Raw genomic sequence first — 72,089 nt, 5'->3', positions numbered from 1 at the left:
ATTTAACAATGGGATTATTTGCAAGGGGCCAGGAAGACTTAAGAGGTCTCAGAGGGATGGTAGCATATGTAAGGGACTAGCAACAGGACTAAGCAGTTATACTTAGACCAGAACTGTGTCCTAAGTGTATGAGATGATATGCAAATACTATGTCATTTTATATGTAAGAGACCTAAGCATCTAGAGATTTTGATACCTTGCTAGTATAGTCCGATGTGGAAGAGAAGAGTGTTTTAGTGGTTTGGGAAGATGGTACAGAAGCAAAACAGCAAATGCTGTTGTAGATTGGTTCTTTAGGTGTAAAATGGGTTTTCATATCCCACACAGCCTTGTGAGGGGGAAGTAAATCTGAACTAACATTGTAGCCAATGGCAATAGCAATGGCAGTTTGGTAACCCACAAACTTTTTTCTTCCCTGCAGTTCTTTACACAGAATTCTTGAGGTCTAAGCAACTTTACTGCTGAAAGTGATCCAGGGATTCCTTGGTTAGTTCTCCTAGGAAGCATGTCTACTACATACTTGCTGCCAAAGTTGAATCAAGCCAAATCAAGCTGCCGCGTTCCTTTACTGAAATGCAAAATCTTCAAATTTTTGTGAGCTTCACAACAGCTCTCTTTTCCCTTAAACAGAAGTAGTGAAGAATGTAGAAGTAAAAGTGGAATTCGAAATTCAGCCCTGTCTGATTAGTTGAATTAAAAAAAAAAAAAACATTTTGTTTTTCTGTGGCTAGATTTTCTCATCTTCCTTTCCTAAAAAAAAAAAAAAAAGATTCATTTTATTTGTTTGAAGGGCAAAGTTAGAGAGAGGGAGTGAGCACACATACTAGAGTGGTCTTCCATCTGCTGGTTCACTCCCCAAATGACTGCAATGACTAGAGCTGGGCCAGAGAGAAGCCACAGGTTTATATCTTTATTAGGGTCCCCATGTGGGTGCCGAGTCACCAAAACTATCCTGTGCTGTCTTCACAGGTGAATTATCAAGGAGCCAGATTGGAAGTGGAGTAGCAGGAACCAGAACCAGCGCCAGGTGGGTTACTGGCAGTGCAGGTGATGGCTCAATTCATCACAATGTTGCCGTCTTCTCATCCTTTTAAAAAATGTTTATTTTATCTGAAAGGCAGGTCTATTGGTTGTGTGTGTGTGTGAGAGAGAGAGAAAGATAGAGAGAGAGAGCAGATTGACAGAGAAAATCTTTCATTTGTTTACATCTCAAATGCTTGTAACAGTGTGGCGTTAGCCAGGCTAAGGCCAGGAGCCAGGAACTCCATCTAGATCTCCTTCATGAGTAACCAAGTTGTTGGTCTATCATCTGCTCCCTCAAAGGATATGCTAACAGGAAGATGGACCCGGAATAGAGTAACTGGAGTTTGAACCAGCATTCCAGTAAGGGATACTCCCATCCAAAGCTGTGACAACTTGCTGTTTCACAAATCCCATCCCTCATCTTTATATCTGGATGGCTTAGAATGTATAATGCCATATAGATCATTGTGGGTACATACTGTGATGTATTGTGAGACTAATGGCAAGAAAAAAACTCCAGGCATGTTCAATTCACATTTGTTTGTTTGGATCGGTTGTTGATTCAATCTGTGGTTACAGAACTGATAGAAATGATACTGCCCTGTTTCTATAATACTCAAGTAGTTTTCCTGTAACCCAGAATTGTTCCTTACTCTCTGATATATTCATTTTAATGTTTTTAAAAACTATTTCTTTGAAAGACATCATAAGAAATAGAGAGAGAGAAAAAAAATTTCCTTCTGTTGGTTTATTCCCCCAAATGGCTCCAACAGTTGGTTGCTGATGCAGGCCAAAGTCGGGAACCAGTTATTCCATGTAAATCTTCCATGTGGGTGGGCAGGCAGTCAACTACTTGTACTATCATTCACTGCTTCCATTGTGCATTAGCAAGGATCTGGATGCCAAGTATAACTAGAATTTGGACCAGTACTCCGATATTAAATGTGGGCATGTCTAGCATGTCTCAATCCAGTGAGCTGTAGCTCTAGTGCGCGCGCACACACACACACACACACACACATTTTAATTTAAAGAGATTATTTTGTAGCTTCTCTTACCTTCCCTTAATCATCAATTTATTATTTTAGAAAAATTTAAATAATTTAAATATTTATTTCCTTTTAACTGGAAGGCAGATTTACAGAAAAAGAAGACAGAGAAAAAGATCAATTTTACATCAGTTGTCCCCGCTGCTACCCCCGCCAATTGACCATAACAGCTGAGGCTAAGCTGATTTAAAGTTAAAAGCCAGGAGCTTCTTCTGGGTCTCCCACACAGGTGCAGGGAGCCAAGGACCTGAACTACTCTTCACTGCTTTCCCAGGCAGGGAAACTGGATGGAATGTGGAGCAGCCAAAACACAAACCAGTACTGTATGGCTCGCTGATGCCACAGGTAGAGGCTTAGTATGTCTCTGTGTCATCTGCAAACAAAGAAATTTTAAATATTTATTTATTTTTATTGAAAAGGCAGATTTAGAGAGAGAAGGAAAGACAAAGATCTTCTGTCGCTGGTTCACTCCTCAAGTGGCTGCTGGTGGCTGGGGCTTAGCTGATCCAAAGCCATGACCCAGAAGCTTCTTCCAGGTCTCCCACATGGGTGCAGGGTCCCAAGGCTTTGGCCCATTCTCTACTGTTTTCCCAGGCCAAAATCAGGGAGCTGGATGGGAAGTGAAGCAGCTGGGGCATGAACTGGTGCCCAATATGGCATCCCAACCCTTGCAAGGCGAAGATTTAGCCACTAGGCCACAGTGTTGGGCCCAAAGAAAATTTTAAAATGTAGCAACATTTAAATGGTAGATGCTATTTAAAATGGCAGGATGAACTTCATTTTTAAAAAGATTGTTAGTTTACTTCAGAGTCATAATTATAGAAAGGGAGAGGAAGAGGGAGGGAGAGGAAGATCTATCCATTGGTTTGCTCCCCAAATGGCCAGAACTGGAAGCTCAAAGAGATGAATATACTGAATATTGCCCTACCAACTGATGTTTATCACTAAGGAGAAGGTAGCTCTGACATAAGTCCCAGGAAGTTTGTGCCTCATATCACAAATGCTCTCTGCTAATACTTTAGCGCCACGCTCAGAACACAAGGTGTTGGCTGAGGGTGTGAGTCAGTTATTTCACAAGGAAAGAAATAGCTAATTGGATCCTAACTTATCATCTCTAAACGGGGTCTTTACCCTAGCATTTTAACCTTGCCAGAGAAGTTAAAAAGCTACACAGAGCAGATATTGCCAAAGACAGTTTGATGGCCATCCGATGTAAATGACCTCTTTACTAATATAGATCCTTTCATTCCCCAGGCGCCATTCAAGTATGGGAAGTATCCTACATCTTTTAATGTTTTAAGGAAATATCTGATATGAGGGGAGAATCTGACACTGGAAAATAGTAATTACTTTTATCAATGTCTTCAATCAAAAACTAGTAACTCAGCTAGATTCACTTACTTTTAAAAATAGCCCTTCAATAAGGAGACACTTAAAAAACTGTCATTTGTAGAGTGTCAGCTCTGTAAAGGATGTGGTACTCTAAGCTGCTCACTTTTCCTTAATGCTCTAATAGTAACATGTTCATGTTTTACTAATGAGGAAACTAAGGGTTACAGCAATAGTTAATTTATCTAAATTACTCAGCTGGTGTTGGCTCTGTGAGCCATGTGCTTTTGACTTCACTCACCTTGTTCTTGTCATTGTGCTTTTCTGAAAACACATTCAGTTATCTCATGAAGTCTTTTTTCTAGGTTATTTCCCATTTTAGCACTAAGTGTGTTTAGAGTTTTGCTTCCCAGGTCCTATTGTCTTGAATAGGTACCTATCTTCAGCCAGAGTCAACCGTAGCCATGTCAAGATTGTACATTAGGAAACTTGTGCTACTCAGGAAATCTACAAAAAGCAATCTGGAAATCCAGGTTTCTAATTCTTGGTGAATGACACTTATTAAGCTGCTGCTGGGTTCAAGTAATATCAAGAACAAACTCTGGGAAAGAGGCACAAATTAAATATGTATTCATAAGGGTGTTCACCATAATGTTTGCAATGGCAAAAGTTGAAAACAAGTATTCAACGATGAGTTTAAACTGTGGGGCATTCTTACGGAAAGGAATGTTACATCTTCACAGCATATAAATAAAAGGAACATTTTGAAGTCAACATTATGCTGGTGTTATGACATAGTTGATAAAGCCATGTCCTGGATGCTCCACTTTCAAACAGCTCCCTGTTAATGTGCCTGGTAAAGCAACCGAAGATGGCCCAGTGACTGAGTTGAAGCTTTTGAATTCTAGCTTTAGTTTGATATGACTCTGATCATTGTGGCCATTTGGGAAGTGAAGCAGTGGCTGAAAAATCTCTCTATCTGTCTGTCTGTCTTTGTGTGTGTAGGAGACTCTGCCTTTCAAATAAATAAATAAAACATTTAAAAATCAATAAATATAACTCATATTAACAGAATGAAGGAAGTATTCATATTTTATGTCACTAGATGCAGAAAAATGTTTGATAAAATTCCAATGCCCATTTAACATGAAAATAAATTAGGAGGAAAAGAAAAAATATTATAATAATCTGGTTCTTAATAACCTATAGGAAGTTAAGCACAGAAATGTTGAAATATCCTCCCATACACATCATAATTATTTAAGAATAAGACAAGGATGCCCAATATCAATTCTTTCATTTATCATCATTGAGGTCTTTGGCAGTGTAACAAGGCATTGGAAAATGGAATAAGGAGTGGAAAGGAGTAAATAAAAATGTTATTATACACAGAGGAAGATTACATATGTAGAAAATCCCAAAACAATCTGTAAGTAGGCCACTGAAACTAATAAAGTGAATTGTTAAGGCTACTGAATGCAAGCTCATATATACAGTTTTGTATATATATCAGAAACAAACAATCATAGAAAAGAAACATCTTAAAGATAAAATTTGTAACACCACAAAAATATCAGTTACCTTGAAAAAATAAAATAACATGTAATAGATCAATACACATAGATAATTAGAACAGTGGAGAGGAAAAATGAGTTTAGAAACAGACATATCTATATATCTATATCTATACCTATATCTGTATCTTTATCCTGGATTTGTAACACAAAAGGCACTGCAGTCAAGTAAGGAACATGACTGTCTTATCATGGTGTGGATTTCTAGTTTATTTGGTTATAAATAGAGAAAAAGGAAGTCTTACATCTATGTTACACCACGTATGAATAAGTTATAGATAGGCTGCAACTCTTACTGTAAAAACAAACCAACAAACTTATAGAAAAAAAAGAACATATTGTTGATTTCAAGCAAATATTGTTTTTAAAGATTTATTTATTTATTTACTTATTTATTTATTTGAAAGGCAGTATTATAGAAAGAAATTTTCCATCAACAGGTTTACTCCACAAATAGCCACAATGACCAGAGCTGGGAAAGGCTGAAACCAGAAGCCTGGAGCTCCATCTGAATTTCCCACCTGAGTATCAGGGAGCCAAGCACTCAAGCCATCTTTTGCTGCCTTCCAAGGTACAGTAGTACAGAGCTGGATCTGAAGAAAAGCAGTTGGGACTTGAACCAGCATTCATGCATGATGTAGGCATTGCAGGCAGAGGTTTAACTTGCTGTGCCATAGTACATAGAGCAAGGATTTCTTCAACAGGTTTCTTAAAAGCACTACTAATAACAGGATAATGCTACAAATTGGTGCTCATAACTTTAAAGCATCATGAAAAGAGTTAAAAAGCAATCTGTATGGTGGTAGATGTTTGTAAAATTATAACCAACAGATAGGTATACCCAGAATATCAAAAGATTCATTAAAAATTAAGAGATACACAATCCTATAGACAAATGGGTCAAGGACTTCATCAGATAGTTTCACAAGATGTAATACCCAAATAGCTAATGAGCATATGAAACATTTTTCAGCATCAGGGAATTCCAATTAAAAGCACATTGAGATGTAGACACACATCCATCTAAATGGGTAAAAATTTAAAAGACAGATAGCAACAGGTGTTGCTGAGAATGTAAAACAACTGGGATTTCCATGAACTTCTGGTGGGAGTTTACGTTTATATAGATACAATGAAAAACTGTTTGACATTCTATGCTAAACCCAACACTGCCTGTGATGACAGCAATTACTCTCAATTATACACAAAAGAAATAGGACCATAAATGCTTGGTATGTACAAGAATGCTCTTAATAGTCCTATTCATAATTGCCGAGAACTGGAAACAACCCAAATGCCTGTCAAGTATAGAATGAATAAATAGCTTGTTGTATAGTCACACAATGGACTTCTATGCAACCACTTCTTTGAACTTTGTAAGTATAATGAGACATGAAGTTAGGTAGACATAAAAACAAGTGCATGCACTAATTCTGTTTATATGAGTTGAGAAACAAAATTGACAATGAAAGAAGTCAGGTTCCTATTCTACTTTGGAGGTAGGCACTCATTTGTGTCATGCCCACAGCACTAGGGAGCCTGTGATATTTTATTTTGTGCCTTGGGTATTGAAAACATAGGTCATGTTCACTATGTGAAATTTCATCAGGCTGTGTACTTACAGTCTCTGTGTTTCTCTGTAAATAGGTCGAATTCTAGAAAACATTTTAAAAGATAAGGAATGCATTTGCTAAAAGAATATATCAAGTGATTCTTTTGATTTAAAATATGCATCTCCAAAGAAAAAAGCCTTAAGCTATTCATGTACAAAAAGGTTACATTCTGCTGACTAGAATCATTGATGATTTTGATTTGCTTCTTGGTGCTTTTTCTTCTTGAGACTGTAAGAATGTTGAAACAGGTGAACATCATTAAAAGGTTATTACAAACTTTGAGTATAACATAAAATCATGTTGGCAATATAAACAAAGCCAGAGAAATGCCTTAGGTTCTCTTTGATTTTTTTTTTATTTTAACTAAGTTTTAGGAGATTTGGATCGCTTTCATTGCAATTGTATTGACCAATAGGATACTCTGGATTCATGTCTGTACAGGAACCTATTGCTAAGGATTCAGTATGGGTCTCCTCTCTTGAAACGTGTCTCTTTCTTGAAGTACTTGGTTGAGTTAGCATTGACACTGCAGGTTGAAAGTTACATAGGGGGGCCTCAGACAGGGACGGAACATTTTCACAGTTTTTTCATGGTCTTCAAAGGATCTTACACTTGTGTTTTACAAAGCAGAAGGAAAAGGGAGTGGTTGAATACCTCAGGAGGCATTTGTAAAATTTTAGACTGCTAAATCTCCAGATACCTTGAAGCTGTTTTGTTTTTTAAATATATCTCCCCTTCTGATGGAAAACTTCCCACTCTGTAGTTAGACTTTACAGATTAAATTTGTGGACTTCAATGTTCTGAATTTAACTGGTGGATTTTTCTCAGTGATCCAGAAAACTTAACATTTTGGCATCATAATTGCATGTTTGCTTGCAAACCAGTTCAATAACACACGAACCAAACAGGTCTAACATGATTTTGCTGGACCAAAGCCAACCAACCTCTGCTTCACTGTGTTACTTATGAACTTTTGAATAATCCTTGTAGTGGTTCCAGAGTGGCTGGCGCCTTGTAGTTCCGGGTGCATGGGTGCAGATAAAGTACAGTTTTTTGGGGCAGCTTCAGTGAATTCCACCCTTGCCCAAACCTATTCTCTTATAACTATGCATAGATAAAGAAATTTGGGAAATAATTTCTGCAGCCCAAGTATCTTAAATTCCATATAGGCAAGAAATTTATTAACAAGACTGTTCTGGAAAGTTACTGATTCTGTGGGTTAGCTGATAATTTTTTAACAACACTTTTCTTTTTGTGTGTGTTTACCAAATCAAAACCTCAAGGTTAAAAAAAATAAACAAACAGAAAACCAGCCAAGCAATTTTCCAAGGGTTTTCTTTTCTTTTCTTTTCTTTTTCTTTCTTTCTTCTTCTTCTTTTTTTTTTTTACATAAAGAAAGGTATTATTTGGGGTGCATTTATGAGAGAGAGATATGGGGTCAGGAAAGGCACTTTACTTCCAGTATTGACTCTCACAGCAATCAGTAACAAATACTTTGCTATTGTTCCTATTTTACAGATGAGGAAACTGACATAGAGTATTTAAACAATTGTGCAAAGTTATTATCAAGTGTTAGAGCTGGGAGTCACATGAGGAAGTATTGCAGAGACTAACTGTTGACCATCCCAATATGCAAGGACTTTAGAAAGATTATGAGAGGGGCTGGTGTTGTGTGGCAGCCTAAGCCATGGTCTGGAATGTCTGCATTCCATATTGAAGCACTTAGTGAGGGCTTGCATCTCTGTATCCAATCCAGATCCCTACTAATGAAACTGGAAAGGCAGTAGAAGGTAGTTCAAATCCTTGAACCCCTTTACCCACATGAGAAGCACAGATGGAGTTCCTGGTTCCTTTGCTGCTACATGGGAGTTAGTCAGCAAATGGATGTTCCATCTTTGCCACTCTGACCTTCAAATAGCCAAGTAAATATTTTAAAATGCACGAGAAACATATATTGTAAATAAACAACACATAAATTTCAAAAATTTTGCAACAAAACACATTTTACTCTTCCATGAAATTTTCTTGCAGATTTACTTATTTGAAAGACAGAGTTAAAGAGGAGAGATACACACACAGAGAAAAAGAGGGTGAGAAAAAGAGACAGAGGTTTTTCATCTTCTGGTCTGCTCCCAAAATGGCTGCAATGGCTTTGAACTGGGCCAGTCCTAAGCCATGAACCAGAAGCTTCTTCTGGGTCTCGCATGTGAGTTCAGGGGCCCTAGCACTCGGCCCATCCTCTGATGCTTTCCAGGAAGCATTAGCAGGGAGCTGGAGCTGAAATTAAACAGCAGGAACTCAAATGGGTGCCCATATGGGATCCCAGCACATGCAACAAGAGGACTTATAGGCTACCATGCCTAGTGGCTAAAGTCCAAGCCTACTCTTAAAATGATAATTTCTTTTTCTATAGCCATTTGTCTTTTCTTTACTCCAAGTCTCAAGCTTTGGGTGGAAATCAGAAGCAGTATCTCACTACAAAAGGTTTGGAAATCATTCCTTTTAGTATTTATTCTCAGTGAGGGGTAATTTTATTCATCATCCTTTATTCCCAGGTACAATTCGCCAATTTTTAGAGACATCTTTGCTAGACATCACGACTTGGTCTAAGATTACTACACCAGAGGTCAGGGATGCTGCTGAACATCGTACAATGTATGGCAATCCCCTGCCAAGAATGATTGCCAGGGGCTGAGTGTAGGAGGAAATCGAGAGATGATAGTCAGATGATATAAACTTTTAGTTCTAAGACACAGAAGTTCCAAGTGTATAATGTACAACATGATGTCTATAGTTAATAATGTATACTAAAAAAATGATTAAGAATAGATGTTATGCGTTCTCACCAAAAAAAGTTAACTATATATTTTAGTTCATTGTGGGTTATTATAACAGAACATGCTAAACTTGGCAATTGAAAATGAATAGAAATTTACTGACTCATGGTTCTGGTGACTGAGAAGCCTGACATCAAAGGGTTGACATCTGGTGATGGCAATCTTGGTGCATCATAATGTGATGGAAGGAATCACACTGGCAAGGGTGGGGGGATGGGACCAGAGTCATTATTTTATCAGGGTCTCATTTCCACAAGAATGAAGATAATGCATTCATGAGGGCAAAGCCCTTATGATGTATCATCTCTTAAAGTTCCCCCTGCCCCACCCCCGTCTTTCTGCATTGTTGAGTCCCCTGACTCAACAACTTAACTTTTCAGCATACAACTTTGGGGGACACATTAAAATCATAGCATTCCACCTCTAGCCCTTAAAGTTAGTTATTCTCACATGCAAAATATATTAATTACATTTAATTGGCCCTCAAAGTCTTAACTTTTTCCAACGTGAACTCAAAAGTCCAAAGTGCAGAATCTGAAAGTCCAGAACCTAACATGACTCAGATGTGAGATTCAAGGCAAGATTCATTCTGAAGTAAATCCTCCATCAACTCTAAGCTTGTGAGATGAGAAATAAATTGCATGCTTCCAAATTACAGCAGTGGGTCAGATAGGATTGACATTTCCATTCCAAAGCAAAAGGAAAGAAGAAAGGATAGGACCCAAGTGAATCTAAAACCCCAACACTAAACCTTCAGGTTCCAGAATAATCTTTCCATGTGGTACCTGCTGGACACACTGGGGTGGGAATTGGACCCCCAAAGGCTCAGGAATCTCCACTCCTCTGGCTTTAGTGCAATCCTTCCATGAGGTGATTCTCATGGCTTGGGGCCTTGTTCCTGCAACTATCCCAGGTTAGAGTTGTACACTGATAGCTCAACCGTTCTGAATTCTCAGGGTTGGTGCCACTTTCTTAGCTGAGTTAAATATATCTCTAGTGGGGGCTGTCTTTGGCAGCTCAGCCCCCATGGCAGTTTTCTTCCCAAGCCCAGTGTTCTTGGAAATCTGAGTGGAAGATGCCATGTTGGCATTGCTCTTCCATTCTGCACACCTACATGATTAGCAATGACATACATGGACACCACCAAAATTCATTGTTTGTTTCCTTGGAAGCTGACTAGAATACTGTACAGGAATGCTAGGAATAGAGACCTGTTGGCAGCACTGGGCAGTGAAGGCTGACTTGTTTTTGGTGCCTCTCTGGAAATCTTGTTCTTAAAGTCTTACCTTGACTCACACGTCTCTGAAACACCTTTGGGTTCATGTTCTGATGCTCTTGAAGATATCAACTGGCTCTCTCTGTGCTAACCTGTTTATCAAAGTGCCGCTCAGCTGCAGTCTAGCACACATTTTTGTGGTTTGCATAACCGGGTTATGAATTTTCCCACTCTGCTTCACTTTGAATTGTAAGTTTCACCTTTCAATCCTATTTCCACTATGGCATGTTAAAATGTTAAAAGTCGCCATACAATGCTTTAAGTATTTTGCTTAGAAATTTATTTCACCAGATATTCTTTTTTTAAAGTGGTTTATTTTTATTGGAAAGACAGGTCAGATTTATAAAGATAAGGTAAGACAGAAAGATCTTTTATCCAGTGGGTCATTCCCCAAATCACTGCAATGGCCAGAGCTGAGCTGATCTGAAGCCAGAAGGCAAGAACCAGGAATTTTTTTTCCCTAGGTTTTCCATGTAGGTGGAGAGTCCCAAGGTTTTGGGCCGTCCTCCACTGCTTTCCCAAACTACAAGCAGGGAGCTGCATGGGAAGTGGAGTAGCTGGGACATGACTGGTGCTTGCAAGGTGAGGATTTAGCCACTGAGCCATCACACCAGGCCCTTCACAAGATATCCTAATTTGGTACTCTTACCTTCAGCCTTGCATAAAGCCCTAACATGAATACAATTTAGCCAAGCTCTGTGTGTGTGTGTGTGTGTGTGTGTGTATGTTTTGTCAACTTATAATAAAGATAACTTTTGCAATAGTTAACAATAAACTATTTCTCATTTTCACCTGACACTATCAGAATGGCTTTCTAATATCCATATTTCTTTTTTTATTATTATTTTTAATTTACAAGGCAAAGTTACAGAGAGAGAGAAGGAAAGAGAGAACAGTCTTTTATGTGCTTGTTCACTCCACAAATGGCCTCAATAGCCAGAGCTGGGCCTGTCCAAAGCCAGGAGCTAAGAACTTCTTCCCCTAAGGCCATTAGCAGGAAGCCAGAATGGAAATAGAGCAGCCAGGACTTGAACCGGTACCCTATGGGATGCAAGTACTATAGATAGAATGTTAACCTTCTACACCACAGCACTGATTGCTACTGTCCATAGTTCTTTCTTTCTTTTAAAATGTATTTTTTTTATTTGAAAGCCAGATTTACAGAGAGAAGGAAAGACAGAGAGAAAGATACTCCCTCCACTGGTTTACTCCCTAAGTGACTGCAATGGCCATAGCTGAGCCAGTTCGAAGCCATGAGCCAGGAACTTCTTTCGTCTCTCACACAAGTCTCCCAAGACCTTGAGACAGCCTCTACTGCTTTCACTGAACACAAGCAGGGAACTGGAACTGGAAGTGGAGCAGCCAGGATATGAATTGGTACCCATATGGGATCCTGGAGCATACAAGGCAAGGACTTTAGTCTCTAGGCTACCACACTAAGCCCTGGACTGTCCATATTTCTAATGGAATTCTAATTATGATGAATGACATAAGCTGTAGAAAGTTCAGGATTAAAAGCCAATAGCTTTTAATTCTATTTCCATGTTCTTTGGGAATTACCTGTGTAATATCTATCAAATTATCATGTTGTGCATTTTAAATATACACGCTTTGGTCAATTATACTTCAGTAAAGTTGAAAAATATTTTTGAACTTTTTTGAAATAGAAAAAATCTGGCCCCAGATTCCAATAGTGATAAAGTTGAGAAGCTGACCTGAAGGGATGCTTTTAATTGCGTTACAAGGTTTGTTGTATGAGCTTACCCAAAACAATGAGTTCTGTCACTAGGTGCTATCTTGTAAATTCCAACCATTTTAATGTAGTCAAGATGGCACCTCTGAACAAAAAGAATTTTCTCACAGTTTGTTTCACAAACATTTATAGGATTCTCATGTGAGTGGTTAATAATTTATTCAAAACAAGAAACCATTGAAAACCCCGGTACTCCTTATAAGAGAAGGGAGAGAGATGACTCTGAAAGAAGTTGATTCACATGTAAGATTAACTCTGACCTCATATGTAGTATCTAGTATTGTGACAGACAGATGGTCAAATTCTTCCCTTAGGTATTTTTGTGGAAGTCTTACAACAAGTTCTGTGAGGATAAATGTTTTCTCTCTATATTGTAAAATAAGCAAGTGCACATTTAAAGATAGACCAAAAGAAGCTCTGAAATTGCAACCACTGGTCTAAGCATCCTGCCTTACAATAACAGTTTTAATGTCATATAGTTTGTAGAAGCGTGTTGTTATTATGTGGCTGTATTTAAGACTCAGTAGACTTTGAAATCACTTATTGGCTCTCCTTCAGAATGTTTCTGGGCTATTAATGCCTTATGGCAGATAGTTCTTGGCTGCATATAGAATCAAATGTAGTATGAATTGTTATGGGAGGAATTACAGATTATTGGTCATAAGAAGTGATATTTCTGTTTCAATTTAACCTTTCTGAATTTCATGTGATAAAGTAGAAAGAGCTGTAGATCCAATGCGGTTCTGTCATTGCGTAATCTTTGTAGAATTATGTAACATCTCCAAGCCTCAGGTTCCTTAACAGTAAAAGAGAATAAATGAGAATTTCAACCTAAGAGCCTTGTGAGAATTAAGTAGGATTATACTTGTAAATTGAGAGGCACATGGTCTCTTGCATACATTATCATGCAATAACTGAGAATCATCTCCCATATACCATTCATAGGAATTGACTGAAGTTATAAAATCCCAAATGCAGAACATTAGGGAATCATACTTCACAACCATTTGACAATCTGGCCCTCTAGAATCACAACAGTAGCTTGCAAGATATTCACATTGCATTTACTGTGTAATTTTTATTACATTCTAGTGAGATTTAGGATATAGACCTGTGACTAACAGACATTGGATAACAAAATCACTAATTTGACCTCATGGCCATATAAAAGAGTAATTTTCCATAAAGATCTATGCAAATCTATAGGGAAACTATTTTTAAGATTGATTTCATTTATTTAAAAGTCAGGGTTACAAATTGAGAGAGGGAGAAAAAGAGATCTATCTGTTGGTTCATCCCCAAATAACTAAGGGCCTGCCTGGGCCAGACTGAAGCCAGGAAACAGGGGCTTGTTCCACATCTCCCCCATGGTTGTGCTATCCTCCCATTCTTTCCCAGGAACATTAACAGGGAGCTGGGTCAGAAGTGGAGCAACCAGGACTCAAATCGGTGCCCATATGGGATACCTGTACTGCAGGTAGTGGTTTAACCTACCAACTGCAGTGTCAGCCCACACAAAGAAACTTTCTAATTATGTGTATTAAATGCCTGCAGATAATTAGGTAAGATCTTTGCATACTTGTGACAGGCTCAGGGCTCCAATTCATACTGAAAAAATTAGCCCATGACTGTCACATATCCACCTCTGCCCAGGACCTTTTGATATGCCTTGAACCTTGAAATGATCATTCTTTATCATCTCTAATCACACTTCTGGGAATCCCTATTTAGAAAATAATCCTTAGCAATTGACAGACAAAGCTGTTTGCCCAAACATAATTTGAAACAAAGAGAACTTGGAAAAATGTGAATCACCAAAAAACTTATTTTATGTGTTGGATGCTATGGAACCATTTTAAAAGATATTGACATACAGAGGTCAGCTCAGTGGCATATCAGCTTAGTCTTCTGCCTACAGGGTTAGCATCCCATTGTGGGCAATGGTTTATGTCCTGGCTGCTCTACTTCTGATCAAGCTCTCTGCCTATGGCCTGGGAAAGCAGCTGGGGATGGCTCAAGTCTTTGGGCCCCTGCACCCATGTGGAAGATCTGGAAGAAGGCCCTGGATCCTGACTTTGGATTGGTTCTGATTCAGTTGTTGCAGCCATAAGAAGTGTGGACCAGCAGATGGAAAATCTCTCTCTTCTTCTCTCTCTAAATCTACCTTTCAAATAAAAACTGATAAATCTTTAAGATTTGTCATTGACCGACAAATGTTCAAAATATGACATTAAGTTTGTAGAAAATGGAGAAATGCAGAGTTACAGAAAGGGGTCAGGGATAGAGACATAGGGATCTTGCATTTGCCAATTCACTCTCCGGATGGTCACAATAGTGAGGGTTGAGTCAGTCGTAAGACATGAGCTTGGAACTCCATGCGAGTCTCCTACATGGATGTTAGGTATCCAAACACTTGAGCTGTCTTTTATTGCCTTCCCAGGTACATTTGCAGGGAGCTGGAGGAGACATGGAGCAGCTAGGACTCAAACTGGTGCTCATATGGGATGCTGGTGTCACAGGCAGAGGTTTAGCACCCATAAAGCTTTAAAACAACAACAAAAATCCAGCTCTTTCCCTCACTGGCTGCTTGAGTATTGACTTCCATTATGAATGACACAGTAACTGTCTGGACCGGGAAATTCATGACTAATTGACTACTTCAGAGGAAACAAATGGTCATTGAATTCCTCCACCCTGGGAAGACAACCATGCCCAGGGCAGAAATTAAGGAAAAGCTAGCCAAAATGTACAAGACCACTCTGGACGTCATCTTTGTATTTGGATTCCGAACTTACTTTAGTAATGGTAAGATAACGGGCTTTGGCATGATTTATGATTCCTTGGATTATGCCAAGAAAAATGAACCCAAATACAGACTTACAAGACACAGCCTGCATGAGAAGAAAAAGACCTCAAGAAAACAGCGAAAGAAGTATAAGAACAGGATGAAAAAGGTCTGGAGAACTGCCAAGGCCAATGTTGGTGCTGGCAAAAAGCTGAAGGAGCAAAAATTTTACAGTGACTTTGTCTGTGGATATTTGAGAATTTTTCACAGGAATTAGTAAACTGTTAAAAACTTTAAAAATTCCAAGTATTTGATGTATGTATTGTATGCCCAAGCAATGCTGTATCTAGGTAGAGAGACTAGGGAAGGTTTTTGTTTTTACATTAGGCTTTTATGAAAATTTTCAATAAAATACTGCTTTTTATTATTAATAAGAAAAATAAGCATGGTGTGCTGTATACTTTAGGAAGATGTAAGGGAGGTGGGGCTTATGGTAGCCCCGAGGGGTGGGTCTATTTATCAGTCAGTGTGAGCTGTGTATTGTCAGAGAAAATTCTAGAGCAACAGCCCCTTTCAGGTCCTAATTAATAAGCAAGCTGTGCCTAGCTACTTTAAGTAACAAGCCTATGGACTGAAGCTCTGTATAGTTCAGATCTGGAAATGGCCACACTCTGTAGTAGTTTTATGCTACATCTGACTGGCAGAGTATATGTGAGCAGGGGAGTGAGGGAGATAAAATAAAGGAAGGCTGTTGGCTATAGGACATCAGAAAAGAGCCACCCTCCCCTCTGCTCCCTGGCGATTACCATGGATGATGACACCAGAAAGTTAGCCAGCTATGAAGTAACTGCTTGGTCAATTGCCCTATTTCCTAATACTTCCAATTCCTGAGAATTTGAGAGAAGTACAATTAATGCTCAGAGGTTCAAGATGCCACATCTGTCATTTGTAGTTTTAAGGTTTACAACAACGGTAAGGGCAAGGAACAGAGCAGAGGCTCAGACTGCGTTTCTAGGAGATTCTCAGGTGTAGAGATACAGCTACCTTGCCTATTTCTTCCCTGGGGCATCAGAAAGTGGAGACTAAACTTTTGATTGAAACTTTTCTCTGGCCTTTGACTTTTAGTTTCTGTTTGCAATGGACAGCTGTATTGAGCCAAGAACAGACTGACAAAGGAGGAATGTGGAGGATTATCCCAATATAAGACTTTGAGCTTCTAGGCCATAGTTAGTACAGGTATGTGGTATGTGCCTCCATTGCCATTGTCACTTTGATTTCTCTGTTAACTTTTGTTTTTTGGGTCTGCAAAAAAAAAAAAAATGAAAAATAGCATCATATATAAATAAAAGTATAAAGTGTGTTTTTTCACAATTTATAAAAAGCACACGATGATTACAAATATAACTTGTCACTAACTTCACCTGGAGACAACCCCATTTTATATTTTAGCATAATTCTTTCAAGGCTGTTTACGTTATATTTGTACACATTTCGCTTTTTCCCATGTCATTAAGTATTCTACAAAAGACATTTTCCCAGTTGAAACATATAAAGTTTACTGAAACACTGACAAAATGTTGCTATATACAGTGTCTTACTAGGTTATTTTGCCTTCTAAACACCACTGTAATCAATACCCTTCTTTTTGCATGTTTGTCCAAATTTTTGTTTCCTTAGGATGGATGCTTAAAATGAAAAAACATCAGATTAAAGAGTATGAACATTCTTCAGATTTATGATAACACATTGACAAACTATCCTCTAGAAATTTGCATCAATATACAGTGCTGGAAGCTATGAAAAATAATGTAAACCTCAATTCTCAAACCACAAAAAGTAACACAAATACTATGATAGAACTTGATTCTGTGGATAGTCAAAGAAATAGACATAAGTGCTTCATGTGGCATTTCTCAACTTCATCTCATGTTCTGGGACTCTTGGTTTGCCTTTAGCTACTTTGAGACATAATTATGTATTATATATTATATATTATACTTTATATATATACATGTACTTTATATATTGTACATGTATAATATATAATGTATGTACAATAAGGTTGCACAATGAAAAAATAGATAAAAAGCTTCAATGTAATTTTAAAGGCACTATTATAGTTTGAATGCCCTTCCAAAGCTTGTGCTGAAATTTAATTGCATTGCCACTGTATTGGAAGGCAGGATCCCTAAAGGGTAATCAGGACATGAGGGTTCTGTCCTCTTGATAGACTAATGCCATTATTGAGGGAGTATATTCCTGATGAAAAGCACAAGTTCAGTCTGACTTCCTCTTTCTGCCTTGCCCATGCATACTTACCCTTCCCTTTAATGTAGCTCTGGCTGTTCATGTAGTAATGGGGAAGAGAAGATGCATTAGTAATTTGACAATGAATTGAAGTTTTTAAAATGTGTAGTCTATGTTATTTTTTTTTTAGTACCTGAAAGTGGCCAAAAAAAAAAAAAAAGAAGCTAGGGAATATGCCCAGAGTGTTTTAAAAGTGTCAGAATATAGAGATTTTTATACCTATTGCTGTTAATATCCAGTTTATTTTAAATGGATGTCCTACTATTTGTTTCCTCATTGACACATTCCTTAGAACAGATAGAAGATTTAACATCCTGGATCCATAACTTTCTTTTCATTAAGAAGCTCTATAAAAACAAAGAGTATTTTTCTTAACATTTTAGAAAAAAAAATAGGACTAATATAAAGTGCACCTCCTTCTCTTTCTATACCTCAGTGGAATGAGTAAGCGGGTCCAAGAATTTAACAGAAAGGTATTATATAAGCAGCTGTGTTTGAGTTTTCTATGGATTTTAATTGGTATTTCCCAGTAACTCCTGACCACATAGCTTCCTTCACTTCTAGACACAAAAGGTCTAAATAAGTGAGCCAGGTTGGAACCCACACTGAAGCTTGAGCTGATGTTGTATAATTATAGGACAGTTGCCTCCCACTACTTCTAAGGCTGCAGACAACACTGTCCCAACAACGCAAGGGATACAGGCAGCCTGAAATCCTGACCAGCAGTAACTGATGGCTGTTCTTCACTAACATGAATAACTGCGGAACATTGATTATAGAGCTGGACCCTGCTCTTCATTTCTAAATCCCCATCCTGTGGGTGTTGATGAAAGTCCTTGTACTAGTTTCACACTCTGATTGTAGGCAGGAAAGTTCATGAAACTGATTCAATCAGCTTACATGCAGAAACACCCCCTCTTGTTTTCAGCAGTCTCCTGAAAAGGATCCCTGGGTCAGGACCTGTGAGATATCCGGCAGGTGCTAAGGTGTCCTCTGTTCAGGTTAGTGATGACTAAAAGTTACCCTCTGCATTTTAAGGAAAGAGGGTATGAGTAGAATGAGGAGGGACTTCCAAGAGGTGGGATGGAGGAATGAGAAATAGAAGTAAAGAAGTCGGAGGAATGTGTAGAGGAGTGAAAAAAAGTAACAGGGCTGAAAGTGTCATTATATTCTCGGAATCCTATTTAGGAATTACATGAAATCTCTTCTCTTTATATTAATAGAAAAAGGAGAGAGAGAAACTAATGTGGGAAGGAGAAGTCCCATAGTATGATTAATGATTATTGGGGAAAGCTTCTTAGAGGTTCTGTGGATAAATATAATTTGCATACTAGCCCCTACACTTTCCAGACTTACAACTTTAGCAAGTTTTTTTTTAAATTTTAAATCTCTCTGTGCCTGCTTATTAATCTGTGAAAAAAATGTGAATAATAATATTGTTTGTTACTGGAGTTACGAGGAATGCAAAGAACATACGTGAAGTGCATAGTATATGATAGCTACTGAAAAAGAAGTAGCTGATATTACTGTTGAGGTGTAGTTATTAGAGACAGTCATGTTATCAATGCTGGCGATGGTACTGTTTGTGAAAAAGCACAAACAAAGCAGTTGCCATAACATTCAGCAATAAAAGAGAACAATGACCTATTTAGCCCTCTTGATCACAAAAGAACTTAGTGCACTAGTGTGTGTGGCCAAGGAGGAATCACATTCTATTACTCACATGTTAGACATTCTGCTGAATGTTAGTTTCACATGAAAAGACTTCAGCCAAGAAAGGAAAAAGTAAATGCTCTGCTATACACGATTGATTTTGTTTATAGTTCTTCCTTTTTCCAATACTTTAGAACATGTAGTAATGCTACTTGCTTTTATTAATTGTATAAAATCCTGGAAATAAGCACACAAGAACAGAGATAGTATTAACACAAGTGTGTTTCAACTTTTCAAAAAACTCTAACAAGCAGATTCTGGTTAGGTTCCATAGTGACGTGACTCTTCTGTGCTTGTTTTTATTCAGGAAGCTCCCAAGAAGAAATATTCTGTGGATCACACACAGAGTACATTTTCCCCAGAAGGGTGAGCAAAAGATTAGCTGCTTGGTTCTTTAAAGAGCTTGATGTTTAACAGCAAAGGCATAGAGTTCTGATAAATTTCATTGTAAATGCAAACCAACAGGAAGTGCACCTGACAGAGTGCATTTAAAAGGAGAAATACCGGTGTACCAAGGTTGAAGTCTGAATGTTTCCCTCCCTTAAAGCCTCATTAGAATAGTATCGGGTAACTAGGTCAAGTTAAAATGTGTGTTCATTGTTACTAACAACTGAAAGAGTACCTCTAGTTATAACCTATTTTCAGTCTGATGCAAAGAATGGGAATGGATGTGTTGAAGAAAGACCCTCTTTGCATCCAGAGAGATACAAAGGGGGTTTAAAAATACTCCAAAATTCCACTTTCATGCCTTTACCTAGTTGACTTCATTGTATCTTCACTTCATGGTATACTTGCCTCCATTATACAGATCCTCTAAATAAATACATGTATATACATGTTTACCTATATATCTATTGCCCAGTTGACTTGGGTATATCTTATATTAGAGATTGTGTTTGGTTAGAGATTTTTAGGGGGAAAAGGTATATTTCATGGGACAGGTAGTGAAGCAACTAATCATTCTGCAAACTCCAGACTTTTGTGTTGGTTACATTGTGGAAAACGATGTGTGCCTGTCTTTGCTTCTTAAGTTGTAACAGATTCAGCTAGAAAAGAGGTAAAGCTTTGACCTTTCCTTCAAGGAGCACACACAGCTAGGCCAATTGAATCACACTGATGAACAAGTGAAACACATAAAGATTTATATATTTTTATTTAAAAGCCAAAGTTACAGAGAATAAGAGAGAGATTTTCTATCTACTGGTTCACCCTAAAATAGCTGCCAGCAACTGGAACTGAGTCAATCCAAAGCCAGGAGCCAGGAGCTTCTTCCAGGTTTCCCATGTGAAGGCAGGGTCCTACTGGAGCCGTCTTCTGTCGCTTTCCCAGACTGTAGCAGAGAGCTGGATCAGATGTAATATAGTTAGGATGTGAACTAATGTATATGGGATTCCAGAACCACAGATGGAGGTTTAGCTTACTATGGCTCAGTGCCAACCTCCTGAAACAGAATTCTATCCATATCCAGTGTTCATTGGACATGGGGAGGCTAATAATACCTACTTATCCAATGTTATTGATGTTGATGGCACATCAAGCTCTAAGCATTAGGGATACTGTAGATAAAATATTTTCTAACAGGTCCTCATTTTCTTAAATTGGTTTTGGAGTATAGGTTTTAGAGTAAGATAGTATGCATTCAAGTACCAGACCTGCCACTTAACTAGTTGAGCAACTCAATTTCTCTGAGTTTCTGTTTCTTCATTAGTAAAATGAAGATTAAAATGTTCCTACCTCAAGTGTTCTGTGAGAAAGAAAGTAGGTTATAAGTGTAGATCAGTCATGAAACTTTGGCCCAGTGGCCCAAATACTTGTTAAGATTCCCAAATCCTGCTTCAGAGTATATAGCTTAAGTCCAGGCTCTGTTCTTGATTCCAGCTTCCTGGTAATGTGCATGTTTGGAGGCAGTGGTGATGGTCCCAGTACTTGCGTTCTGGCCATCCATATGGGAGGCCTAAAGGGAGTTCCCAGCTCCCAGCTTTGATTTGACCCAACCTGGGCCATTGTGAACATTTGAGGAGTGAATCAATACATGGAAAGTCTGTCTGCCTGTTTCATGCTCTCTCAACTAAGATAAAATAAAATAAATAAAATTTAAATGTAGATTACTCAATACATTGGCTGACTCTGAATAGTTGTTTCTTCTTTTCTTATCAAATACTCCATTCTTTCCACGCAGACTTTAAATTGTACACTAATTATGTTCCTAAATACTTACAGAAGAGGTTTTGTAGGAAAGTTTGCATCAGGACTATTCAAAATGAACCCTAACTTGAGATAGAGTTTAAATGTTCATCAGAAAAATGGATGTCAGTAGTATAATTTAATATTATGCAGGGTCACATGATTTTATATTGATACATATTATAATACTAGTAAGAATGATAGCAGATGAATTGTAGGCTTCACAGCAATACGACAGAGTCTTCAAACCATAATGTTGAGTCTATGGAAGTCGCACACACAAAAGCATATACCATAACATTTTATTTGTTAACAGATTAAAAAATAAATAGGTAAAGATGATTTTTAGTTTTAAAACCCAAGAGAGTGATTAACCTTGGGGGAGGTAATGAGGTCATCTTCCTTGGATTCTGGCAATGTTTCTTGAAGTTTATACTAGTTACATGGGAATATTAATTTTGTGACCGTTCATTAATTTTGTGAATCACCTGCGTTTTTTGCATAACTTGATATACATGTAGCACTTCACTATGAAGTTTCTACATTAAAAAACTTTCTGTTATGCTATAGTCAATCAGAAAAACCTGAAACATAAGAGGTCCTTGTTGCCTCTTTATAAAGCATATCTGTGAAATAATGCATCTGGAGTTGCTGTTTTCTTTCAAGGCTCTCTGGTATATGTTATCCTTGGCATTCTGTAGGAAAGTTGTGTGTATTCTCCGTGTTAGCTCTTTTCAGTTTTCCACCATGAACCCCAAACACCAGATGCAGGAAGCCACACAGTAGGCTTTGTTCCAGCAGGGAAGAGGACCATGGATACAGGAGTGGAGGGAGAGAGAGGGAGAGAGACGTTTCCTGCCATAGTGGCAGGAGGGAGCTCCAAAGGGAAGGGAGAAGGAGAAAGGAAAAAGAAGGGGAAGGGGCAGCATACATAAGGGAGTTTGCCTTTTTATGACGAGCGGGTGGGTGTCACATGGCCCTGAAGGGTTGGTGGATAGGACTGTCAGGGATGCAGGGGATTGGGAGGTACAGTGGTGGGCGAGCACTAGAGGGAGAATGTGCGAGAGACTGGTGGATGGGGCCATCAGGTATGGCACCATGAGATTATGGTGGATTGGTGGGAAGAGGGTTAGAAGGTTACAGCGAATTAGTGGGCACAGGGTTACAAGATTACAGCAGATTGGTGGACAACCAAATTTGAACGTAAATGGTGTGTGAATCTTAAGGAAGTTGAGACCTTAGGGGAAGCAGATATTTAAAATGGTGTCAAGTCCAAAATGGGGGAATCTAAAGGGCCAATGTTTGCTTTTTGATTCACTCCTCACACTCTGTCTAGTCATTAATTGATGTAGTTGGAGAATCATTATCTCCCGGGGTTGACAACAAGAGTTGGGACAGGCTTCCTTAGACAAGCCTTTATTCAGGGTTACTGTTTTGGTACAGTGGATTAAGCCAACACCTGTGACACTAGCAACCCACATTGAGTGACAGTTGGAGTCCTTGTTGTTTCACTTCTGATCTGACTCCCTGCTTGTATGCCTAGGATAGCAGTGGAAAATGGTCAGGGTGCTTGGACCCCTGCCACCCTGATGTGGGACCTGGATGAAGTTCAGGCTTTGACGTGGCCCAGCCTCAACCATTGTTGCCATATGGGGAATGAACCAACAGAAAGAATATGTGTCTTTGTCTGTCTCTTCCTCCTTTTTTTTTTTTTTGTAACTCTGTCTTACAGATAAATAAATAAAATCTTTTCAGAAATAGGCCTTAAAAATATCTAGAAATAATTTGCTAAGGTTTTGACTATGGGTAATGGAATAGTTAATTTTTGACATTGTCACATTCCATTTCATAATATTTGTTTTTCTTTTATTTGAAAGTCATAAAGGCATACACATAGAGAGATGGGGAGAGAGAGAGAGAGAGAAATACAGAGAGATCTTCACCTTCTAGTTTACTCCCCAAGTTCCCATGTGAATTGACACATCCATGCCTATTCCAATAGGAATGTTAAAAGTTGTACTGCTTATATTTATTTTTATCGTGACTTAATTTGGAAGATTCATTCTGTAAAATTTTCAATGATCAAGTTTAGAAGAGTTCCTCCAGGAGAGGACTAGAAAACTACCTGGTTGCTCAATAAGGCATTGGATTTCATTCGTGTTTTCAAAGACTTTTCCCTGTTATGTAAATTCTTCTTCTACAAATAGCTGTAAGAAAGCTTTGAGTAAGGAGTTCCTTTTATTTGTCACTCCTAAAGGCAGCAGGTCAGAAACTTCTATAGTTAATGATATAATCTCAGAAAGAATGATAAGGAACGTTTGATAAAACTGTTGGATTGTTGTTTAACTTGGTTTTGTGAAGTCAGTCACATTTATGAGCTGATGTTTTAGTTGTTTACTTATTCATGAGCAAGCTATTCAAATGTTGACAGTGCTTTTATAATAAGCTAATTAGATTCACAGAAGTGTTGTATATCCTGAAAGAGGTGGCTCATAGTTAAAAGTCCAGCATTGCACAACTCAGTGCATGGAGGTCTTCAATTATCCTTTTGAGAGGTTTTTGCACAACTAAAGCAGAGCTGGTCATGTATCATTCCTAAGTTGATAATCACATTACTACTGTCTTTCATGGATTAAGCCCTTGTGTGCAAGGCCCATGAATGGCCACACTTTCTCTTGTCAATCTCATTTCCTTTGTTTGTTTGTTTTCAATATTTATTTTATTTTTGTTGGAAAGGCAGATTGATGAAGAGAAAGAGATAGATAAAAAGATCTTCTATCCACTGGTCCACTCCCCAATGGCCACAACAGCTGGAGCTGAGCTGATCCAAAGCTTTTCCAGGTCTCCCACATGGGTGCAGTGACCCAAGGAATTTGGTCATTCCCCACTGCTTTTTCTGGCCATAAACAGGAAGCTGGATGGGAAGTGGAGCAGCTGGGACACAAACAAGTGCCTATATGGGATTCTGGCACTTGAAGGTAGAGGATTAGCCAGTTGAGCCATTGAGCCAGCCCCAAACCTCACTTCTTATTGTTCCAAAAATTAGCAAAGTTGTCTCACGCTTTCCCATCCTGTGCTTATTCATACTGCCTGAAACTGGAATTATGTGTTTCCTTGATTCTTTTGCCTATTCAGCTTCTAGAGCTCGTTCAAGTTGCAGACAAATAAACAATTCATAAATACAATTTGTTCATCATTTATGAAGTCAGACACTGAAGGAAAGAAAATATGTTCCATATGTTCGTGATTTTTGAAGGCGGTTCTAGACTAGCTGTCCTTTCCTTCTTTGGACAATATAAAGTCACGAATAGACTTGAGTCAAATGTTCTGATAAACCTTTGCTGCATGCCTGTTTAACCTCAGGGTTCTGTGCCAGGTGCTCAGAAGATGGGAAAGATTACACAGTCTTGTAATCTTTCTCTCAAAGGACTCACAGTCTAGAGAACTATAAGAAAATAATTTCACACCATGTAAAAATAATATAGGGCAATATAGGGATACAGAGGAGAGCACCCTGTCTGTGGTAACAGAGGAGGGACTGTTGTGGAAATACCTGGAGGAGGTGACTCCCGAGCAGAGTCTTAAAGGATGAGTAGTAGGCAAATAAAGAGGAAGAAGGGAAATTCCAGAATCAGCAATGACCAAGAGACAGAGGTGAGAAACAGGTGAGCAAGAGAGAGGTGAGAAGCAATGTGCGTGTGCGTGTACAGGAAAGGATGCAAAAGCTTAAAAGTTTGCGGTAAAGGCAGAGAGAAGCTTAGCGTAAAAAGATAGGTAGGAGCTGAGTCATGGAAAAAAATCATGCCTGTCAATGGCAAAATATCTCACAAAAACAAATAAAAATACATTCTTCAAAATATCATCTGCTTTTTAAAAAACTCAATTTTTCATGATATAGTTGCTTAGGTTCACCCCTTCCATTCTTTCCCATTCCCCCTCACTACTCCCCCCTGTATTGTAACAATAGTTTATCATTCTGATATTTAAGTGTATCCTGATATTTTAGGTATATAGCATGGTATAAAGTCCAGCATTCTATTGTCAAGATATATTTAATGGTTTCATTGGATGTTCATATTTTATTCAGAAACAGAGATGTATACTTCATTGTATCCTCACTTCATGGTATAATTGCCTCTATTATACACATCCTCTAAATAAATACATGTATATACATGCTTACCTATATATCTATTGCTCTTGTATTTTGCATGAAGGTTGCCTTGTCTCATAGAGAACGTATGATATTTGTCCTTTTTGGATTGACTTATTTCACTGAGCATAATGGTCTCTACTTGGGACCCTTTGGTTGCAAATGGTAGAATTTCATTCTTTTTAACAGCTGAGTAGTATTCCACGGAGCAGAGATACTAGAGCTTCTTTTTCCACGTTTCTTTCAATGGCCATCTGCATTATTTCCATGTCTTCACTATTGTAGATTGTGCTGCAGTAAATATAGGATTGTAGGTTACTTTCTCATATGTGGATTTCATTTCCTTTGGTTATATTCCCTTAAGTGGGAAAGCTGTATCATACGACAGGTCAATTTTTAGTTCTCTTAGCACTTTTCATACTAACTTCCATAGTGGTTGTACTAGCCTACCCTCCCACCAATAGTGAAGCAGAGTAACTTTCTCCCCACATCCATGCCAGCAGGTGTTGTTAGTGGAGTTCTGAATGTAGGTCAGTCTCACCGGATTTAGGTGGAATCTCAATGTGGTTTTCACTTGTATATCCCTGATGGCTAAGGAGCTTGAGCATTTTTTGTATGTCTATTATCCATTTGATTTTGTTCTTTTAAAAACTGTTCATTTGATTTTCTCATTAACTGATTTGTTTCTTTTTCTGTGGTTGTTTGTAAAGCTCTTTGTCAATCCTGGATATTAGTCCCTTGTCTGTTGTGTAGTGTGCAAAGATTTTCTCTCATTCCATGAGTAGCTTATTTACACTCTTTATCATTTCCTTTGCTGTACAGAAGCTTTTTAGTTTGATGTAGTCCCATTTGTTTATTTTGGCTTTGATTGCCTGTGCTTTAGGTGATTTTTCTAAGGAGTCTTTACCAATGCTTCTATCTTGTAGAGTGCTTCCTACATTTCCCTCTAACAGTTTATTGGTTTCTGTACGCAGATTTAAGTCCTTAATCCATTAAGAGCTGATTTTGGTGTAAAGTGAAAGGTGAGGGTCTTGCTTCTTCTGTAAACTGCTATCCAATTGTCCCAAACAGCATTTGTTGAAAAGATGAGACCTTTCCCCTTAATTATTTTCAGTTCTACTGTCAAGGATTAGTTGACTGTACATGTGTGGGCTCATTTCTGGAGTTTCCATTCTGTTCTATTGATCTTCCTCTCTGTTTCTGTACCAGTATCAGACCTCTCTTCAGGATAGCTTTGGCTATTTGTGGTCTCTTGTGTTTCCAGATGAATTTTGTATCTAAATGTTATGCTGCAGGTGCTCTAACTCTCAAAGCTGTTAGAACCTTCTTTCCCTCTACCTTTCACTGATCACTGCCTTGTAATCCCTATAAATCTCCCTATCTCTAGGATTATTATTCTCTTTATATTTCCTACATTAAAATGAATGTCTGCTGTGGTCTATGGTGGGTCCCTTTCATTTCATGGCATTTTGATAATTTTGTAAGCACTATTAGATTCCATTTTCAGTTCATCCTCTTAGAAAGATTAGAAGCCCTTCTTATTCACACATCTTTTGTGTTTAAGATGTTGTAATCGTTCCTTTGTCTTAGCCTTTACATCATGCCAGTAAGACGTGGGTACTTAAAAGTGTTTGTGGAAGAATCGAATGATTCTCAAAACATGCTTGTTTTGAGAAGAATTTTTGAAATCAAATCATAAAAAGGGCCTTCAAAAAGTTCATGGAGAATATACATTATAAAAAAATGAGTGGCTAGTGCTGTGGCATAGTATTCTACAATGCCAGCATCCCATTTGGACGCCAATTCATTTCCTAGCTGCTCCATTTCCCATCCAACTCCCTGTTAATGTGCCTATGAAAGTGGCAGATGATGGCCCAAGTGCTTGAGCTTCTGCTACCTACGTGGGAGACCCAGATGAAGCTCCTGGCTCTGGGCTTTGGCCTGGTCCATTTCCAGGTGTTATGGTCCTCTTGGGAGTGAAGCAGCAAATGAGAAGGTCTCTCTGTCTTGCTATGAATCTTTCAAACAAATAAATCTCTTTTTTTTTTAACTGCATGGATTTCAATTTTTTGCTGCGCAAATGCTTATCTTTAATTCTATGTTCTCACAAACTTTTTGACGTACCTTTGTATATTGGTCTAATAGTAACATTCTCTCTCTCTCCTCTTACAAGCACAAGCAGGATGTGTTATGTTCAGTATCAAGTTAGAGTGCTCAGCACTTTCCTGAGACAGCCACCTGATCGATCTATCAGTGTGTTCTCTTCAGTAAGTTTTGCTTCTTCACTTATTGCTACTGAATGAATTCACTTATTGCTACTGAATGAATTCTTTTTTTGTATAAAGACAGGGACCACTTAGCAGGCATTTCCACTTGCAAAGTTGGCAAAGCCAGCCAGGAGCGAATGAGAGCAGCCACAAGTGCTGAGTAGCCTTACGCTGAGTAATGTTCCATATCAAGCCTACTTGTATCCTTTCTCCTGCCATATCTAGGGGTGCCTAAGTCTCTGCCAAATAAACTAGCCACCTTGATCTCTTCCTGTGGACTCTCAGCTGATCTTTGCCGCACGCAGTGTAGGGGTAGTATCTAGCAAGAGACAGAGGCTGCCTCACTCTCTTTCAAACTCTCCCCCAGACCTTGTGGCTCTTTCTGTCCTGCATGAACTTCCCACTGTCTGCTCATGATTCCCTGTCTTTGATCTCAAATGCTAGGAAAGGCAGCAAGATACTGGGTTTGTTTGGCAGCCGAGAACTAAAGCACAGTTCTGTCAACCTGAGATCTTTGCTTGTTACTTCTTTCCTGAAGGCTATCATATGCCTCTTTCACCTTGCCTCCTTTGCCAATCTTTAAGAAAAGCACTGGCCAGAACTGGTTTTAAAACATTTTGTTTGAAGCTGCTGGAAATCCTGCAGGGCTATGTTCTTAAAATCATGGTTCTTCTGACTCAAGGGGTTAACTTTTTTGGCTTGTTAGCATATGAAAGTGTCTGCCCAGGTATTTAAATTCCATCTGTCCTCCAGTTTGGACCAATATAACCTTTTTAAACTCATAGAAATCTTTGATCACCTCTACCCTCCATTATAGGTCTAAAGACCATAGTATCAGATAGTTTAATCCTTTATCCTAGAAGGATGTGAAAGAGAAACACTGCTGTTCTTTCTATATACTGTAAACTGTGACCACATCTGCTTTACAGTTTTTCTCATCCACAGTTGTGAGTTTCTGAAAATATTTGATTAGATTCATGGAGCTATGTCTTTTAATGAAACATTGTTAGTTTTATATTTAAGTGTTTCATTTCCTGGGCTAAAATTTTACTGAGATTTTTAGGGTTTAAAATAATGTAATTGTGTAAAAGTTATTTTACCAGTTTCCTGCCAAAGTTAAGAATCCCCTTAGAGTATCTATGGCTTAAAAATCTGTGTTCATATAAACTATTTTTCTTTTCTTTTTAAACATATTTTTATGCATTTGCAAGGCTGAGTTAGAGAAAAAGAGAGACAGAGAGCTCTTTCATGTACTTGGTCATTCTCTATATGGCTATAATACTACAGGTGGGAACTTCACCCATTCTGCCACTGTGCTATACCCAGATGTTCTTCTTTCAATGTAGAGACCCCAGAAGACTGCTTGAGCATGTGAATTGAAGGAACTGGTAGGTAGGTAGGAAAGGGGATGTAGAAAAAAGCCCTACGCATGATAATATATTTTTGGTGATGAAGGTTAAGAAGGATTTGTAGAGTTTTTGGATAGAAAGAGAAATGGAGGGAGTGAGTATGCTGTAGTTCATGGAAATTGAGTGCTGTCTGAAATTAGGGTGGATGAGATTAGAAGGACATTATTCTGATTAACTTTTCTAAGAAGTCCAGCTAGCAGGATTGGCAGAATCTCTAGCTCCTTTGTTTCTTGATGTATTTAACTGTCCTAAGCAACGGAATGTTCATGTCATGTGCTAATCATTTTAATAAATTTAATCGTTATATCTATGTTCTTGTAGTAGACCTGGGTAATCAACATTTTGTAGACCCTAGAGGAATGCTTCACATGCTTTCTGGTTTTTTTTTTTTTTAATTTTTTTAATTGAACCTTGGCCCCAGAGGAGAACTGAGGGTTTCTGTTTGTTTTTAAAGATTTATTTTATTTTTATTGGAAAGGCAGATTTACAGGGAATGAGAAAGAGAAAGATCTTCCATCTGCTGGTTCATTCCCCAAGTGCCTGCAACGGCCAGAGCTGAGCCGATCCCAAACCAACAGCTTCTTCCAGGTCTCCCATATGGGTGTAGGGTCCCAAGGCTTTGGGCCATTCTGTATTGCTTTCCCAGGCCACAAGCAGGGATCTGGATGGGAAGTGGAGCAACCAGAACACAAAATGGCACCCATATGGGATCCTAGTGTGTTCAAGGTAAGAATTTAGTCACTGAGCCATTGTGCCAGACCCACAAACTGAGGTTTAAGTAAGTTAACTTTATCTGCCTATTTTAAATGTTTGGGTGATCACCTTAACTCTTATTAGATGTGGTCCACAATTTGGTTGTAACACTTAGATGGAATGAGTGATCACTTTTATGATGATCTAAGCTCTTATTTTGACCAAATCATTTGAATCTCTGACAAGTCTCTAGACGTGCAGTTCTAATCTGCGACATTCAGTTGGATCCCAGGAAATTGCAAAGACTGGGATTCTCACCTGGGAGAGACAATAGCTGTTTGAGTTAATTTTGATATGTATAATGCGTTATGAGGTTATAAACTGATGTGAAACTTACTCTGTGCCTTTATGAAGCTCTGATATGTTACATGCTGAGAATGATCTCTGCTGATGGGATAGCTTCCAGATTCCATATTCTGATTTGCGAGAGAATAGATGAGCAATGAAGCAGTAAGCCAGGCCTCCCTGACCATTTCCGTCTCCTTGGAAAGAGCCATTGGATTTTCCCGTGAGATTTGGGACTTAGCTAGTCTTCACATAATTCCACTTCCAGGGCTTTTGGATTTAACTGGTGACCACCATGTCACCCAAACACATTCAACTCTTAGTCTTCCGCTTACACTTCCCCATGAGTCATCCCCTAACCCAGCAGGGAGAAAGGATATACAGTTTGATCCTCAAATTGCCTTTCTCTTCAACACTGCTTGGACACAGTAGAGGGGACCAAGAATCATGCCCTAAAAAAATAGAGCTTAAATTTTATTAAAACTAGATACTGAAAAGAGCAGAAAGGACTTTTCATTTTAGTAAAAGCACCTCTGGGCAAAAAGCAAGCATCTAGTACACTTTTAAAGGGACTCTCCTTTTTTCCTTCCAAACTGAGTTAACTGCTTGTTATTTCGTTCAACTTCTTACATCTCTGTTTTCCATTTTAAGAGACCAGGAATGGCCAGTCTACCCTGACTAACACCTGTTTTCAATTATAGTATTCAGGGAATTGGGCGAATAGCCATCCCAACAGTAGTTTGCCCTAGAAAGAGCCCTATTTGCTCTGCCAAAAGTCAGGCTGCTGGAAATGGAACTGCCCTAAGGGTTGAAGGACTCCCTGGTCAGAATCATAGACCCTACCAGTCTAAGCTGAGGAAGCCCTTTGCTCCACCTGGTTCTAAAGATTCATTAATTCTTCTCATTGATTCATTCTCATTTCGATCTTTTCTTTCTCTTTCTTTCTTTCTTTCTTTCTTTCTTTCTTTCTTTCTTTCTTTCTTTCTTTCTTTCTTTCTTTCTTTCTTCCTTCCTTCCTTCCTTCCTTCCTTCCTTCCTTCCTTCCTTCCTTCCTTCCTTCCTTCCTTCCTTCTTTCCTTCCTTCCTTCTTTCCCTCCTTCCTTCCTTCCTTCCTCCCTTCCTCTTTCTTTTTTTAAAATATTATTTATTTGAAAGAATTATATGCAGGTAGGCGCGCATACACACACACAGTCAGAGAGAGAAAGAGAGAGAGAGAGAAGGAGGGAGAGAGAGAATTGGAGGCTTAAGCACTTGGGATGTCTTCTGCTATTTTTCCCAGGTGTGTCATTGGGAAGCTGGCTCAAAAACAGTCTGTACTTGAGCTGGAACCCATAGGGCATGCTGGCACTGAAGGCAATGGCTTAACTTTCTGTACCACAGTGCTAGCCTCTACCACTTATCTTTGAGATATCTACTTTTAATACACTAGTTTGCTTTGTCTCTAGCAAAATACAGGGTATCCATCTCAGAATGGTTGTGAAGCAGGCTTTCCAAGATATCCCATTATACCTTGTTTCTGAGGACCACACATGGCCATCTTTTTCCATGCCACATCCAAATGCCATAGGACAGACACAAAGAAAAAAAAAAAACCTCATACATAGCTCTATGCCCATATGACAGTTTGAAGACATTACAAAAGGCAGAGCCACACCCATTCTACTCCCATAAGATTACAGGTTACTTCCCCTGAGGGGCAAATATGTGTGAGAGGATCAAAAAAGAGTTGAAATCTATGTATGGTTGAATATAGAAAGAAATGTAGGAGCAGGTCAAGGAAGCAAACTAGCATTTACATATTGAAAATTTTATTCTTGCTCTAGATAAATATATTTACATGCTTGTTTACTTATATATTTTGTATGCAGGTTTCCTTGTATCAGGGAGAACATATGATATTTGTCCTTTTGGCGTTGGCTTATTTCACTGCGCATAATGATCTCTAGTTTGGACCATTTTGTTGCAAATAAATGACTGACTAGTATTCCACAGAGTAGATGCACCAGAGTTTCTTTACCCAGTGCTTTTTCAGGTAGGATATAGCCCTTTCCTCGGAGCAGTTTAGGGGACTCTTCCTTCCCCACAACCCAGGTGAAACTATTAGGTCCAAAAATGCTACACAGAGATTCTGGAAGAAATGTCCGGAATTCCATGCCCAAGCATCCCTCCACCCAGCAATATCCCAGGAAGGGAGGAGGCAGGTGAAACGAGGGCCTCTATTCATACCAATAAACTCTTCAGCACAAGCCAGGACCGCATACTCAGTTCTTAACTGAGAAGTAACCCTGGTTTATCAGGTAATAGTCTCTTCATTACATTTTGCTACCTCATCATTTTTAAAAAGTGTATCAAGTTAGACAAAGTTTGTTGCTCTTTTAACCTTAAGCCTTTCCATTTCCCTTATGGACATTCTTCTATCTTGCCAGTCCAGATTCCCCAGGGTATATTTTTATTACAAATAGAAAATTCTTGTTAGTAGAGAACAAAGGAGCTATACATAGGATACAGAATTTGGCTCTCTTCTGTTTACTCCATGAACATAAAGTTGTGCTTCATTTCATAAAAATGTCAGCATCTCCTCGCCATACATACTGAGTTTACTTTCTTTGTGTTTCTGATAAAAAGTGCACTACAGGTGTCAGCAGCATTATAACAATTATTTCTTCCCTGGTCAAGTTAGCATGTTGCGTTATAGTTTATTTCTAGATATCACCTTTGCAGAGTGGATTCCTTTGATTAGGCTAGAATTTCTCATTAACCTGCAAAATAATTTGTGTTTGTCTTCTTTGAAATTCCACACAAAGCAATCCCTGTAAAAGGCAAAGCTGTCCTGAAGGCTGGGAAAGGAGCCTAAGACACAGACTCAAAGTTACTCTTTTCAGGCAGGGCCAGCTGGGTAATCTTATCTGAGCTGGCTGCCAGTCAAGGTGCAGGATTCAGGGTTTTCCTTCTGCAAGCAACATTTGCCTCAGGGGGACCAATTGCTAACAAACAAGGGTCAACATTCTTGGAAATATGTTGGCCCAGGGTAGCAAGGTCTATTTCAGGAAACCATGGTGAACAGATTGAATCTCAGATCTAGATCTGCCCCAGCTTCGGCACTATTGGAGATCAGCACCTGGCGCTAGGACAGAGACCAGACAGAAAGGTGAGTTAGGAGGAAGCAAGGCACCCGGGAAAGGAGGCGAGACTGTGAAGGCACCTGCCCAGCTCTGAGTCAAAGGCTGTCACTCAGTTCGATTCAGGCACTCAGGCACTCACAGCCCAGCCCATTCCTTGGGGCTGGGGCAGGGAATTGCTATATGCAGGCTTACCTGGGGGAAAAACCAGAGGCTCACTTTAGTCCCTTCGGGTAATTGACACGCCTGAGCACCTGAGAGGGGGAGGGAGAACTTACCTCCATAAATGGTCCCACCCCTGGGCAAGGAGGTTCACTCTGGCAGGTAGCAGCAGAGGTGTGTACACCTGCTTCAGTCCAGCTCGGCCAGATTGTGAGAAGAGACTAGGTAGAGCAAGCCGAAGGAGTGAGTGAACCATGGACAAGTTGAAGTGTCCAGGCTTCTTCAAGTGCAGAAGAAAAGAGGTAAGGATCTGAAAGCTGTGGGGAAGTGGAGGGCCTGGGGAGGGCAAACTTAAGAGGGAGGTCTGAGCTGGGTTTTCATTTTCTGTGACTGTTGCTTGTTCTCCACAGTTCTATTCAGCTGTCTTCTAGTGTGCCTGTGATGTGCTCAGAGAATAGGGGAACTGGACATCAGCTCCTGTGTGGTAGCCAGGGTATGGGGACTCAATCCTTGACTCTGTTGCTCCCGAGGTCATGTCCATATGGTAGAGGGAAAAGCCAAACTGTGCTGCCCTTATGATCTGAAGAGCCGTCAATAGCCCAGGGCAGCAGCAGGTGGCCAGAGCAGCCCTGTTCCTGCCCACTCACCCCAGCCCCAAGTGGCCAGAGTTGCATCACCTGGTGGAACAGCAGAAACGGTCTCTGCAATTTTTCTGTTGCTTTTGGTAAAGCACTAGCCTTACACTCTAAGACAAGGAGAGAAATTAGCCTTCCCTTAACTCCCAATATCTAAAAACTACCTGCTCCTCAGGAAAGTAGCCTATGAATTCTCTGTTTTTCTTTTTCCTGAAAGCTACATTTGATACTTCTTAATGTTCTGCTATAATCTCAAAAATGCTGATCTCACTTCATTCATTTTGAAGATTTTGTTATTTGGAACCTGCTTTGCTCACATCTTTGACCACTCATGCTGCATGTCATTGAAACTTTACCACAATTGGGATGATGTCAAGCTGAAGGAGTACTAAAGTATTTACCAGAAAACCTCTTTTTTAAATTATAAGGGGCAAATTTTGTCAACAACTATTACTGCCATCAGCAGGGTTCTCCCAGGCTTTGGGAAGAGTTCGTGGCTAGAGTTTCAGAGTTTCTCTCCCCTGACCCTTTCTGTAACTCTGCTGTTTCATGCAATCGTGCTTCTGATTTAATAGCACAAAGACAAACAATACTTTTCCTTCTTTAGAAAGTGACAGCTTCATCTGAGAATTTCCATGTTGGTGAAAATGATGAGAATCAGGAACGTGGTAACTGGTCCAAAAAATCGGACTATCTTCTGTCTATGGTCGGATATGCAGTGGGACTAGGAAATGTGTGGAGATTCCCGTATCTGACTTACAACAACGGTGGAGGTATTTCCCCCCTTCTTTTCCCTCAAATTTTAAGTGGGGTGCTCATATACCTCTGTGGATATTTTGGTAGTTCAATAGTTGTAGAACATTATTTGGGTTCATGGAAAAATGGAAATTAAGCTTACTGTACTTATTATTAGACTATAAGCTACTGGCTCAAGTGAGGAATTTGGCTCCACAAATCTTCAGATATAAATTTGATAAAAGTTTTATAATTAGCACTTCAGATTTACTGATTTGAGAGCCCCTTCCACTTCAGCTAGGATTTACTCTTTATAAGTTTATGCATGCTTCTGTGATGATGTATTTCTATCCAAGTTGTGCTTTAGTTTTTAAATTGTTTTGTTCACTTGAAAGAAAGAGCTAAAGAGAAGGAAAGTCAGAGTGGAGAGTGATCTTTCATTCACTGGTTCACTCCCCAAGAGAGCCTCAATGTCTGGGGTTGGGCCAGGCTCAAGTCACCTCCAGGAATTTCATCCAGGTCTCCCATGTGAGTTTAGGGGTCCAGGTCAGTGAGCCATGTTTTTGCTGTCTTCCCAGACACATTAGAAGGAAGATGGAATGAAAGTAATCTAACTAGGAGTTTCACAGTTTTGGCCCACTTTAATTTTCAGTGAAACTAAGAAAAAAATAGCAAAATCTGGTCTCTTAGAAATTCAAATGGATTATTTGCTTAACTTGAAGACATTGAATTTTATAATTTAATTATGGAAGGAAATTCATAAAACATGATTTAACATTTGTATTCTAAGTTGCACTGTTCAGTTCCTTATATTCTAAACTTGGCATATAATATAGATAATCCTTTAAAAATGTGATAATGTTTAATTCAAGGCTAGATGTTTTATTCTTGCAAAGTAATACTTTTCACATCTTGCATTTCATTAAAGTAGATTCAATCAGAGCACAGAGTAAAAATAACTTTGCGGTGACATACAAAGGGAAACAAAATGAATTGCACAATTCTGTAGTAATAGCAAAACAACTTTTCACTTACACCATCTTTTATTTACTTGTAATTATAGGTTCTCCTAAAAGTATAAAGGTGATATGTTCCAATGGTTCACCACTGGATACAAGTTAAACTGTGCTATTATCATTATTGCTATTAATTTGGGGGGTGTGCAGCAGGATTTTGTGTGGTGATGTTTGAGTCTTACATTTCTTGTTAATTGTCACATTAAAGTGAGCTTCATTTAAAACACTTTAAGTGTTGGTGGTGTAAATTCCTCTATCCCAAGCCTAGGTTATTCAGTCTTGGGGTTTGTGTTAGTATTAGTGGGAAAATGAGTCAGAAATCATGATCCTTAGTGTCTGTGATCTAAGGTCCCATGTGATAAAGAGAAGCATTTCGTCTGCTTTGGAGCCTTCTGTTTTGTGTATGGAAAACACATATGATGTTACATATGTGTTTACTCAGTAATTGTCAGGAATTTCTTGGAAACTATATTAGATTAATAGAGAACTTTTAAGAAAAAAAATATATATGTTTTAAATTTAGAGTGATAGATTCTATTTGCTGATTTACTCCCAAAATGGTAACAATGGCTGAAGCTGCCCAGGCTCAAGTTTGGAGCCAGCAGCTTCATTCGAGTTTTCCACATTGATAGCAGGATCCCAAGCCTTTGGGCCATCCTTCGCTGCTTTCCTAATCCATTAGCATAGAGCTGGATTGGAAATGGATCAGCTGGGACAAGAACCAGCACCCAAATGGGATGCTGACATTGTAGGAAGTGGCTTAACCCTTCTTGCCAAAATGCTTTCCTCTTTTTAATATGCTTTCCTCTTAATAAAGAATTTTGATATATAACCAAATCAAAATAGAATTATTGATAATATGCTATAGTGTTTTCCACCATTTCCTTCTGAAGCTAATATTTATTTTTTAAAAGATCCTGTCATATATAATACCGAAGTAGGTAACTTAATGCTGGTAAAGCTTTTTATTGCTGAAATTGAGTGGGAATATTTTACATTTTTTCCTCATGCTTATTATTGGTAGGACTTACATACCTGTTAGTCATATTAATAAATGTATGTATAATTGCAACATTTACCCAAACACATTTGTCCCAATGGCTTAGACTTCTGGATTAGAATTAAAATAAACTCAGTTGACTATTAGTATAGAACAAACTCTATTATTTCATTTTATGGGGTTTGTGTACTATTCACTTAAAGATTTTTACTAACATGTAATATTTGTATATGTTTATGGAGGAGAGCACAGTATTTCGGCACATATCTGTAGTATAAACTGATAAAATAATTATGTTTTAAAGATTTGTTTTATTTATTTGAAAGGCAGAATTACAAATAGAAAAAGGAAGAAAGACCATGTAAGCTCAAGCTTTTCTAACCATTAACTCTCTCTTCAAATGGCCACCATGGCTTTGGTCAGGTTGAAGCTGGGAGCTTGCAACTCCATCTACATCACCGGAGTGCAGAGGGCCAAGAATATGGACTATGTTCTATTGCTTTCTTAGGTACACTGCCAGAAAGCTAGGTAGAAAATCCAGTGCCTATATCAGATGCCACAGATGCCAGAGTCACAGAGAGTGGGATAATTGTGCCTTTCTTATGTGTGTGTGTGTGTGTGTATACATAAAACATTTTTTTTAAATCACATTGATGGAGAAAGAAAGTATGTACACTGATAAAATTATGATAAAATATTTTGAGCATTAGAAATATTTTTCCCAGACATGATGTCACAATACCCTAATATGAAAAGTACACGAGCAAAAAATATTAACATGGGTAAATAAAATATAGAAAATTCAAAAGCCATATTTATTTTAAAAACTTTGAAAGGAATTGTAGAATATTTGTTGGTTAATTTTAGTATTTAGTCTCTGATTAAATATATTGTCTAAGAAATGAACAATGAGCAATAGTATGGCAAAACCTGGTCCAAAAAAAAAAGGAAAGAAAGAAAAGGCTAAAACAAGAAAAGTAGACTGGAAAAATCTAACTTGAGAGAACTGAGCCCTATAAAATTGATCTTACCTGAATCTTGAAAGGTCAGATTGATTAAAATAACAAATACGTGACTTATTAACAATGAGGAAGCAGTAAGTGACTGTTTAGGGATTAAAGAATATAATTGTGAAAGCTGCTAGTCTGAATAAAATTTAATATATGTACCAAGTCTTTTTTAAGATTTATTTTTTTTTATGGAAAGGTGGATCAGATTTACAGAGAGGAGAAATAGATCTTCATCTAAAAGTTCACTCCACAAATGGCAGCAATGGTTTAATCTGAAGACAGGAACCTCCTCCAGGTCTCCCATATGAGTATATGGTCCCAAGGTACTAGGCCATTGTCTTACTGCTTTGTCAGAACGCATGCAGAGAGCTGGAAGGGAAGTGGAGCATCTGGGATAAGAAGCAGCACCCATATGGGATACCAGGGCTTATAAAACAAAGATTTAGCCAACAGAACAATTTTACTGGGCCCATTAACCCAAGATGTAAAAAGAAAACCTATTTTTGACAGTGGAAGGAAAACTTACCATGAAACACCTGTGTCTGCCATTTAGCCAAGTGTTTTCACATAGACCCTGTATTTGAACCCCTACCACAAACTGATGAGCTGCTATTGTCCTGGATTTTCATGTGGAATCCAACAGTCAGAGGTTAGGCAAGTTGCCCTGGGTCCATAACTGTACATGATGCAGCTAGGGTTTTAGCTTCGCTCTGTCTGGATGCAAAGTCTGTGGTCATTTCACACCTCCAGCTGACCTGGTATGGGCTAGTGTTTCTAATGATCATATCCTCATTAGTTACTTGTAGCGTGGTGGTCTCATGGATGAGAAGTCCAAGTTTTAGAGAATCAAACTACTATCTCACAGAATGTAGTTTGAATCCCAAACCCAGTGTTGCCTGTCTCCACTGCATCAGGATGTTTGAAAATACCGCGGTGATTGTCAGGCTGCTACCAAATCTGAAGATGTAATGGTGTTTTCCTGCCTTTTGTAGGTGCCTTCTTGATACCTTACACAATTATGCTGGCACTGGCTGGTTTACCACTGTTCTTCCTAGAGTGTTCAATGGGGCAGTTTGCTAGCTTGGGTCCAATTTCAGTCTGGAGGATTCTTCCATTGTTTCAAGGTTTGTATGAATGGTCTTCATCACGATTATTGGACTGTGTGGATTTATCTTTCTGCAGGAGGTGGAAGGATGGTGTTTACAATTTTGGGTGTGTTTTGTTTCCTTGAGGAAGAGAATATAATGGTAGCTCCAGATGGTTATTGGCAGGGGTGAGGGAGATGTCGACCAAGGTTGGATAGGAGAAATGTGTGAAGTAAGAGAAATAAAAGCTCAAGAGATGAAGTGTACAGTGTAGTGTGGTGAGTCCAGTTAGTGCATAACTGATAGTACATTGAGTTTTCGAAAGATGTAAAGAGAATGTAAATGATAACCATGTGAGGCAATGCATTTGTAAGTGAACTAGATTTCACCATTCCACAGTGCATGTTTACTTCAAAATGTGATACTGTCCTCAGTAAATAAATACAATTTTACCTGTTGATGTATAACATTAAACCAGACTTGTAAAGGGAAAGAATCATGCGTTTGGTGTTCTCCTGTACACTTTGCCACAACTGAATGTAAAATAAAATGTTAATTTTTAGTTGATTTTTGTGGGCTGTAGAGGTGGGAGAGGTTAGAAAGAACACCAGAGAGAACAGTGCAAATGGCATTATTTTCTTAAGTTCACCTTTTGAATACTTTTGGCACATGGTCCAGTTATGCATTAACTTCATGGGCCTAGCATTTTTCTGCTAAATATGCAGTCTTTGTCTTAGTTTAGTGCCTCACATGTCTTTTACAAGGCTGCATTTAGAAGAGTTGAAGGGCAGGTCATTATTTTCTCCTGCACACTCCTCATGCCACAGGTACCATGAAGCTTTCTGTCTGTGTATTAAACATCCTTTTGGTATGTGCTAACTGCTGGAAAGTATTTGTAAGGGTCTGCCCAGATGTTTGCAAAGGCCGGTTTGCAGTGAGCATGGCTGAAGGCAGGAGTCAAGAACTCCATGCCTGTCTCCCATGTGAGTATCAGGGGCCTGAGCACTTGTCACCATCCACTGCTTTTGCAGGTGCATTAGCAGGGAGCTGGATGGAAAATAGAGCAACCCAGACTGGACCCGGTGCTCTTCTGGTATGATGGAGTCTCAGGTGGTGGCTTAAGTTGATGTACCACAAGTCCTGGCCCATTCACTTGACCTTAGTACATTTTTCTAAGAAACCAAAAAGCTGTTTAACTGATGATTTCATGGAAACTGTGATATAGCTTTATAAAAAGAAAGTTAAATTGGCACAATACATTTCACTGAAGTCTGTTGATTACTGATTGTTCTGTTTTCCAGGTGTGGGAATTACAATGGTCCTGATATCCATTTTTGTGACAATCTATTACAATGTCATTATTGCCTATAGTCTCTACTACTTGTTTGCGTCTTTCCAAAGTGAACTTCCATGGAAGTATTGCTCATATTGGTCGGATGAGAACTGCAGCAGGTCGCCTATAGGTAATTTCGTTGATGTGTTTTTGAACATACCACCAACTCCATATCAGTTGCCTGTATTTCTAAATAACTTAAAGGCTTAGATCATTTTCTAATCACTTGTAACCCCATTAGGCCCAATCCTAACCAGTATGTAGGTCACTGCTGAGAGCAGAATCTAGCACTTACAAATCTGAAAATTGTTTAATACAACATGCAATCTCTGAGGGCAATCAGGAAGGATGAAGCATGCAGAGGAATCCTTTTGTAGACAGAGGAGAAGGAAGAAATGAGAAAGTAATAAAGATAGGAGAAAACAGTTTTCCAGGATAGCAGTGTGTGTGTCTCGGGACCGTGGGCATTGTGCATGCCCTATGTTCCTCTTCTTTGGGATGATGGAGCATCAGTTCCTTGGACCATAACCACCACAGAGACCTCAGCCTATCATGATTACCTGTACCCATCAGAGGATAAAGTTATGAAGATGAAATGTTTTTGAGTAAGTTAGGGGTATCAGTTCATCTATCTGGGTTAGATAATAAGACACGGTACTTAAAGCTCCTCGGAACACTAAGTTCCAGCTTGAACAGTGATTAGTTTGTACCTGTTATGGTCACTGTATTTCTATGAAGACAGTCACAGTTTAAAAGGTCAGGTAGTTTTCTACTCAATCCCAGATTGTAGTGGAGAGCATTTCAGATGCTGTACGTGTGTGGCTTATTTCATCTGAACATTGCTACAACACTACCAGCAGCTGGTAACACTTTTGAGTGGAATTTCAACCTTTTACCATTGCAGCCCTCCCCCTCCATTGCTAAGATATTATCTTTTTACAACTAGGTACATGTCCATGTGTCTCAAGTTTTGTGTTGTTATTGTTTTTTAGTAACCCAGTGTAATGTAAGCACTGGACCAGGGGAGAGCATCCAAGTGAATAAAAGCTGGATTAATCTCAACAATCTGACCTGCATCAATGGGAGTGAGATTTATCAGCCAGGGCAGCTTCCTAGTGAACAGTATTGGGAGTAAGTATTCATTTCTTAAGCAGATATTATTAAATGGCTTTTAGGGAGTAGCCATTAAACCTAGTGGCGTGGTGACACAACCCTTTTGTGTCCCTGGATCCAATTTCTGCTTCTGGTTCCTGACAGCATCATGGAGGGCTCCCGTTGGATTCCTGCTGCTTACCATGGAGAACTAATTTTAATTCCTTCACTACCCCATCTTGGCCCTGCCTTACCTGTGGACCTCTGAGGAATGAGCCAACAGGTGGCAGCTCTATCTTTCTCTCCCTCACTGTTTAGCATTCCTTCTGTGTCTCTGCCTCCCCACATTTTTGTAAGCTTTTCCAGTCAATAACCAAATAATGATCAAACCTTTCTTTGACTCACATAAATACAAAAAATTATAACAGATTCCTTTTAATCTTTTCCTATCCCTGAAATGTTGAAATTGGGTTATAGAAAATATTTTGTCTTTAATGAATTCACTATGTAATTAGTTCATTTGAACAAGATACGATTTCTTTGGTGTTAACTGGCCGTACGTAATTGTGTTGCCTTAAATAAAAGTGCTAATATTGCTGAGTACAATAAGAAGTTGTAGTAACAAACATTTTGGTAGTGAGTTTCATCGGGGAAGGTTTTTATACCTGCAACTTATTTTATCTTTTATTACAACTTTCATTTTTGGTAGCAGTATATATAAATGTATATTTGCTTTTGTTTATTTAGAATGATTTACCCACTACCTTTACTTAATGCCTTTGTATCTAGTACTGAAAAATCAGGTCCTCCTCAATATGTGACCTTTTTCTAGAAAGTTAAAAATTTCACTCACATAGAAATTGCACCCATTTATAATGTACTGTCTTCTTAATCATGTATGCATTTTGTCGTGTCCAATCAGAGTAAAGTCTTATTTTCACTACCAATTATCCTCTCTTTATGATGAAACATTCAAAATCATTTTCATTTCTTTTAGGTTATTTACTCATTTTTGAGAAAGGTAGAGTTTTAGAGACAAAGATGGAGAGAGAGAATCTTCCAAAACCCCACCCGACAATTCATCTCTGTCTCTCATGTGGATAGCAAGGACCCAAGAACTTGGGATATCACCCACAGCTTTCTGATACCTCGTCAGGAAGCTGTGGCACAAATAGAGTAGATGACATCATAAGTAGCAGCAAAAGTTGTGCCCCAACACAGCCTGAAAATTTTTTCTTTATTTTCTAATAATGTGTAGTATATTCTTCTTATCTCTAGTCATCTTCATGTGTAATAAAACAGGGCAAACTCCCTGTCCTATCTAACTATAAATTAATATCAATATTTTTCTATTCTGTCACCTCCCTCCACTTTGTATAGCCTATAATAACCAGCATACTATATTCAACTGTTCTGAAATAAAATTTCAGATCCCACATATAAGTGTGAGAACATGTGATGCTTTTGTTTCTGTGCTTAAATAATGGCTTCTTGGCACAACTGTGTTCAAATAAATAGATTTCCTCTTTTTTTTCATGGCTAAATAGTGTTCTATTGACTCATTTAAACTTTTAGATGCCTAAATGTTCTCACATGTCCTATCAAAGTAGAATATTTATATTTATGCAAATATGTGCATATATGTAAAAGGCATGAATATTGCCACCATTTGGATTTGTTTATATCCACAAATTGGCATTAAAGAAATATTTAATTATAATTTAAATATCATATCCGTTACTTTAATTTGAGAAAAACAAAAGAACAAAAATGAAGGCATGGCATAAAAACAGTTTGAAACATTAGGAGGAAAGACAGATAGAAGAATCAGATCTTTTTTTAATGGAGACACAATTATTCATAGATCTTTGATTTTAATTTTTCTGTGAGAGGAAGAGAGAAGGAGGGTTCCTAATCCCTAGTTCACTCTCCTATGGTCCAAGCCTGCAGCCAAGAACTCTCTGAGTCCCCCACATGGGGGCAGCAGTCATCACCTGTTGCTACCAGGGCCTGCATTAGCAAGAAGCTGGCATCTGAACCCAGAGATGCAACAAGGTGGAGGAATCCACCACCGGGGGGGGGGGGGGGGGGGGGAGGGCGGTTGGGGGAGGGGGAATCCCTGTGCCTATAAAACTGTGTCTCATAATGCAATGTAATCAATTAAAGAAAAAAGAATCCAGAGATGGGCCCTGAGCCCGGGCACTCCATTGTGGAATGTGAGCATGCTAACTGCCAGGCCAAGCACTTCTCCAAGTTGATCTTGGAGCATAGGATATAGATGTGTAGATTGGGTGCAATTAGCCCTTAAGCAGAGAGCCTGGCTTTGTCATTCCTTCAGCCTGCTACCCCTTCCTGTAATAGTAAAAGAGCATTGGTATATCGGTGTGATGCAATATTTATGAAAGTTCCCCTGGATGAGAGAAAATACAATCTCCAATGTATGTGTTCTCAGACAAGCAATTGTGCATTCATAAATGTCTTGTGTGTTTTCAGTAAAGTGGCACTCCAACGATCAAGCGGAATGGATGAGACTGGAGTCATTGTGTGGTATTTAGCGCTTTGTCTTCTTCTGGCTTGGCTCATAGTTGGAGCAGCCCTATTCAAAGGAATCAAGTCTTCTGGCAAGGTAATTTGGGAATCACAAGCAACACTCAAGTAGCTGCTTTCCAGATCATTGGAGTTCCATGTCAGCCGTTACCAGACACATGATGGGAACATTCGGATGTGGGAAAGGCTTTCTAAGGAGGCATTCTAGCTCTCAGTAAATGCCTAGAGTGACAGCCATTGTTAAGAGTGAAAAAATACTAGAGCAGTGCTTGGTCAACATGTACCCTTCTTGCTGAAAGAACACTCATTCTGAGGCTTGAGCGTATACTTCACAAATTTCTGCCTCACTGTAGGAGGGTGCCCTTTCAATAGATTGCAGGTCAATATATTGCAGCACTTGGTTAGGAATGTCTAGTCCTTGTTATGTAGACTGACAGTATAGGGACTCCCTGTGTGGAGAGAGGAGATGGATGGTAGGTAATCATTCTGTTAACCTGAGATAACCAAAACTGACCTAGAACCTTGTGTGTGTGGGAAGAGGCCTATTACAAAAAACGTTATTTTATCCCCATTTTCTTGTTTTGTGGTTTAAGCATTCACATAATATGATGGGAATTTTGAGAACTGCATATGGTTTTCTCTATGAGCAGTTGTACATTTTGAGAAAAAGTAAATGATTATTGTTTTGACTGCTTGACTGACATTTCCTTCAAAGTGGGAGACACCTACTAGGAGATGAGAGGGATTTCTTTCTCCTGGGGGCTGAACATATACTGCTGCTTGGAAATCGTTTCCCTTTTCACTGGAGTGCAGTGCATGCTGACAGCAGACTGCTTCCTCAGACATTTATGGGTATACGTTCCTGAAAGCACACCATCCGGCTCCCAAGTCACCACTGTGGATGTGTTGCTTATTGGCATGGGAACTGTGGGAAATGTGCCTTCATACATCACAGTGCCTTTGCCAAGGGCTCTTTGAAAGTGGCTGGAGCAGGTGTTGGAGCTAAGTCACCTTTGGCATTGGAATCACCGGGCTTCTTAGGGCCCTTACTGAATCCCCAGTATTCACCTCACTAGTATATAAGTGTGACTCATGCACACTTACATACCCTGATCCCGAAGAAAGGCATTAACTTTGGGTTGCTTTTCTTGGCAGGTGGTTTATTTTACAGCTCTTTTCCCTTATGTGGTCCTACTCATCCTTTTAATACGAGGAGCAACCCTGGAGGGTGCATCCAAAGGCATTGCATACTACATTGGATCACAGTCGAATTTTACCAAATTGAGGGAAGCTGAGGTAAGCATGTGGACTTGGATCACTTAAGGAAGCAAGCCTTAAGCTCAAACACCAAAAGTCTTTGGTCCCTGTGAGTGTCATAACACAGTAGGTTTAAACAGAGTGTACAATTCTTATTTTGTTTTGGAGATTGTCGCATTGCATTGCTTCCACTGGCCATGTTGGGATATGGGATTAGATGAAGGATGTATGGAGCTGATTTAAGGCATGATGCCAGTGAGCAGAATCATTAATCAGAATAAGGAATGTATGGGGAGAAGGCAGTGGAGCAGGCTGGGTGTGAGATATCAAATCACAATTAGATATAATAAGCTGCATTTATTTGTAGCTCAGTGGGGTGACAGTGTCTCCCAGTACTGTGAAATATACCGTATTAACAAGTGGAAGATATGAGCTTGGAGTCTCTGCGTAAGGAAAAATTGTAGGGAGGCATGTGTGCCATCACCTAATTTGATTAATGTTGCTGAATTCATAAACTGTAATTTTAATGACCTACACAGTTTCACAAATTATGCATGTTAATAGTTTTTGAAACATAAAAAGCGATGAGAAAATAGAGTGATTTAGTAGATGCTCGTATGCATCATAATTCTTGAAAAATTGTGGAATACCAGGCTTGATAAAAATGAAAATATTTTTCTTATCACAACAGATATGGATAGTCAACAGAATTTAAGCAAAAATTCTTAGTAAATTTCTTGTAGGACATGACAAATAACTTTAAAATTGATGTGACAGGAAAAGGCACCATGTATATGAGGAGGGTATTTCAAGCGCTTTTTCTATGAGATTTGAAGCACCCTAATAGTCCTATAATAGGTAAAGTAGTTTTATCAATAAATTGTCACCTGATGTTATAAAAAGATTCCCAGTCAAATGTAACTTGAGATCTTGCAGAGATCTTTAAGCAGGTTAGTGGGTAAAGGACAGCCCTGGAGATCAACATAATTGATATCCTATAGATATCCGATGCAGATCATATCACTATCTGTCAAAACCTGATAATCCCATTTGGGGAATAAGATGAAAGGAGCTTTCCACATCATGATAGTTATAATGTCAATCTTAGGTGGTTTGAGAGCTTAACATAATTGGCAAAACATTAAAACTTCCAGAAATCAATAGAAAATACTGGGCTTTTTAAAAAAATCACATTAGAAGTTTTTAAGTTAACATAGATCAAGGACAATTTCAACTTACGTGAGCAAAGTTGGGATGCATTTATAAATGTTAGGCAATAGATACTTTAGGACATTAAGAACTTCATGTAGAAGTGTAAAAAATAAATCACAAATTGTGAGAAAAAAAAATTCAGAGCAAATTACTCCTGTGCGAAATAAAGAGATCAAAATATACTAATTGCTGGTAGAAATTGGGAAAATCAAGTTTTGACTCACAGCCTGAAAATTGGATTATGTTAGGACGTCTGACCTGAAGTAGTGTCTTGGTGTAGTGGGTTATCCTGACATCTGTGACAGTGGCATCACACACTCCAGGCTGCCTCACTTCCGATTCAGCTCCCTGCTAATATGCCTGGGCCAGATCTAGATATATCCCAAGGACTTCTTTGCCAATATGTAGGAGACCTGCATGGAGTTTCAGGTCCCTTGCCTTGATAAAAGAGAAAGAAGGGTTGGGGGGGGGGAAGAGAGAGAGAGAGAAAGATGTTCCTTCTTCAACAGCAGATCTGTAGCAAATTTAATCTTCATCTCCCAAAATGACCACAGTGACCACGGAGCTGGGCCACCTGCTGTTGCCTTCCTGGATGTACTAATGGGAAGCTGGATCAGACGCCAGGCTCAGATTGGCCAGAGTTGCATGTGCTGACTTAACACACTGCACCACAATGCCAGCCCAGGTATAATCAATATCAGAAAATCCAAATTGTGTAGGCTCACATGTCTTATGGAACTCTTGTGTGAATTCAAAGACATGGAAAGCTAACCATACAGAGAAGGCCATGATAGACACAGAGTCAGAGTGGCATTTGCCAGTGGAAGGAGGAAATGGGAAAAGGCTGGTAACATTTTATTGCTTAGGCTTTGTAGTGTTCATTGAGTGTTCACTGTTACTTTTAAAATGTAGTCATATGTGTGAAATGTTTGATACAAATAAAAACGAACCATTTAAAAATAATGAATCGTTTTGTCCTTCAGGTTTGGAAAGATGCTGCTACCCAGATATTTTACTCCCTCTCGGTGGCTTGGGGTGGCTTAGTTGCTCTATCGTCGTACAATAAGTTCCATAATAACTGCTACTCTGATGCCATTGTGGTTTGCTTGACAAACTGCCTCACGAGTGTGTTTGCTGGATTTGCTATTTTCTCTATCCTGGGACACATGGCTCATATATCTGGAAAGGAAGTCTCGCAAGTTGTAAAATCAGGTACTTATGATCAACTTCGTTTAGTTCAATGTAGCTCACTTTTGACACTCTTGCATATTCTACCGAAATTAATACACTTTTGACACTCTTGCATATTCTACCGAAATTAATACACTTCTGATGCAGACCATCCTGTCCTGTCATCCCATCATGTATAATTTCTCTTTGAGAACGTAAAACTTCTTAGGCCATCTGGGTCAATAGGAATGCACTAGGGAATAACAGGTTCAGAGAACATGGTGATGTTTCTCTGGATTTGATTTATTCCTTTAGATGATCTACTTCCTGTATAATCACAGGTTTCAGCCTTCATGCTGAACACTTCCCATGCATTGCTAGGGCATGGGACAACGTATACGCAAATTTGTTTGTATAAAATTGTAGTGCAGGGTCAGCATTTTCGAGCACGAGTGTGCTACAAGATATTCAAGTGGCTTTACGTGTAGAGCTGTTTGTGTTTCTAAAGCAATCTGATGAATGGACTTCTATCTTTACATGTTTTCACGGTGAGTGCTTATTTATCTGTCTAAAGGGTCACAGGAAAGAATCCTAGAGGTCTTCCAAGTAGGAGGTGCTTGTTAAAGTTTTATTATAGCATCTATGGCTACAAATACAAATAGGTGGGGTGTCAGAACTAGACGGGGCCTTGGAGATCACATAGTGTGCAACTCCTCATTGAGAGAGGAGGGATTGGTGTGCAGAAATGTCCTGTGTTTGCATAATGATAGAGCCCAGGCTAGAAGGTAACTTTCATGAATCATATGTAGGTCGTTTGGGAAACAGAGAACTTGAAAATACACGAAATTGAGAAACATGAATTACATGATGAATAAACAATAAGTATTTCTAAAAGTAGCATCAAATAGAAAGCAACGTGATGTAATCTACAATTGCATTATAAACTGGTGTCAGAGAATTATATACTGGCTAACAGGACACTTCTCACAGAGTCAGGGTAAACATCATTTTCCCTCTCTAGAAGGTTTCTTCCACATAAACACATCTCTCTCTCTCTCTCTCTCTCTCTCTCTCTCTCTCTCTCTCTTAAGTGAAATTGAATTGCTTGAGAAAGGACTTATGTCAAGGATTGTAGTACTAAAGTACAATGACTTTTGTCTCCAATATTTTGATTATTTCCCAAGAATGTAGCTCTTCTTAGCAACTTACATAAAATGCCATTTATTTTTTCAGGTTTTGATTTGGCATTTATTGCTTACCCAGAAGCTCTAGCCCAGCTCCCAGGAGGCCCATTTTGGTCCATATTATTTTTCTTCATGCTTTTAACTTTGGGTCTCGATTCTCAGTTTGCTTCTGTTGGTGAGTATTGCTTTCAGTGTTTCATATCCCTCTTGTATTTTGTTCATTCCTAATCTCTTTGAAGCTATCCATTTCTTACTCCTAAAAGCTCCACCTTCGGTTAATCTCAGAATGTCCTTTCTGAACAGCTTTTTAAGTTGAATGTTAGATTATTCAAATGCATTTATGTGAGACAGAGCACTCCCACCCACAGGTTCTCTCTCCAAATACCTGCTATGGTCCAGGCAGAAGCCAGGAACCAGGAGATCAATTCCAGTCTCTCACATGAGTGAACAAGGAACTCAATTACTTGAGCAATCACTGCTGTTTCCCAGAGTTCTCCTTAGCAGGAAGCTGACCTCATGAGCTAGGGATCAATCACAAGTTCTCTAAAATGGGATACAGCCTGTTAACCAGTGCCTTCACTGGTAGGCCCAATGCCTCCCCTGCTTAGATTTTATCTTGAGAGATTTATATTTGATGTATTTGAAAGGATGAGTTAAAGAGAAAGATGGAGAGAAGACAGTGGTCTTCTACTTCCAGGTTCATTCCCCTGATGGCTACAAGTGCCTTTGCTGGGGCATGTTGAAGTCAGGATCCAGGATCTTCTTCCAGGTCTCCAACATGGGTGGCAATGACACCAAACAATTTGGGCTGTCTTCTGCTGGTTTTCCAGCCAATTAGCTGAAAGTTGAAACAGAAATGCAGGAGCAGGACTCAAACTGGTGCTTATATAGGATAGTAATATTGCGGTTTGAGGCTTTACCTGCAATAGCACAGTGCTCTCAACCGAACTTAATTTTACATATAGAAAAATATTACATTCGACAGAAAAAAACCATTCATGTTATCACACTTTCAGTATACCTGTTTTTTTTAAATAAACAGTTATAGGCGAATTTAATGTTCTGTTTCTCTCCTTAAAATTTCCTGTATTTTTTCCTAGAAGCAGCCGTCACAATGGATTGTGTATGTTACTCTGTTCATATTTGCTTGTTTTTCTAGAAATAAACAGCTGAATTTTAAAATTTCATGTAAATTTATATTTTTCTTTTAGAATTTTTTTTTAAAGTCAATGATACAGACAAAGGTAAAGGCATAGAGAGAGAAAACGATTCCTTGTGCATGCTCAGTTCCCAGATGGCAGCAATATCTAGTGTTGAGACTGATTGAAGTCAAGAGCCTAAAGATTCTTCTAGATTTCTCATGTGTGTGGCAGGAGCCCATGTCTATTGTGCATCTGCTGTTGCTTCCCCAGGAAACTTAATTCGAAGTGAAGCAGCTATGACTCAAACCTTGCATGTGAATGTTCATAGTCTTGTCAGGGTTGTTCTTTTTTGCTTTTATTATCAATTCATGTTTGATAAACAGACATAGGTCTCATTAATTCGTGATCTGATTGTTGCTACAGAGGTGGGCATTTGGACCCTGATATTTTTCTAATGTACACTGTTGGAGTGATTATCCTTACACCTGTCACTATGAACACATACTCCTTTCCTCTAAGATTTCTGACTAGAAGTCCTTAAACAAATTCATTATTTCATTTATTTAGTTATTTATTTTTATTGGAAAGGCGGATATACAGAGAGGAAGAGAGACAGAGGAGATCTTCCCTCTGATGGTTCACTCCCCAAGTGGCTGCAAAGGCCGGAGCAAAGCCAGTCCAAAGCCAGAAGCTTCCTCCAGGTCTCCACGTGGGTGCAGGATCCCAAGGCTTTGGGCTGTCCTTGACTGCTTTTCCAGGCCACAAGCAGGGAGCTGAATGGGAAGTGGGGCTGCTGGGATTAGAACCAGCACCCATATGGAATCCTGGCACGTTCAAGGCAAGGACTTTAACCGCTAGGCCACCACGCCAGGCCCCATTATCTCATTAACGCAATAAATTCTCATAGTTTGGTTACAGGATAATTCTTTTAGTTGCCTTCTTTTCTCTTTCAAGATTTACTTATTTTATTTGAAAGGCAGGCTTACAAAGAGGATTGACTGAGAGAGAAAGATCTTCCATCTGTTAGTTCAGTACTAAATGGCCACAACAATGGGATCTGAGCCGATGCAAAACCCAGAGCCAGGAGCTCTTTTGGTTCTCCCATATGGTTGCAGGGCCCAAGGACTTTAGCCAGTATTTGGTGCCTTTGGTAGCCATAAGCAGTGAACTGGATCAGAATTGGAGCTGACAGGATATAAACTGGTGCCCATATTGGATAATGGCGCTACAGGTAGAGGATTAGCCCGCTGAGCCATTACACTGGTTCCCTGACTTTCAAAGCCCTTGTAAATCTTGAACATATATCCTAGTCCTCCACTTCATATTTGTTTATGTGTGTAGTCAATTCTCTACTCAATGAATGCTTTTATTTCTTGTATTGATATTTGTTGGGCCTGGCATAGTAGCCTAGTTGCTAAAGTCCTTGCCTTGCATGCGCTGGGTCCTGTACGGGGTGCTGGTTCATATTCTGGCTGCTCCACTTCCCATCCTGCTCCCAGCTTCTGCCCTGGGAAAGCAGTGGAGAACCACCGAAAGCCTTGGGACCCTGCACCCATGTGGGAGACCTGGAAAAAGCTTCTAGTTCCTGGCTTTGGATGGGCCAATTGGAGAGTGAACCAGCACATGCAAGATCTTTGTCTCCTTCTCTTTGTAAATCTACCTTTCAAAAGAAGAAGAAGAAAGAAAGAAAGAATTGTATCCTTACTACATACTCAGTGTTCTTTTGATTTAAAACTATATAGTTGATGACTAATAAATTAACAATATGGGAAGCTTGATGTGGAGTATATGGGAACTCTTTATACCACATCACAATTTTTGTTTTATAAATAATTAAAAAAAGGTTTTATATTATGGCAATATAATTTAAAAGAAAAGCATCCATGGAATTCTGTCATTCCAATAATCCTGTTTCAAACCTTATAGTTGCAATAGCAAACTTGACAAAATAGGCAGAAAATTGCAAATGGAGCTGTATTTTATTTGTGTCGTTATCATCAGGTGTAGACTGCTAATGGAAGTAACTTTCAGTCTCAAAAGCAAGAAGCGGGACCTGGAGTGTTTTTTGAACACACACTTTCCATCTGATGAACAGAGTTTGACTATTGTGATTAACTTAGTTGGCAAATGAGTTGACTAATCATTTTGTTTCCTTCTGAAGAAACTATTACAACCACAATCCAGGATTTGTTCCCCAAGCTGATGAAGAAAATGAGGGGTCCCGTAACTTTGGGTTGCTGCTTGATCTTGTTTCTCCTTGGGCTCGTGTGTGTGACTCAGGTATGCTGCAGCTCTTCTTCCTGTACACAGAAGATTAGTTGAAGCATGTTGTAATCCAAATGAGGAAAGCAGAGATGTTTAGTGATTGTCTGAAGTTCAACTTGGACCAAGGTTGGCCGAGTTAGAGGCTCACTATCGGACAGTTCTTCCAATTCCAATAGGCTTATTGCTTTTAGTCCTAGACTCCAAGTTGCTTGGCAGCTACTACAGAACATGCAGATGTGGCATAGGAGTTTGACACTCCAGTATTTGAATGCTTGGGTTTTCTGCCAGGAACTCAGAATGAATGGATTATTTTGTGATATTTGGAGGCATGTTTGCATTTACATTTGCAACATTCACTTTCACATTTTAGCAGCAGTGAAACTAGAATCTATGAGAAGATTAAACTGATGAATTTTCAACTTGGATGCATCAATTATAAAGACAATGAAATTCTACTTTGAAGTAACTGACTATTTTTTTTGTAGGCTGGCATTTACTGGGTTCTTCTGATTGACCACTTCTGTGCTGGATGGGGCATTTTGATTGCAGCCATACTGGAAATAGTGGGAGTCATCTGGATTTATGGTAATAAGAACTATAGATAGTATTTATGTTATTATATAAATCGTGTAATTATGGAGTTTTATTTAACTAGTATGGCATCATTGCTTTTTAATATACTTACATAATTATGTAATAATAATTATTAAATATATTTGAAGGAGCCTCACTGTTGTAGGCTAAGAACATGCTTAGGTAGGAAGACAGTATTGTTCATGTGACCTTGAAGAAAAATACAAGCAAGGGCTCAATGCATGTTTTATGTTTTTTTTTAGGAGGGAATAGGTTTATTAAAGACATAGAAATGATGATTGGCACAAAGAAGTGGATATTCTGGCTGTGGTGGAGAGCTTGTTGGTTTCTCATTACACCTATCCTTTTGATTGTAAGTAATAATATACTGTAAATTTCAATTGATAATATACACATGTAGGAATTTATGTATAGTTTTTGAAGATTTAAATTTGTTTATTTGGAAGGCAGAGTTAGAGGGAGAAAGAGGAATACATTGAACGAGAGAGGAAGACATTTTCCATCCATTGGTTTATTCCCCAAATAGTCACAATGGCTGGGGTTGAACCAGGCCAAATCAAGAGTTTCATTCAGGTCTCAAACGTAGGTGGCAGGATCCCAAATCCTTGAGCCAGCTTCAGCTGCTTTCCCAGATGCATTAGCAGGGACCTGGATTGGATGTGGAGCAGCTCCAAATCGGACGCAGGCAGCAATATAACCCACAGCTGCATAGCACCAGTCCCTGTAGTATCAGTTTTGAGGCCTTGAACTTGCACACTCTGAGAAAATAGAGTTCTATAAATCCCAAAGTTACTGATAGCTGAAAGTTCACCAATAGGCTACAAACTATAAATCAGATAAATAAAATAAATTGTTAGTTTGTTCATTCCCTTAAAGGTATTCTGAATGATTAATCATTTTCCTAACTTCTTTGCTAGGGTCAGAAAATGCAAAGATACATTAAGGCTCAGATATTTTCTTAAAAGAATTTATTGTGAGTGTAATGATTGTGAAGAAGAAAGGCTCTTATTTTAATGCAATTTTTCTTAATCAAGGAGGCAGTTAGTGTCTGATGTTACCAAAATAACTGACCTGTGTTTAATAGAACAGGCTCCTGGTTTTGGCATGGTGCAGCCCTAGCTGGTGCAGCCTATTGGGGACTGAATCAGCAGGTGGAAGATGTCTGACTCTCTAGCTCACTGCTTTTCTGATAAATAATCTTAAAAAAATAAAAAGTGCCATTAAATATGGTTTTTCTAATCTGACAATTATGCATAATAAAGTCAGAACCTTATCAATGTAGAAAATCTCATGAGACTTTTTATCAGCTGATTTTCATTAATTGCACAGGATTGAAGGTTTACTTTTTAAAATACCAAACCTGAAGTATTAACTGATACAGATTACCATTCATCTTGTGTAAAATCATATAAATTGGACTCCAACATCACTCACGAGGATCTTATAGTGACATAATGGTAGTAATTGTGAAGCATATTTACATGTTTTTAATTACATTTACCTAGTGGAATCAATGGATTGAATTCTAAAATTACACCTTCATGTTTATTTATAAACATCTTATAGACTACTGGTTACTCACTGATTTTAGTGAAACAAAGGCCGCCATATTTGGGAAACCTCTAGGAGGTCTCAGGTTTGTTTACTATACAGGTTTCTAAATAATGAGTTTTAATGCTTTAATATTTAAAATGATCTTTTAATGAATTCAATTTTTATGAACTGTACAAGGGAGATTAGCATACCAGGAAGTAAAATTACCATGCAGTATGCAGCTCTACTCCTGATAAAAGTTTGGGCCATCCTCTACCACTTTACCAGGCCACAAGCAGGTAGCTGGAAGGGTATTGGAGCATCCAGGACATGTTCTAGCACCCATATGGGATTCTGGCACATGCAAGGCAAGGATTTTAGCCATAAGGCTGTTGCACTGGACCCTATGCATACACTTGTACATTGCAGTATTACCTATGGCTATACTTACCATGTCATGATACATTTAAATGTCAGAAAATTAAACTTGTGCTAAGGGTCTATATTACTGTGATAACACAGGGGAAAAGGTGAGAGGGGAAAATGCACAGGGAGGAAAAAAAAAGGGAAAGGATGAAACCCTATACTTATAAAACTGTATCATGGTACATAATAAATTTCAAAAGTAAGTCAACTTTAATGTTCATGTTTCTCTGTTGTGCCTGAACAAAAACTGGACATTTTCCCTTCCTTTTTGCTGTTTCCAGTAAGAGGCTGGGGTGGAGTGTACTTTGTAAACATATACTGGTTATGAATGCAAACTAATGTTTGTTTTGTGGGTAGAAGAGGTACTCTACATAGGGCAATAACAAAAACAGTTGCTAAGCCACGGGAAGAGCATGGCAACTAAAGTGTACTTGTTTCAAAAAAGAGATTTACTTGTTTATTTTAAATTCAGACTTTCAAAGATGTGGAAAGGGAGAGGGAGAGAATCTTAGATCTGCTGGTTCATTCCCGCAAATGACTGCCACGGCTTGGGACTGGTCCCTGCCAAAGACAGGAAGCTAAGGCTCCATCCCCATCTCTCTAATGGACAAAGGGGCCAAAACATTAGGGTGATTTTCAATGGCCTTACTAGGCACATTAATAGGTAGCTGATTGAAAGTGGAACAGCCAGGACTGGAACAGCATTGTCTGGATGCCAGTTTTGCAGGCAGCATCTTAACCCACAGTGACACAAGGCTGGTCCCACTAAAGCATCCTTTACATTTGCACTGAATTATAATTGTAATGCTTTCATTATGCAATACAATGGAACCATATTATTTTAAATCAAAGCTCAATAACAAAATTTCACAAATTATTTTACTCTCACTCCAAATTAAGGCCAAATATTTAAGTAACTATGTATGCAAAATTGGTATCTTTTATGAGTAAATAATGTCATTATTTTTGAAAGAATTTATTTAAATATAATTGAAAATAATTTAGTTGATTAATTTCATATTGGTGTACTCTGGTTTCTGATTATCTTAGTTGCTTGAATGTATTTATATTTTAGTTGCTTTGCATAAATTTCTTCTAAGGAATGCAAGGGTAGTGTAAGTGCGGTATAATCTCTTGCATTCATATTTCATTACACAGGCAATTTTAATCTGGTCACTGGTGCAGTTTCACAGACCCGAGTATGGCCAAATTCCATACCCTGACTGGGGAGTTGCTCTAGGCTGGTGTATGATTATTTTCTGCATTGTTTGGATTCCAATTGTGGCTGTCATAAAAATAAGTCAGGCTAAAGGGAACATTTTTCAAGTAAGTACATTAAATTAGTTTGAAATACTTTAACCTGTATGGTATAACACAATCACTTGGGTTATACATGTGCATGATCCAATCATCTGTCAGTGCATGACTCTATATGATAACATACGCATTTGTATGTGTTGGTGCATTAGACTCAGCTCCTTGGGGGGTCTGACCTTGACTTCTTGATGTCTCCCCAGGCTTACTGCAGTGATTAGCAGCTAGCAGCAAGGACGTCTGTGCTTGCGTTGAAGATGTCTCATAGCAAATGATCTTTTAAATTCCTCTTTTAGAAATCATGTGTTCAGTCAGACAAACTGTGATGAATTATCTTTCTAAAGTAAGATTTATATATTTATTTAGAAGGCAGAGCAGTGAGAGAGAGAGAGAGAGAGAGAGAGAGAGAGAGAGAGAGAATGAGAATCTTCCATCCACTAATTGACTCAACAGAGGGATACAATGGTCAAGGTTGAGCCAAGGCCAAACCAAGATCTTCATCTGAGTCGAACTTGTGGGTGCAGGGACCCAAGGACTTGGGCCATCATTTAACAGGGCCAGCTTTAACAGGAAGCTGTATGGGAATTGGGGTAGCAGGGACATGAGCCAGCGCCATGTGGGATGCCAGTGCCATGGGCAGCTTCTTAACTTGCTGTGCCACAATGTCTTCTCTTGATACATTCTCCTGAACACAGTCTGTACCCTGATTGAGCCCTCTTCAGTGGAGCCCTGAGGGGCCTGGCATTGGTTAAGACTTCTTACCAGACAGTGATAAGAAATGCTCAGGAGAAAGAAAGGCTTGCACCACTCCCCAAGCCCATGCAAGGATGGTTCTACATCAACACTTTATTCTGGAGCTCCCTTGCTTTGATTTGTCAACCTTCTGCACTCTGCACTGGTCTGGATCCTCATCCTCACCCTCAAGTCAGGCTGGAAATGCCTGAGAATTCAGCAAAGGCTTTTGCAGTGAGCACTGTTACTCTAAAGGATGCAGACTTTGAGATTTTTTTTACATGCTTGCTTATTTTCCTATATGGGTAGTACATTAACTTTTACATTTGATAGAACTTCTCCTGGCTGGGTTATTGCTTTCTCTGTTCCATGAATCTTATATGATTTTTGTTAAACATTTCAAATCACATGATTTGTTTAGTATTTGTCTCTTTGAAAATCATGGTACATAAGCTGTAAGACAATATTTTTGTTTTGCTTTTGTTTTTCAGCGTATCGTAAGCTGTTGCAAACCAGCTTCTAACTGGGGTCCGTACCTGGAAAGACATCGTGGGGAGAGATACAAGGGCATGGTAGATCCCAAAAGAGAGTCTCACCTTGAAATACCTACTGTTAGTGGTAATAGCATCCCAGAATGAAAGCTCACTATATATGTGGTTGAAACCATGGAAACTAAATAGTTTGAAAATGTGTTGAAAGCGTGATTATCAGACTAGGTGGAAATCTTATTTATTTTTATGTTAATTGAGTAGAAAATTGTATATACTTGTTCATTACACTGATATTTTTTTTCTATTTAAACAGGAATGTTTTACAGAAATGTGAATCTATTGTTTACCATGTGCTTACATTTGTTTTTAGATTAGCTATTTGTATAAACACATCACAACATATATTTCACGAAGACTTTTTTTTTGTAAATATTACCACAATGTTATTCTAATAAATCTGAGAATTCTCTTGAGCTGATTACTTAGGAAAAAATTACATTTTCCATTACACAAGGTTTTAAAGTGTGCTTACTTGTTTCTATTTTTTCTTCTTAAGGAAGCTGAGAGAAAAAATAAATCACTTAATATAAAAAGAAAACATTGCAAAATAAAGGCACTACTTAGTTAAATATGAAAAATGGACCCTTTATATTTTATAAAGAGTGATGTTTAATATATTTTTTCCAAATATTTTTCATCTTCATGGATTTGTCCTGGCTCATGTGAACTTATTGTCTGTGTTGTTTATTTCCAAGAGTGAAATGGGACAGACTAAAAATGAGGATTGATGTTCACTAAATTATAAATCTAGAAATGGAATACAAATGTTGAAGCTTTATAAGTCACCTTGAAGTTCTGCGGTGGTTTTTTTAATTTGTTTTTATTGTTATTGGAAAGTCAAATATACAGAAAGGAGGAGAGACAGAGGAAGATCTTCCTTCTGCTGATTCATTCCCTGAAGCAGCTTTCACAGCTGGAGCTGCGCTGATCTGAAACCAGGAACCCAGAGTGTCTTCTGGGTCTCCCACATGGTGCAGAGTCTCAATGCTTTGAGCCATCCTCAACTGCTTTCCCAGGCCACAAGCATGGAGCTAGATGGGAAGTGGGGCTGCTGGGATTAGAACTGGTGCCCATATGGGATCGTGGCACATGCAAGGTGAGGCTTTTAGTGGCTAGGCTACTGTGCCAGGTGTGATAAAACTGATCTGTCTGGTTTCTCTATGTGTTTCACATAACTAAGAATAGTTTATCATGCTCTCTGAAATCTAGGCTAGTATAAGTAGAATCTGGACAAAACATTAATGAGAAAGTTAGTTTAACCAAATTTAGTTTTCTGTGGTTCTTTATTTGACTACTGGATCACTAGAGTGATTGTGTCTTCCTGACAAAGTTACCCATCAGAAGTGATGTACAGTTTAGATAGTATATTAGGGAAACCTGTTCAACTTGTCAAGGATGAGGAGGCCAAATTAGACAATCCTCTATTTCCCCACAAAAAGGCAATGAAATACATCACTAAGTCACTCTGTGTTACTTATATATCACTGATGTTATCTGCCCCCACTATAGAAGGAACTTTTCAGTAACTTATTACAAAGTTTTTAAATCTAGTCCCTAGGAGTAGATGACAGCAAAATTACACATGTCACTTTTTTTGTGTATGTTTAAATGTGGTTTTTTGTTTGTTTGTTTGTTTTTCTAGGGCTGATATTTTACAGTTTTCCTTGAATCTCAAGTAGCCCTATCAGCCCCTAAATTAAAAAAAACGTGCCACTGGCTTTTGGGGCTTTGCAAGTGAGTGTAACTAGAAGCAATATAAATATGTATTTTTACTTTTACATTCCTTATACCCTCATTCTTGAAATGAGATGAATAAAGTACTAAGGGAAAAGGCACAACTTTGATTTATATTGGTAATTTGCTTTAGGTGGAGGGAATGTCATCTCAGTGAAAGCATTGAGGTCATAATAGGCCAAATATTGCTACTGAATGTCAGGTAAAAATTCTGTAGTTATACCAGATTTTATAAAATAATTTAAGATCAATGTTCACTAGATCTTAGACTTTTTATAAAATGTTCAGATTTATTTTTATTGGAAATGCAGATTTAACGAGAAAAGGAGAGTTAGAAAGAATTATCTAGTGGTTCACTGCCCAAATGCAGCATTGCCCAAAGCTGAGCCAATCTGAAGCCAGGAGCTTCTTCTTGGTCTCATATGTGAGTGCAGTTTCCCAAGGCTTTGAGTCATCTGTTGACTTCACCTCACATAAGCAGGATGCTGAATGGGAAGTGTAGCAGCCAGAACAACAAGTTCCCATATAGAATGCTGATTATTGCAAGGGGAAATTTGGTTAATTGAATAATCGTGCCAGGTCTCTATTTTGTTAGTTTTAATCCACATAACATTGCATGCATCCAACCATTGCATTTGAGATATTATTGTTCATCCAATAGGAAAATGCATGCAGTTTTCTATGGGTGGTTTTTGCAACTCTGGGAAGAGCTGGACACATTGGAAATGAAAAGAAACTTAATTGGGGTAGAAGAGGTGCAAAGAGGAAGAGATACCTTTGAAAACTGACCACAAGGAGTAATTAAGGGTTTGTGTCACTGTTTTTGCAAAGATGTAAACCTTACCAGACTTCTCATGATGGACTTCATTACACAGATTCAACAATGGACAAAACTGTATGATACCCACTGGTAAGGGTTCCATCAAGTCCCATTTAATGCACTCTTGGACACAGTCACAGTATTACAGACCATTAGAGAACACTTCATGCTAGAATACGATTAAGATCAATTATGTCCTTTTGACAGCATTTTTATTGTATTGAAAAAATACAAACAATTCAGGCCTTTGAGTTGTTTTCCCATCTCCATTGTGCTTTCATTCCTTTCATAGTAAAATCTATATTAACAACAGATCACCAAGTCTCCAAATAAATCGAACATGATTAAACAACTCAATTGATATTTGTGTTTTGCATCTATCTTGGTGTGCTCACCCCTCTCCCCCAGTGATTCATTCAGTACAACCACATGGTCAATTGAAGTCAAGCAAAGCGCCTTTATTAACTGCCTTCACTGTCACTCCATCTTGCATGCTTTTTAGGGGATTGTCGCTTAGGTACTGCATCACTAATACCCTGAGTAAGTAGGAAATGTTCCAGTTCAGCCAGCTTGTATTCCACAATCCTGAGGTTTATCAGTATTCGCTTTTGCATGGCTACGGAGTGAGGGAAGTTGTTTAAGATATCCTGAGAGAGCCTGTTGACTGAAAGACCCTCATTGATATTGCGTTTAGCCGACCCAGTAGCAGTTGCTGCTAGTGCAAGAGAAGCCAGATTTGATGATCTGTGACCAGTATTTTTCTGTAAAGGAAAGAAATTGTGCATGTGTAGTTCATTGAGTTTAGCAATTTCCAAAATTCATCAATAACTTGGTTAATATTGGTTACCAGGATGGATTTGTCCTTTAAACTAGAGATTAAAAACATTTACATGAATTCACAGTTGGGAGACACATCCTCCCCAGAGATGGCCTGAGAAGAAAAATATTTGTGAGTGAAACTTTATAACATCAAAGTGCAATACCCTTTGCTTATCTGTGTTGGGTACTTCGACAGGCCTACAATAACTCTTGAGTTCTAAACTAAAAAACAAACAAACAGAAAGCATTTATTTCCAACTTTTAGCCCAGGAGACCTTATTCAGACCTCAATGATTTGTAAATGGCTACAAGGCTCCCATAAGGAGAGCAGGGAGCTATGGGGAGGAAGCAGAAAAGGTAGGCGAGAGAGAAGGTACAGATAGCTGAAATGGGGGAGCAGAGTGGCCAATGGGTGCTTTGTGCTGTAAAAGCTGACCCTACTGCTTACCGATTTGTTAAATCCGACTATGCTTCAAAATGTGGGAACTTGGATAGAGAGCGGGTGAGGCAGAGAAGACTGGTGCTCTTCTGATGGGAAAGATCATCTCTTACCACTTATTTTACTACCTTTCTGCTTTCCTTCAAACCCCATCCTGTACTTATCAACCTTCACCTAATTCCAATCTCTTACCTTTGCCTTCAACCGTTTTTTTCCAGAAGAGAACCAGAAGAACGAACAAAGCGCAGGTCATTAAGACAAAAATCATGGTGAATACTCCTCCAGCTGGTGTTAGGGAGTCAGGGGGCCGCTAAGCGACCGATTTGAGATCCTGCCACCCAAGGCGATAGGCTTATCTCACTGCTTGGTCCTACTGGGACTGTCTGCGGTGCTCAAGCTACATACACCAGAAAACGCACGCGCTCACAATTGGTTGCGCATGCGAGGTTGCACGCCACAATCTGATGACGTAGAAGGCAGCCCACTTAACAACCGCTCACTTGGTTACTATATAACGTCGCTAGAGAGGCGAGAGCAGAGCTTCGGATTTTCAAAAAGCTTAAATAGGGTGGAAGGACAGTCTGCACATTGAACTAGTCAAATATAAGATTCAAATTTGCTGCTCCTTCATTAAATAAAATTTAAAAACCAAAAAGCAAGTAAACCAATCAGCTAACCAACCTGATGCTTGTAACCACTTCATTACACAGTTCAAAACCAAAATAGAGCTGCACTGTGAAACATTTTTCCTGATAAAATATTAAGGTTTTGCCAGAAGCTGTGCCGCCTGCACACTCCCTTTGATATTTTAGTATTTACTCCAATCTCAATTGGATTGGTATAACTGTAGATGCTTGTAACACTTCACAGTTAAAAATGTCCATCCAGGGGCATTTCCCATAGAATCATTCCAGCAAATTTGTGTTAGAATGTTTTTAATATTGTGTGTTTCACAAATTTAGAGATTGTAGTGTTAAACTCATTTGAGACTTGTGACCAAGAGTCGGACTAGGATGTTCAGCACTTGAACCTTGTTTGAGATGAACTGTCCCATTTCCTTATCCTATCCGCCTCCTCGTGATGACCCGACCTCATTTGTGAGCGTTGAGTATTTAACCATTTTCCGCCTATGAAATGGACCCGGGTACTCATTGTTGGGATAGTATTAACAAGAGGTAACAGATGCAGGAATTACTGAACTAGATAGGTTGCTCTAGGTACTTATTTCACTGGATAAGGAGTAGTCAGAAAATCCAGTTTAAAGTAGAAAATGATAGACCAGAACTAACCACAATAGCCAGAGCTAAGGTGAATGTCAAATTGCAGCCCAATATTTTGGCAGCAATTCTCATCTTCACATAGACAAGAAGAATTACATTTTTCATATTTTCGTATCTCACTGTTTTCCATTTTTAAATTCAAAGCTTTACGTGTTATTCATTCAACAAGAGTTTTATAAACTATATATGCACTGGTCACTGTGTTGCATTTTGGGAGCATGATTTTGAGCAAAGGTAAACATTCTGTCCACATAGAATGTGCATTTTAATGTATGAGAAAGACATTAATCAACACAAAAATGAATGTAAACATGTAAAGACTAATGACGGCAATATGTACAGTGTGGCATGGGAGACCATAATAAAGTACGTGAGCATAAAGGAAATTGAAGTTCCTGCTTTTATGGCTTTACGGCTTATTTCATGGATGGGAAATAACCAAATATGATGTTGCTGATCATGAAGTCACTCTTGGATGTGTTGAGTTTGAGGTGACTATGAAATGTGAAATATATCTTAGGGAAATAATTGAAGTTATAATATTATTTGTCATCTTCATATAGTGATAATTGAAACAATTGATATAGAAGAACATCTCTTATGTCAATTTAGGGAGTACAAATGGAAGAGAAGTTAGAATAGAGACGTGATGGATTCAACATTTAATAGATGGATAATAATACTTGCATTAGTATGTTATTATAGTTATCTTGACATTTTAATTTCTCATTTTATTAAATAAAATTGAATGAAGCCCAGTAACCTTGTCTTTAACAAAACATTTTGAATTTGGATTCTACTATTATCTAAAGAAAGAGTTCAGAGATATGAATACATTCTTGTCAACCATATTAGAGCACTACTGCTGAGCCTTAGTATTTTTCATTTTATCTTTTTACTGTGATAAAGTATTCAAGCATAGATTTTAACATTTTAGTCATTTTGAGCATACCATTTTATAGCAATAGGAACATTCGCACGCTGCTAGAACCATCATCAGCATTCATCTCTTTTTCATCTTCCTTAACTGAAGCTCGATAGTCTCTAAATACTAATTTTCCTCCCCCATCTCCACAACTTCAAAAATTCTGGATCCATTCATTTGACTACCTAAATTGAATGTTACAATATTTGCTCTGTTCTGAATGGTGTATTTTACTTAGCATAATATATGCAGAGTTCCTACATGTTGTAATATGTGTCATAATTTACTTTCATTTTAAGGGTGAATGATGTTTCATTGTGGGCATATATTATGCTTTGCCTATCTATTTGCTCATCAATGGATAGAGTTGCTTCTATGTTTTTCCTATATATGTTATAACTATAACTATATATATTACAAAAGATCTCTGAGATTCTCTTTGCAATTTTGGGGGTATATACCCACAAGTAGAATAGCTATACCATGTGGGAGAGATTTTCAAGGTTCTGTGCCCAGGCTGTACCCACACTGTCCACACTCCAGACTTGGGACCCAGGATCACCCAGGAATGAAAGCACACCCTGGTAGGGACTTATTTCACTGCATCACAGTGGAAACCTAGCCTTTAGGCAGTCTGCTGCAGGGTGCCCCCAGCCCCAGTACTGACTGGGCTGTGAGCGGGAAGGAAATGCTGACTAATTTGACTACATGTATTTAATTACACAGTATTACACCTCCAGGGGCAGAGACATCAGATGCTGGTGAAGGACCAGCAAGGGGATGAAAGAGGCTTCTTCAGGAATCCCAACTCTGAGACAGAAGGCTGTCATGTGTGCACGGGGTCAGCCCATTGCCTGTAATCTCAACAGGACTCCTACTTCCTAGCCCTGGCCCAGAAACAAACTGGGAAGGGCTTGGAGTGGTGGGAGAGTCCTGCTTTTGGCCCATCCTTGGCCACCACGAGATTAGAGCCTGGTGACAGGAAGTGTGGGAAGCAAGCCCAGAGTATGATAGTGCCCTTTACTGGAGAAAAAATAGTTTTAGTGAAGTCTAATTTATCCCCCCTTTTTTTTCTTGTTGCCTGTACTTTTGGTGCCTAAGCAATAAATCCAATGTTAAAAATATTTTCTATGTCTTCTTCCAGGAAATTTAGCATTTTCACACTGAAGTTGAGATGTTGATCCATTTTCAGTTAATGTATGTATGCAGTGGAAAATAAAGGTGGAAATTAATTGCTTTGCGTGTGAATGCCCAGTTTTCCCAAGGCCACTTGCTGAAAAAGATTGCCTTTTTCTCATTGGATGATTGTGTACCCTTCTTATGAAAGAATTGTGTATATATGAAGGGTTCATTTCTTTTGTTGTTAATGTATTTGTCTTTGTTTTTCTATATTTAAGATTTTTTTATATAACACTTTTAATTTGCATGGTTTTTGCCTGACAAAGGCTTAATACGCCACTAAAAAGAGTTCAACAAATGGAAAGTAATAGGAGAATCAAGATGGCAGAATAGGGTAAGGACATGTTTAATCAGACGGAGAAACATTTAATCAGGATGAAGCAGAGAGGACATATTTCAGGAAATAGGAAAGAACAGAACAACAGCAGAGGGGTACCTGGAGACTGACAGACAAAGGAAAGCAGTGGGCACAGCAGTGTGGTGTTGCAATGAATGATATTCCAGCACGGCGATCTGAACTCCAACAGCAGACGGAACTTCACCAGCAACCAGGTGGGAAGGAACTTTCACTGGGAGCTTGGGAGGTGAATCCAGACAAAGAACTGTCCATCCTGCTGGTCCCTTTGATTTGACCAGGAGCAGAGACAGAGCAGCAAATCTCAGGTAGTGCAAGAACAGAGTGAATTTCATAGCCCAAGCAGCCCCCTAGAGCTGATTTGGGCGCCATTTTGGTAAGGAGAAAAGTGCAAGGTAAAGGACTGAGCATGCTCTGAGCACGGAGTGAGCTCATTTCTGACTCAGGGAACTGCATTCTAAGGGTTCCATCCGGGGCATGTCTGGGTAGCCTTTGGATCTGATGGCCAGCAGATCAAGAACTGTTGTGGTAGCTCGTTGGGTTCCATTTTGCGCACTGTGGCAATAGCTTTAGGGACTGCAGGGGACAACAGAGCTCGCAAGAGCTTGCTGAGGTCCCGCAGGAAAATAATACCGACTGTGACATTGTACTGGTCGAAATAGGTCCGTGTGGCACCCAGACCTAACGTCCAACAGGTTCTGACAAGACCAACGCCACCAACAACCTAACTAGATAGGACACCTGGTGTGTCTCTGATCCTGGAACCCACTCCAACCAGAAGAGGGAGAAAGGTTGCAGAGACAACAGTGCAGCCTCAGCACGGTATCACAGGAGGTGGAAAGTGGTGAGCCAAGAGCTAGGGCTGTGGAGACCATGGTGGATATCTGACATAAGAAGCCAGACCTGGAACTCGCTGGAGGTTGTGGCACAAGTGGCTGCAAGCAAAAAGTTGTGTACCAACTGCAATAAGTAAAATCGCATTGTAGACCTGTGGGTGACACAGCTTAGAAACCTGCCCCAAGGAGAAGACTCTGCTAACCAGAAGTACAATGAGCAAGAGCAAAAGAAGAGACAAAGGCACAATGAATATTACTGAGCACTCCCCCGCAAAGGAGCAACCCTATGCCAACCTCAGAGTTCACTGAGGAAGACATCGAGAAAATGGGGGACACAGAATCCATAAGACTCATTTTGAAGATTCTGGTCAAAAATGAGAAGCTCATGCAAGAGTTCAAAGAATTTAAGGAAGCAGTAAAGCAAATCAAGGCTGGTATATCAGAAATTAAGAACACAGTAGAGCAAATTACAAGTACAGTGGAGAGTCTCCAAAATAGAATGAAGCAAGCAGAACAAAGAAAAAATCTCAGAATTGGCAGATATCTCCTGTCACCAGGGGGAAGCAAACAAAAAGCTGGAAGCAGAGCTGGATCAGGCCAAAAAGAGTGTTCAAGAATTGAAAGACAGTATTAAGAGGCCAAATATAAGAGTATGGGAGTCCCAGGAGGTGCAGAAAGAGAAGCTGAGTTTGCAAATGTATTTAAGGAAATACTAAAGGAAAATTTCCCTAATCTGGAGAAGGAATTGGAAAACAAGATCCAGGAGGGACACAGAACTCCCAACAGGCTTGATCAAAAGCGATCTTCACCAAGACATATGATTATCAAACTCTCTTCAATTGAACATAAGGAAAAGATCCTTAAATGTGCACGTGAAAAAAATCAATTGACATATAAAGGAATGCCAATTAAGCTCACAGGAGATCTCTCACAGGAAACTCTACAGGCAAGAAGAGAATGGAGTGACATATTCCAGATTCTAAAAGAAAAAAATTGTCGGCCTAGGATAACATACCCAGCAAAGCTTTCTTTTGTCTTTGAAAATGAAATAAAACTCTTCCAGAGTAAAGAAAAGCTAAAAGAATTTGCCTCTTCCAAACCTGCCCTACAGATGTTACTTCAAGATGTTATCTTGACAGAGAAGAGGAATAGCACCTACCAAAACCAAAGGCAAATGTGAAGAACATCCCAGTAAAATGACAACAGAAGACTAAATCAATGAACAACCCATTCCTAAAATGACAGGTCCAAAGTACCACCTATGTATATTTAACTCTGAATGTAAATTGCTTAAGCTCAATCAAACGTCATAGATTAGTAGACTGGATTAAAAATCAAAACTCATCTGTCTATTGTCTGGAGGAGATACACTCCAACAAGGAGCAGCGGAAACTCTATCACATGGGTTTTGTTGTTTTCTGTTGGTTTCATCTCTTCAAAACACTTTCTTCTGATTAAATCATTCAATGACTCGTAGATCATGCAGTGGCATCATTTTCTTCAAGAAGGTTCTTGATTTTCACTTCTTTAGCTACACGTTAGAGATTTAAAGGCATGTTGTTTAACTTCTTGGTGTTGTTAATTTCTTTTTTCTCTCGGATGTTGATTTTGTTTTGTGGCTCTTCATTTAAGGGAAGGTAAAGTAGTTGTGTAATGGAGACTGTCATATCTAGTAACATGTCATTTAACTTCATGGCATTGTAAATTTCTATTTTTCTTTCTATTGTTGATTTTGTATCATGACTTTTCATTTAAGGGAATGTACAGTAGTTATGTAATGGAGACTAACAACCAGATGTGAGGATGCAGTGTGGTATGCATTTCTGTTTCCAGACAAAGATGGACTTACGGTGAAACTGTTTATATTATATTTTGACAATAGGATTCTGGACTCTCTGCCATTGTCAATGCCTGCAATGATGAACATATGACTGAGTATGAAGAACTATATGTTAGTATATAAAGGAACTGGGGGGGGGGAGGGAATTGGGGAGGGGATAAGGGAATATGGAATTGTATCATAAAATGATAGCAATAATAATAAAATGTGGGGAAAAAAACAAAAACAAAACAAAACAAAAAAAACACACACAAAAAAGGAAGTAATAGATAAAGGATATAAATAGAACTAAATGAAATCAATTTTGTACATACACGGTATATTTTGACATAATTGCAGATTATTAAGATTATATTAGCAAATCATTCTTAATAATTTGTTTGACAAACATATAAAACGATGTCTGGCAAAACTGTCTTTGCACCAATACTGATATACACAGGTGTTTGGGGGTTTGTTTGGTTTTTCTTTTGTTGTTGTTGTTTTTTGATTTTAAAATAATTTAGCTCCCACATTTACATGGATTTATTGCTCATATTTTTAGTCTAGCATGATATTCCACTATCTGGGAGCACAAAAGTGTACTTATCTGCTCCGCTACTGAGGAACATCTTTGTTGCTTCCAAGTTTCAGCAGTTATGATAAAACTGCTATAAACATTCATGTGTAGGTGTATAGACACAATATAGTTTTATGTTATGTTTGAAATTGGGTTAAATCAGTCCTGTAAGTTTGTTCTGCTCCTTCAGTGTAGTGTTGCCTATTGAGTGTCTCGTACCTCTCTGCAGAAACTTTTGCCTCTTCTTCCTGGAGCCTTTTCTCAACAGGTTCCCAAGCTTGCATCTGTCACCCCCTAGCTTATCTTGTTGGATGCTTTCTGACACACCCCAGTCACAGTCTCTAGGAAAACTTATTCTAATATTCCTTTTGCTCATGGATTGGAAGAATTAACATAATGAAAATTATACTGCTTAAAGCAATCTATAGATGCAATGCCATCCCTATGAAATTACCAATGACATTTTTTATGGAATCCTTTAGATATAGGTTTAGATTCAGTTGCGGCAGAGATTCAAAATATCAATCACTTTAAAGTCCACAACAGTAGGTGATTAGGAGGGAGACAATCTAGGATGTGGGGATGGTGGAGTTTGTAATCAATGGACCAGATTCATTACACTCGGTTGCTTTGCTGTCCTCAGCATGTATCATCTACCTATTGGTCTAAGACAGTTGCTGAACTGCTCTTGCTGACTAACTTGTGGACAAGCAAAGGAAGAACATGTTTCTTCTTTCCAGGGAATATTTATTAAAGCATCATGTATGATTTTTAAAAATTTTTTCTTTTATTAGTATGTTTATTAAAACAAAGAGAATAGATCATATGTATTTCATAGATACAGTTGCAAGAAAACAACCACACTTCCCTCACTCCCCTGCTCCCTGCCAATCTCCCTCCCTTCCTCTCCTTTCTTCCTTTCATTAGTTGTTTTGTAAAGACACAATTTTAATCCATTCTTCAATAACTCTTGAGTTCTGAACTAAAAAACAAACAAACAAAAAAGCATTTATTTCCACTTTTAGCCCAGGAGACTTTATTTAGACCTCAATGATTTGTAAGTGCCCACAAGGCTCCCATAAGGAGAGCAGGGAGCTATGGGAAGGAAGCAAAAAAGGTAGGAGAGAGGCGCTATAGATTATTGAAATGGGAAAGGGTAGTAGCCAATGAGCATTTAAAGTACTTAGAGTCTGTTTGAGAGCCAGGACCCAATGCCATGTATCTGTCAGCACCAAGATCTTTGCTTATCACTTACTACTTTCCTCCTTTGCTATTCTTTGAGAAAAGCACTGGCAAGAACTGGCCTTAAGATGTTTTGTTTGAAACTGCTGGTGTTTACTACTAACCAGACCCTGTGTAGTGCCATGCTTTTCTATCATGTCCTAACCCAAGGGCTTCCCATTTTATAAATAACTCCTGAGGTTTTTCTGCCCATGTGTAGGATCCTTCTATCCTTCTATTGTCCTTGTTGTATTCAGAGTGTTCCTTGATTACCACTGCCCTGGGTTGTAAGTTTGAGAAAATCTGCTGTTCTTTCTAAATGCTATAACTACTACTGTGAGCACGTCTGTTTTATTGTTTTGTCATCCATTGTTGTGACATTACTAAAATATATGTACTTGATTCATGGGGCAGTATCTTTTAATGAAACATTAGTTTTATACTATTTCGTTTCCTAGGCTAAAAATTTAACAGAAATTTCAAGAGGAGAATCAAGGTGGTGGCATAGAGTGTAGACATGTTTGAGATGATGGAGAATCATTAGAAAAGGTAAAATACAGAGAGCAGAGTACAGAAAAAGATAGGGGTCAGGCAGTCAACGGTGGGGGGAGGGGGTACCTGGAGACTGCCTAGGCACCGGAAAGAGGCGACCACAATGGAGTGGTATTACATAGAGCAGAAAAACCACCAGCAACTGGTGAGCTGTGATCCGAACTCCAGTGACAACCAGGGACCCAGCAGCAGCCACAGATCAGCACTTAGGGCAGCCAGGTGGGAGCTTGAGTTCACCTGGGGAGCTCACGAAGTAAAGGCAGGCTGGGTCTGGCTAATGCTGTCCAATACTTTGGCCCAGCAATGAAAAGAAAGGGCGCTGCAGACTCCGTGGTGCAGAGTAGTGGCAGATCGGAGCTAACATCACTAGGATCAAATGCCTGAGTGGGCATTTTTCTGGCAAGTCAACCCAGGTTAATCCACCGGGGAGGACAGCACCAGCTTTGTGTCCTGCAGGATGTGTGTGGTCCCCATGATCCATTTTTTTTCTATTAAAGATTTATTTTTATTGGAAAAGCAGATATACAGAGAGGAGAGAGAGAGATGAAGAACTTCCGTAAGATGGTTCACTCTCCAAGTGGCCACAGTTGCTGGAGCTGAACCATTCTGAAGCCAGGAGCCAGGAGCTTCCTCTGGCTCTCCTATGTGGGTGTAGGGTCCCAAAGTTTTGGGCCATCCTCAACTGCATTCCCAGGCCACAGGCTGGGAGCTGGATCGAAAGTGGGGCAGCTGGGCTTAGAACCAGCATCCATATGGGATCCTGGCACATTCAAGGTGAGGACTTCAGCCACTACACTATCACACCAGGCCCGGTCCCCAGATGCTAAGGCCTCAGCCCCAGCAGTGCTCTACTGGGCACAATTTTGTGTGTCTAGACAAGATCAGTGCCACCAAACAACAAGTTATCTGGGACAGTTGGCACCTTCACAATCTAGGCCACAGATTGAACATTTGAACATAACAATTTAACAATTGACTTGTAGACCTGCAGGTAATACATATTAGAAATCCACACTAAAGAGAAAAATCCACCAAGAAGAATTGTAATGTCAAAAGTTAAAAGAAGAGACAGAGGCACAATGAATGCTACTGGACTTCCTAGTAAAGGAACAAAAGCCTCTACCTCCCTCAGAGCTAAAGAAGGCATTGAAAAAATGGGAGACACAGAATTCAGAAAACTTATTATAAAACCTCTGAACAATAATGAGAAGTACATATACAAGAGTTCAAAGAATTTAAGGAATGTGTTACACAGGAAATGAGCAAATTAAAGCTGACATTTCAGAAGTTAAGAATACAGTGGATCATCTCAAAAATAGAATGAATGATGCAGAAGAAAGATTTTGGGAATTGGAAGATATTTCCTGTCACCATTAAGAAGCAAACAAAAGACTGGAAGCAGAGCTGAAAAGAAAAAAGGAGTTAAAGAAGCTAAAAGAAAAGTATCCAAGAATTAAAAGATATGATTAAAAGACCAAATATAAGAATTATGGAAGTTCAACAAGGCACAGAAAGAGAAAATGGGATTAAAGGATTATTCAATGAAATAATAAACAAAAACTTCCAAAATCTAGAGAAAATATTGGAAAACAATATACAGGAGAGGCACAGACTTCCAAAAGAGTTAATCAAAAGTGAACTTTGCCACAACACATGATAATCAAGCTCTCTTAAGTTCAACGTAAGGGAAAAAAAGATCCTTAAATGTGCACTTTAAAAAATCAATTGACACATAGAGGAACCCCAACCAAATGCACAGCTGACCTCTCAGAGAAAATACTACAGGCCAGGAGACTCTAAAAGGGAAAAAAGTTAAGCCCAGAGTAATATATCCTGCAAAGCTCTCCGTTGTCTTTGAAAATGAAATAAATTTGTTCCAGAATAAAGAAAAACTCTAAGAATTTGTCTCCTCCAAACCTGCCCTACAAATAATACTCAAAGATGTCCTCATGAAAGAGGAAAAGAATAGCAGCTACCAAAACCAAAGGTAAATGTGAACATCCCACTAAAATCCTAACAGAAGACTCAAAGAACAACCCATTGCTAAAATGACAGGGCCAAATGGCCACCTATTCATAATAATTGGATGTAAATGACTTAAACTCA

At 38.8% G+C, this 72,089-nt stretch overlaps 1 protein-coding gene and 1 pseudogene across 1 annotated transcript; both read left to right on the top strand.

Annotated features, from left to right (window-relative positions):
- The first annotated feature begins 15,060 nt into the window (after window positions 1-15,060).
- On the top strand, window positions 15,061-15,516 carry LOC121169494 (annotated as a pseudogene).
- An 18,222-nt stretch (window positions 15,517-33,738) lies between these two features.
- Window positions 33,739-57,929, top strand: LOC121169205 (sodium- and chloride-dependent neutral and basic amino acid transporter B(0+)). The gene is made up of 14 exons (XM_040999704.1): window positions 33,739-33,893; window positions 34,834-34,999; window positions 38,980-39,111; window positions 40,374-40,535; window positions 41,398-41,536; window positions 43,991-44,123; window positions 45,200-45,340; window positions 47,497-47,725; window positions 48,917-49,042; window positions 52,171-52,289; window positions 52,760-52,859; window positions 53,111-53,220; window positions 55,986-56,153; window positions 57,365-57,929. Exons 1-14 carry the CDS (start codon window positions 33,846-33,848, stop codon window positions 57,509-57,511), a joined length of 1,920 nt encoding a protein of 639 aa, XP_040855638.1. The 5' UTR covers window positions 33,739-33,845; the 3' UTR covers window positions 57,512-57,929.
- The last annotated feature ends 14,160 nt before the right edge of the window (window positions 57,930-72,089 follow it).

This window comes from Ochotona curzoniae, unplaced genomic scaffold (genome assembly GCF_017591425.1).
Source record: "Ochotona curzoniae isolate NIBS_2020 unplaced genomic scaffold, NIBS_Ocur_1.0 scaffold_1852, whole genome shotgun sequence".
In the NCBI taxonomy this organism is placed as follows: Eukaryota; Metazoa; Chordata; class Mammalia; order Lagomorpha; family Ochotonidae; genus Ochotona; species Ochotona curzoniae.
This window is presented reverse-complemented; position numbering and strand designations above follow the sequence as displayed.

What these genes read in the sequence shown, in the direction of transcription:
- LOC121169205 (XM_040999704.1), top strand. Translation starts at nt 33,846, where the DNA reads ATGGACAAGTTGAAGTGTCCAGGCTTCTTCAAGTGCAGAAGAAAAGAG. An exon ending in GGCTCGTGTGTGTGACTCAG is followed by an intron (nt 52,290 to 52,759) that starts GTATGCTGCAGC and finishes TTTTTTTTGTAG; the next exon opens with GCTGGCATTTACTGGGTTCT. An exon ending in CTAAAGGGAACATTTTTCAA is followed by an intron (nt 56,154 to 57,364) that starts GTAAGTACATTA and finishes TTTGTTTTTCAG; the next exon opens with CGTATCGTAAGCTGTTGCAA.